At 43.7% G+C, this 65,580-nt stretch overlaps 1 long non-coding RNA gene across 1 annotated transcript; it reads right to left on the bottom strand.

The window, feature by feature from the left end:
- Positions 1-16,779: 16,779 nt before the first annotated feature.
- On the bottom strand, positions 16,780-55,542 carry LOC132531963 (uncharacterized). Its single transcript, XR_009544251.1, has 3 exons — positions 55,402-55,542; positions 54,264-54,409; positions 16,780-17,209 (listed from the first exon to the last, which is right to left on the bottom strand). It is a non-coding gene; the product is annotated as an uncharacterized LOC132531963 (long non-coding RNA).
- Positions 55,543-65,580: the final 10,038 nt, after the last annotated feature.

Raw genomic sequence — 65,580 nt, 5'->3', positions numbered from 1 at the left:
CATCTGTGGAATACCTGAAGAGACAATGCATCATCCCAAATTGAGGAGGTGGACTTTGGGAGCAAGATATATTATTTTTTCCCCTTTTCCTCTTTTTGTGAGTGTGTATGTGTATGCTTCTGTGTGTGATTTTGTCCGTATAGCTTTGCTTTCACCATTTGTCCTAGGGTTCTGTCCGTCCGTTTTTTTTTTTTTAACTTAAAAATTTTTTTTCTTAATAATTACTTGTTATTTTAATAACTTTATTTTATCTTACTTTATTTTACTTTATCCTCTTTCTTTCTATTTTTTCTCCCTTTTATTCTGAGCCGTGTGGAGGACAGGTTCTTGGTGCTCCAGCCAGGCATCAGGGCTGTGCCACTGAGGTGGGAGAGCCAACTTCAGGACACTGGTCCACAAGAGACCACCCAGCTCCACGTAATATCAAATGGCGAAAATCTCCCAGAGATCTCCATCTCAACACCAAGACCCAGCTTCACTCAACGACCAGCAAGCTACAGTGCTGGACACCCTATGCCAAACAACTAGCAAGACAGGAACACAGCCCCACCCATTAGCAGAGAGGCTGCCTAAAATCATAATAAGGCCACAGACACCCCAAAACACACCACCAGACATGGACCTGCCCACCAGAAAGACAAGATCCAGCCTCATCCACCAGAACACAGGCACTAGTCCCCTCCACCAGGAAGCCTACACAACCCACTGAACCAACTTTAGCCACTGGGGACAGACACCAAAAACAACGGGAACTACGAACCTGCAGCCTGCATAAAGGAGACCCCAAACACAGTTAGATAAGCAAAATGAGAAGACAGAAAGACACACAGCAGATGAAGGAGCAAGGTAAAAACCCACCAGACCTAACAAATGAAGAGGAAATAGGCAGTCTACCTGAAAAAGAATTCAGAATAATGATAGTAAAGATGATCCAAAATCTTGGAAACAGAATAGAGAAAATGCAGGAAACATTTAACAAGGACCTAGAAGAACTAAAGAGGAAACAAGCAATGACAAACAACACAATAAATGAAATTAAAAATACTCTAGAAGGGATCAATAGCAGAATAACTGAGGCAGAAGAACGGATAAGTGACCTGGAAGATAAAATAGTGGAAATAACTACTGCAGAGCAGAAAAAAGAATGAAAAGAACCGAGGACAGTCTCAGAGGCCTCTGGGACAACATTAAACACAGCAACATTCGAATTATAGGGGTCCCAGAAGAAGAAGAGAAAAAGAAAGGGACTGAGAAAATATTTGAAGAGATTATAGTTGAAAACTTCCCTAATATGGGAAAGAAAAAGAAGATGTGGTACATATATACAGTGGAATATTACTCAGCCATAAACGAAATAATACCATTTGCAGCAACATGGATGCAACTAGAGATTATCATACTAAATGAAGTAAATCAGAAAGAGAAAGACAAATATCATATGATATCACTTATATGTGGAAACTAAAATATGACACAAATGAACCTGTCTACAAAACAGAAACAGAATCACGGACATAGAGAACAAACTGGTGGTTGCCAAATGGGAGGGGGTTGGCAGAGGGATGGGGTGGGAGGCTGGGGTTAGCAGATGTAAGCTTCTATATATAGAATGGATAAACAGTAAGGTCCTACTGTATAGCACAGGGAACTATATTCAATACCCTTGATAAACCATAATGGAAAATAATATTTTTAAAAAAGAATGTGTATATATATATATATATATGTAACTGAATCACTTTTCTGTACAGCAGAAATTAGCACAACATTGTAAATCAACTATACTTCAATTTAAAAAATAAAAATTAAAAAAATAATAAAGTTATAAAAACTTTCTAAGCTACCAGCTCCATTATTGAACATGTCTCATTTGGGGAATCCTGCATGAAGAGAGAAATCCTACTTCCATCTCTGAAGAACTTGAGTGTCATCCTGGAGAAAGCACTTGTACTGGGTCAAAACAAGTACCAGTCATCTTACCTAGACATAAGACCATGTCTGCTTTTCTGTCTCCTGTTTCTCCATCCAGTGAACATTCTTCTCCTTGGCTGGGCAAGGCCTTAGGACACTGCCCACCACTCTCTAGCACTGTTAGAGGATGAGGCTGTGATGATAGTTAAGCACCAGTGGGAGATCTGCTACCTGGCACCTGGCAATGGTCATCCCCTATGCTCAGCTGACCTCTCACTAGGCCTAGGTCACCAGCTCTTGGGGCAGGAATGGGGAGAATAAGTACCATCTGTTACTTATTGTGACTTCCTCTCTACCTTGGGAATATAAGTTTTTCAAGCTGTTTATCGGTATGGAACCCCTACTTTACAACTTAGGATGTGCTGGGTTTCCATTTTTAGAACACAGTACTGGTGTTTATGGGTCCCCGACTTGGAGCGCTTTTTGGCTTGCAGTACAAAGATGCTTCTGCTTCCCCACCAAGGTTTGCATCCATGCCCTGAATCAGGGCTGACTCCATGGGTTTGTAACCTGTGCAGTCATACAGGGCCCAGCTCCCAGATTTGGTTCAATTCTCTGTGACCACTCTCTTGAAATACCTCATAATTTTACCTTTGAATTTGTGTTTTGTAAGCAAAGTCTGATGATACAACAAAGCATGTGGGTAAGCAGAGGAGATACTCTGACAGCAGAGCACAAAGACACACACACACACACACACACACACTCCAGCCTGTGGGCACAGTAGGCAATGTGCTGAAGGGACAGCCAGGCCCAGATCTGAGCTCAGATTAGTGACAGTGGTGGTAGCAACAGAAGAAGCATTGATGGCAGTAGTGGCCACAGCCCCAGAAGAGGGAGAAGCTCCTCATGGAAGCAGTGCCAGTACAGCGGTGGGAGGCCAGAAGACCCACCACCCCCAGAGCCCATCCCTGCAGCACCCACACAAATAATAACTCTCCAGTCTGAGCTCTGGGATGGGAACTGCTATTGCTCAGTCAATAAACAGGTGTCAGTAAATTATTATAAAATAAAATTGTGCACATGGACATTGCAATAAAACCCATCAGAAAGTTACTAGAATTCTTTAAATAGTTTAGAATTTCTGGTTTTGAAAAATGTTACAGCACTACAAAGCAAATATCCACAGACTTAGAAAGTAAAGACCATTGCATTCAACAGAAAGGACATTATTTTCATATGAAGCTTCAGATAAGCCAATTATTAATAAGAAAGAATTTTAAATTAATTAATTTTATTATAATGAAAGATAAAGCAATAGAATGCATAAATAAGCATTTTTAATTATACACAAATCATGAATTGCTTTCAATTTCATGTACAACCTCTGCCAAGTTACTGGAAATACCAGAGGAAACATTAAAATGCCATTGTATAAATTTATATTTAAAATTAAATTCAGACATACATGAAGCTGATCATCAGCTCTTGACATACTAACATTTCTATTTCGAAATAATTTACCCTATTGTTTCAGTTTCTAAAATATACCTAACATTTCCAGTAACAGTTGTACCACAGAAGGATCCTTCTCAAAATTAACGATTTTCAAAAATTATTTGAGATCTTGCATTTGCCAAGAGTGACTAAAGTCACTTTCAATTACATCAATTGAAAATGAAGTTACTAAAAGTACAACTTTTGAGGACCTAATAAATGAATTTGCAAAAAAGCAAACCAGTAAAATCTTATGATCAAGTTATTGCATTAATAAAGTGTGATCATTTATTGTATTATGTAATATTATATGACACCAAAAGCATGTTTTTGCATTTGTAAGTTTATGTTGTAATTTTATTTTATTTTATTTTTTTGCGGTATGCGGGCCTCTCACTGTTGTGGCCTCTCCCGTTGCGGAGCACAGGCTCCGGACGTGCAGGCTCAGCAGCCATGGCTCACGGGCCCAGCCGCTCTGCGGCATGTGGGATCTTCCCGGACGGGGGCACAAACCCGTGTCCCCTGCATCGGCAGGTGGACTCTCAACCACTGCGCCACCAGGGAAGCCCCCTATGTTGTAATTTATGTAACATTATTATGCCTATTATGTTTATAAGCTACAAGATCTCTTTAAAAGAAAAAGTTTTATATTTTAGTATAACAGCACTTTTCTTTCCTTCTTTTTGGACAAGGGACCCACATTTTCATTTTGCACTGGGTCCTGCAAATTATGTAGCCAGCCCTACCCTGGACCATTTTCTAGAGGTGATCTGGCCACCACTGCTCTTTGTAAAGGAGGTCAGACAACTATCTCTTAGGGAGCTGGTCTTGGGAAGCAAAATGACCCATTCAGAGATGGACTGGGGACCTTGTGTCCCAATTACACTGGCCCACAGCTGAGCAAAGGCAAAATAACACACAGGCCAGTCATAGGCCTCTTCTCTGTTGACCACAGTGGAATTGCTAGCTCCCCATACATAAGCTCCGCAGCCAGTTATGGCTGAAAGCATCATCCCAACCTCCCTCTCCTTCATCAATGTTTTACTTTTCCTTCTCTGATGGATATCTGCATTACTCTGGGGACACAGCATGGAGCAAGACGGAAGACCCACTGAGAGGGCTCAGCACAGGGTATGTTACCTTGTTGTTATTCAGACCCCAACAGTCAGCTTCTCAGCCTTTCCCTCTAAATCCTGTTTGGTGATTCCTGTTAGATACCCAGAAGCTCTCATAGGGTCACTTCACCAAGACAGTCAGAGTCTTGGCAATGGAGAAAAGCTCTGCAGGCACTTAAGGCTAAATCAGAGGAAAAGACGTCATCCTTAGAGTGAGGAGTCTGGGACAGAAGCTGCCCCGGGTGATGCTCTACCGTTCTTCAGAACAGGGCGGGACAAATAGATTCTGCTGACAAGGTGATCTCCTTTGGATTGCTTCATTTCACTTCACACAAACGACTTTGGCAACTTTTGTAAAAAAAAAAAACAATCACGCATAGGATTGTACTCGGGCCATCTGAACCCTTCTCCAATTTCCACTACCGTACAGTTTGACAACTTGATGATTTCCTGCCCTGAGCTACTTTCTGTTTCCATGTGTCTTCATCACAAGTTCCTTGAGGACAGAGACCATGTCTTCTCCTTCACATGTCCCCAAGGCTCCAGGTAAAACAACACTGCTATAGTTTCTAGAACACTAACACTCACTTTCTCATCCATTAACCCATCAATCCTCACAGCACACACCACACCCTCAAGCCAGGATAATGCTCATTTTACAGCGGAGGTGATCAAGACCTCGAGAAGGTCACTGGTTTGCCCACACTGCACAACTGCTAAAGGGCAGAGCTAGGACCCAATCACAGACCTGTCTGATTCTGATCACAGCACCTTTGGGGAAGGGGCCATCTCTAACAAGGCAGGCATCACTCCTTTTTTGCACACTGCCTAGCACGGTTCATTACAAATGCAGATACTTGAGCAAGACCTTGTGATGATAGATGTTTTCATGTTTAGCAACAGAACCACAACTCCGTGTCTGCTTTTTCTACTACATGGCAGCACATCCTAAAAGTATCCCTCCTGTTACACCCATCTGCACTGTTCCAGGACTGCTGAGTGTGTCAAGGACTTTGGGCAGGAAGGGATGGGACTCTCCACAACTCTGGTCTTCCCGGTGGCCTCACACTTTCTGCACCCTCCCAGGATGGAGTGGGCAGCAACAGCAACTTGAAGCGCTCTGTCTAGACTTGCTTCATGGCAGCAGTGACTATCTACAAACTGTGGCTTCTGTTCTTTGCCCTCCTAAGATGAAGGAAATGTGGAGGTGTAGGCCTCCAGGGCATAGCCACCCCACCTGGGCTTCTCTCCTAAGTGTCAAAGACCAAGCAGATGCTGACCCACAGGATAGTCCCAACTCATTGCAACCTTAATAAATGTTTTCACATATTTATAACCAGGGCGTGAGGAAGGCCTACTTAAGGTTCAAAAACACAGAAGCCACGAAGAAAAAAGACTAAAAACCTGGGCCACATAATAATCCAAAGTTTGGAAGCATAAAAGATATCACAAAGTTAAAAGAAAATGACATATTAAAATATCTGCAGCATGTATAACAAGCTAGGGTTAATATTCAGTATATCAACAATTCTTACAATTCACTAAGAATAAGGTGAACCATTTAATAAAAAGGGGGAAAGAATATAAAGAGGCACTTCACAGTGAAAGAAATAGAAATGGCAAACAGCAAAGGAAAATATGCCGTATCTCACTGTAAACAAAAATACAGTTAAAATACTAAAATATCATAGTTCACTAAATTAGCAGACATTAAAAAGACTATTAATATCCAGTGCTGGAATTTTAGTTGGATTTGCCCAGCAAAAAATGAGAGAAGACTCAAATAAATAAAATTATAAATGAAAGAGGAGACATTACAACTGATAACACAGAAATACAAAGGATCCTAAGAGATTACTATGAACAAGTACAGCCCAGCAAATTGGATGACCTAGAATAAATTGATAAATATACAACCTACCAACAATGAATCATGAAGAATTAGAAAATCTGAACAGACCAGTAATGAGTAAGGAGATTAAATCAGTAATTTAAAATTTCCCAGCTAAGAAAAGTCCAGAACCAGATGGCTCCACTGGTGAATTCTACCAGACGTTTAAAGAAGAATTAATGCCAATCCTTTTCAAACTTTTCCAAATAATTGACCTGAATAGACTTCCAAAGAAGACATACAAATGGCCAAAAAGTACATGAAAATGTGCTCAATGTCACTAACCATTAGGGAAATGCAAATCAAAACCACAATGAGATATCAGTTCACACCTGTTAGAATGGCTATTATCAAAAAGAAAATAGATAAGACAAATACTATATAATCTCGCTTATATGTGGAATCTAAAAAAGCCAAACTCATAGAAACAAAGTAGATTGGTGGTTGCCAGGGGCTATAGAGTAGGGAAAATGAGGAGATGTTGGTCAAAGAGTATCAACTATTACTTATAAGAGGAATAAGTTCTGGGGATCCCATGTACAGCATAGTGACTATAGTTAACAATACTGTATTGCATACTTGAAAGTTGCTAAGAGAATAGATCTTAAATGTTCTCACCATAACAACAGCAAAATGGTAATTATGTAAGGTGATAGATGTATTAACTAACCTTATTGTGATAATCATTTCACAATATTTTTCTGTAACAAATCATCACATTGTACACCTTAAACTTACAGAATGTTAGACATCAATTATATCTCAGTAAAGCTAGAAGAAAAGAGAAAAAAAAATATCCAGTGTTGGGAGTTAGGAGGGCAGTTAGGTTGCATCAAATTTTAAAATGCGTTATGCTCTTTGACTTGGCATTCTACTTCTAACAGCTAACCTAGAGAAACATGTGCACTTGTGAATAAAGAAGCACGGGCAGAAATGTTAATTATAGCACTGTTTATAAAAGTATAACATTGGAAATAACCTAAATGTCCTCTAGTAAAGGCATGGCCTAATAAGCCACGGGACAGACATCGCAGGGAACGTTATGCAGCGGTTAGAAAGAATAGGTGATATGCTGAGCACTGACATGGAAAGATTTCCAAGACACAGGACGTGAAAAAAAGTGAATTGTTTAACAATATGCATAGTGTAATCTACATTTTAAACATGTAACCCCATAAAACCACACATTTCTATATGTACATATATGCATGTGTAAATGGATAGAAATACCTCTGGAAAAAATACTAAACTGGCGGGGCTTCCCTGGTGGCGCAGTGGTTGGGGGTCCGCCTGCCGATGCAGGGGACGCGGGTTCGTGCCCCGGTCCGGGAGGATCCCGCATGCCGCAGGGCGGCTGGGCCCGTGGGCCATGGCTGCTGAGCCTGTGCGTCTGGAGTCTGTGCTCCGCAGTGGGAAGGGCCGCAGCGGTGAGGGGCCCACATACCGGGGAAAAAAAAAAAAAAGAAAAAAACTAAACTGGCAATAAGTTCTCTCTGGGTAGCAGAGTGGGTTTGGGGAGGCAGCAGCGGAGGGGCTCTTGCTATGACTGTTCTGTTCGCTGATATTTTTGCAAGAAGAATGTATACATATATTACTTGTGCAATTTTAAAAGAAAAAGGAATTAACATAGGCCCAGGGTTGCTAAAGGACAGACCTATCAAATCCATTAGGTCTACCCTCCCTTTGGGGGCCCAAGTAGCCCAGTTCGGGTCTGGAGAGGGGGGACGGGGTAGAGAAAAGGAGCCACCACCTGCCCAGTGTCAGCCCCCACCCACTTGCCAATAAGTCTCCTGACTTTCTGACAGATGTTATTCTATTTTCCACTGTGTCTCAGATCAGGCTCCCTGAGAAACAGACTCTGAGACTGAGATTTGTATGCAAGAGGTTTACCGGGAAGAGCTCTGGGGAACAGCACCTCTGGGGGAGTGAAGACAGGACCGAGCAGAGGCTGAGGTGCAGTCACAACAAAGGCCTTAGCAGGTCCCAGAAGGAGCTCTGGAGCTGAGAGGGCTCTTCAGAGTGGTCCCAGCATGGGTGGAGGGGGCTGGCCTTTGCACCTCCACATGACCAGTCACTGGATGGGGGCTGCCTCTGGGAAAGGAGTGCAACTTTGGCCAAAGCAACTCACTTCAGCTGAGAGGCCGGTCCTGGGAGAGACTCGCCTGTGGGCAACAGTTGGAGGAATGAACACCTCAGCCCTGAAGGGGAATCTGGAGCTAAGTGAGCATTTGTCTCAATGTCGATTCCTTCAAAGATGTCAGTTTGCAAAAATGAAGAAATAAGACTGACCTAGCACCAACTCTGGCAGGTCCAGAGCTAAACCCCTAAACTGCATTGTCTTCTTTAAACCTCACAAGTCTGAGCTGAGTACTAATATTATCTGTTTTACAAGTACTAATATTATTTGTCACATAGATGAAATTGAGGAAATTGAGGGAATTATACGATACAGAGGAAATTGAAGCTCAGAGAAGTAAAGTAATTTGCCTGAGGTCACACAGCTATCAAGTAACACAGACAGGTTTCAGTCTAGGTCTGGCTGATTCCAGAGCCAGCAAGAGGGGAGGTGGCTTATGAAAAGCTCAGCCAGGACAAAGAAAAATAAGAGCAACAATGGAGAGGTGTTAAGAAGGTAATTAATACCATTCTTCTGAATAGCAGGTTGGAACAGAGATGTCCAGGACCACACAAAAAGTCCTGGGCTCCCTGTTTGTCTTCATTGTATAAAGAAAATCAAGTATTTAATTCCCTACATATTGTACGATGCTAATTTTAGCATGTTTTAAAACATGCAAATATTTACTATTTATTATAGTTATCAATATTTACTAGTATTTATTATGATATATATATTTCTTAATACAACCAAATTAGTATAAGTATAAAGACATGCAGGAGAGAGATAAACACCTATGGAGGGAGGAGTGCTGGATGAGAAACCATTTAAGAGTCTTCCATTTATATTTGTATTATACAAATTCTTAAGCTGGGTAAGGAGTACAACAATATTTGTTATATAATTGTGTCTATAAAAAGTAGAAAGCATAATGCCTTTTGTATTTTGAAACAGTTCATAATAACTGTTTTTCAAAAAGAAAAGTATTCAGATAAGAAAGCTTATAAAAGCTAAGCAGTAGCACATTATTTAAACTTGTATATTTTTATTTCGATCCTTACTCTAATTTGAGGATTATATGGCTTAAAAATAGAAAGTACCTATTAATAAATGTGCAGGTCCTTTAATGAAAACTTATTATAGAAAAAACCCTGGTGAGTGTGTGCAAAGACAGCCCACGTGCCAAGTCTTTAACATCAATTCTAATGATGTACCTACTATCCACCTGGATCTTTTATGGAAACAGGATGAAAATTATAAACACACATGTAATGTATATACAGGATTGAGGAGGGCTGGTTTTAACACAGGAAGCCACTGCCTCCCTTCCCCCCCTACACCCTGATCATGTGACCCACCGCCCTTTGTTCTGTCACAGTCTTCCACTCATGGGGGGCACAGAACAGTAGACCTCTAGTTGCCAAATATACAGGCTCCACCTGCCCCACCAGCTGCCCCAGGGCTTCTGCTAATCCCTAAGGACATCCCTAGCTCTCCTGGGCTATAGATGACCCAACCTCCTCCTCCTAAGATTTGACTGCAAAAGTGCTTGGGGCCATGTTCCTGCACTAGGGGCAGTGGAGAAGGGAGTGCAGAAATCAGAGATGAAGAGCACACCCCACACTGCTTTTGGGGAGTAAAAGCCCAGCGACAGCTGAATCTCTGAAGCAGCCCATTCCCTTAAGAATCTGGAGTGTCAGGGACACCAATTCCCCCTCCTTGGCTCCTTGGGGCCTCTGGGTTCCTGTGGGGGGCCCCTCTGGGGAGCAGGTTGGCTGGGAACCACACTGTCACATGTGGCCTCTGGCTCCCCATCCACTGATCACCCACAAGCCAGTGAGTGTCGCAGTCGCACAGGACAACAAGAAATGACCTTCAAGCAGATGGCTCACAGGCCTCAACCAAGACAGCAGTTTTTGTTTTTGTTTTTGTTTTTGCGGTACGCGGGCCTCTCCCGTCGCGGAGAACAGGCTCCGGACGCGCGCAGGCTCAGTGGCCATGGCTCATGGGCCCAGCCGCTCCGCGGCATGTGGGATCTTTCCGGAGCGGGGCACGAACCCCTGTCCCCTGCATTGGCAGGCGGACTCTCAACCGCTGCGCCACCAGGGAAGCCCAAGACAGCAGTTTTTAAAAGTGTTTCTAAAAATATTTTGTAAAGCTCCCAGTATTCTTTTACTGGTTCGAACAAACAAATGGAAAAAGATTTTTTAAGTCAATCAGGAAAATTGAACACATTCTTATATAATGTTTTTTAAACTACTGTTAATTGTGTTGGGTGTACTAATGGCATTATTTTGTTCTGTCAGAAGTCCTTACTTGTCAGAGATACTTATTCAAGTATTTATCCATAGAATTATGTGACATCAGGAATTTGCTTTAAAAACCACCAACAAAACAAAGTAGTGGTGTGAGGAGTGAATGAAACAAAAATGGCAGTGTGTTCATTGTTGAAGCCAGGTGCTGGGTACTACACTTTCTACTTTTGTGTATGTTTGAAGATTTTAAATAAAAAATTTAAAAGTGATCTCATGAGGGGTTAGTTTCTCACCACATATACATACTTTTTTTGTTTGTTTTTTTCCCTTTCTCTGCCTTTTTTCACTTACAAAAGTAATATGTTCTTGTAAAAAATGTCAAGCAGTACAGAGGGCTATAAATCCACTTTCCATTAATAAAGGCAAGAACTGTGTCATGTGTGTTTCTTGTCACCTCGTCCTTATGCAGGACACTGTCCAGCACCCGTATGTGCTCAATTTAATGCAGTTAGAATCACTGTCCCTCACACAAGACTGGAAGGGACCTTTTAGGTTGTTTATTCCAATTCCTTCATTGTACAGATGGGGAAACTGAGACCCTGAGGAGAAGATAACTGGGTCAGGGGCCCTGAGCTGGTTAGTGGCAGAACTGTAAAAAGCTCTCACAATCCTTAAGGCAGCATTTGTTGGGTAGCCCCCAAGGAGATCCCTCAACCACAGGGCTGGTGAAGCCCCGATTGTCCTGTCACCAGCACCTCCCATTCCCCCCACCTCTCTGACCCCTTCTTGACAGGAGCTGAGGGCATTGAGAGGGCAGATCCCAGACTCAGAGAAGGCCCCTGGGTGAGGTCCAAGGCTGCTCTGCGCCAGCACTTTCCCCAGCTGCAGCCCCAGACTCACTCCACCTCTCAGAGGCTGATGCCCACCCAGTGGGCGCCCTCCTTAGCTCCGGGCAGCTCCTCTTCCTACCCCAGTACCCACGCCCTGCATGCAGTCAGTGAAGTAAGTTTGTGACCTCATGCAAAAGGGAAAGAATTATAAGAAGGTGTTCTCTTAAAGCAAACAGATACGCTACTTTTCAGGCTTAAACAGAGGGTAGGATGGGAGGTGGGAATTCACACAAAATTCTAGGTTTATGATCCAGACTTTCCAAAGCCACTCTCTTGACCCACAGCCCCACAGGGCCCAAGACCTTCAGAGCCACAGAAAGGGCCAGCTCAAAACTATTCCAGCTGCAGATTTGAGCTGTTTGCCCAGGATTTGCCCAATCTGAGGAGAGGGGAGGGAGTTTCACGAGAGGGTCTGGATCTGTGGTGTCCAGCATGCTAGCTACTGGTCAGTGCAGATATTAAACACTTGAAATATCCAGTCCAAAGTGAGGTGTGCTGTCTCTATAAAATGCACACCAGATTTCAAAAGCAGTACGAAAATAAGAATGTAAAAAATCTCATTAATAATTCTTATATTGATATGTTAAAATGATAACTTTTTGGATATATGGGGTTAAAATATATTATTTAAATTAATTATTGTTTCATTTCTATCAGTTTGTTGAAGAATAATTGACAATCAACTACATGTATTTAAAGTGTTCAATCTGACAAGTTTTGACATGTACACACCGTGAAACCATCATTACATCATATCATGTACATGTCCATCACCCTCAAAGAGGTTTTCTCATGCCCCTTTGTAGTCCCTCCTTCCCCCTGCCCACTCATCCTAAGATAATTGAGGACATTCAGTCTGTCTCTATGGAATAGTTTGCATTTTGTAGAATTTTATGTAAGTGGAATCACATAGTATGCGTAATTTTTTACTGCTTTCACTCAGCATAATTATTGTGCAATTCACTCACATTGTTATCAGGAGTTCATTTTTTTAATTGCTGAGTGGTATTTCATTATATGAATCTATCATAGGTTTTTTATCCATTCACCTGTTGATGGACATTGGGGTTGTTTCTATTTGGGGGCTATTACAGATAAAGTAGCTATGAATATGTGTTTATCTGTTTCTTTTAACTTTTACTATTTTTTTTTTAATGTGGCAGCTACGAAATGTAAAATGTGCTCACATTGTATTTCTATTGCACGGGGCACACTTAGATTCTCTTCTCAGCCTTCCGCTTTCCTGGCTCAGGCCAATTGTGTTTAATTCGACCAACTGGTGCCCTGGGCCAGGTACAGAGCCAGAGCGGGGAGCTGTTGCTACAGAGGTGAAGGGCCTGGGGACGGGGGGCCTTGAGTACGTCACCCCTCTGTGCCCCTCAGACCCCCTTTTCCAGGAACTGTCTCAAGGCACTAGCCACGGGGCAGGGAGGTGGGAGGCAGATGCATAAACAGTCACCTTGAATTCAACATCAGAAGCCAGAGAGAGATGCGTGAAAAGGCTCAGGTGATGCAGAGGAGGAAGCACGTGTGTCTGGGGAGTCTGGGAAGTTTTCCCAGGGAGATGGCATTTGCACTGGATCCTGGAGGAAGAGAGTTCACCAACCAGAGTCGGGGGAGGAGTTTCTAAGTGCAGGGGAAAGCTCTGAAATTCCCCAGGGCAAAGCAGGTTCCAGGAACTGGGAACTCTGTGCAGAGAGGAGGGCATCAGATGGGGTGGAGAGAGCTCAGGCTGGAGAGGGGCTGGTGGGCCAGAACAAAGGGCCTGCTATGCCATGGGGGAGGGGCTGGTCCTTACCCTCCAGGCAAGGACGCTAGGGAGCCAGGAAAGAGAGCCAGGCCACTTTAGAAGAACCTCCAGGGGTGGCAAATAGGAGTGATGAGTATTTGGACCATGCCAGTGGGAATAGACAACAGGGACTAAGTTCTGGAGAGTTCAGAAGTTGGTTGGACATGAATTGGCAACTAACCTGATGTGAGGCACACAGACGAGCACAACCCTGGGGTCCTTACAGCTGGCGCTCCTGGGTGGTTGCCATCCTCTCTTGCCTAGCTTCTGGCTACAGCCCTTCCACAGGTGTGCCTCTCACCCTGTCCCGGCCACCCACCCCAGTGCTGGCACAGAGAGATTTAACTCCACAATTGTCTCCTCCCAGCTCAGTGTCCCCTGTGGCTTTCCACCACCTGTAAGATGAAATCTCACTTCCCTTAGATAGGCACAAAGCCCTGGGCAAGTTGGGCCCCCCACACACACACACACAGAGTGCAGTAGTGCCCTGGCTCTCCATCCCCATGGTCTCTCGGCCTGAGGGCCTTGTCACATGGCTTAGCCTAGACTGAACACAAAACCCTCCTCCTCTTCCAGGCATGGTTTAAGGCTCCTCCAGAAGCTCTCCCTGAGGGCTTCAGACCCCTGTGCCCAATACACACTGTGCATCTATAACCTCTTTCATGCTCACTAAACTGTCACTTCTTGAGGGCAATGTCTAAGTCTTTTGTTTCTGGAGCTGGAGTACTAGAGACAGAGATATGAGGGTAACCTGATGTTGGTGGTAATTGCCTTAGGAAGGCTGAGATGAGAGCAGAGCCCCAAGGGCAACACTCTGGACACCAGGATTTCTGACCCAACACACTGTGGAAATAGGGTCAGAGGCGATCGCTATTCTCTGCTCTGAAAAGTCTTGGGAAGGCTTATTTTGTCACAGGGGAAAGAGCTGTATGGAGACAAGAAAAAACAGCCAAAGGTCCCTGCCCTTAATATGTTCATAATTAAGATGAGGATGATAAAGCAAGCACACATAAAAGGACATCAAAACATTGGATGTCCAATGTTTTAAAAAGAGCAACAAATAAATGTGACAGGGAAAATCTGCATGGAATTAACCAAGTATTTATTAAGCTCTTACAGTGTAGTCAGGTCATCCTCGAGCTGTAAAGGATGCCACAAGTGAACCTAAGTTGCCTGCCTTTGTCTCCAAGTGTGACCACTCACAGCAGGGAAGCGAGGTCCACGCTCATGAAGACATTTGGGAATCAACCCATTCCCAGGTGGGGAGGCCCAATTGATAAATGTCACAGGTGTCTGGAATGGGGATTTCAAACTTTACTGTGCATTTGGAATACCCAGGGGTCTTGTTCAAATGCAGATTCTGATTCAGTAGTTCTGGGGTGGAGCTCAAGATGCTACATTTCTCACAGGTTCTGAGTGGAGGTCCCAGCTTCTGGTCAGGGCCTCACTTTGAGTAGCCAGGACCTTAGTGAATGAAGAGAACCATGTGAGCTGGAGAGTTCAGGGAAGGCTCCATAAATGGGACTGAAGGAGCGGGGACTAGACGAGGCAGGAGGGCATTCCAGGGGCGGGCGGCCTGAGCAGGGACATGGGACAGAGGCAAGCTTACAGAGGGGGAGAACCACGGCGCAGGAAGTCCATACGCTGGAACTGAAAATTCTCGTTAGCCAGCAGCAGGAAGTGCAAGGGACCAAGTTATGTGGAGTCTTCAATGCCACACTACAGAGCTGCAATTTAATTAACAAGGGAAAAGTGGGGGCTTCCCTGGTGGCGCAGTGGTTGAGAGTCCGCCTGTCGTTTCAGGGGACGCGGGTTCGTGCCCCGGTCCGGGAAGATCCCACATGCCGCGGAGTGGCTGGGCCCGTGAGCCATGGCCGCTGAGCCTGCGTGTCTGGAGCCTGTGCTCCGCAACGAGAGAGGCCACAACAGTGAGAGGCCCGTGTACCGCAAAAAAAAACAAACAGAAAAAAAAAAAAGGGAAAAGTGAGCTGGGGTTGGTTCTTGAGTCATATTTTGCTGACACATTCAGGAAAGGTAGAAAAAGAGTAAGGAATATATATCCACCCAGAGGATGAGGGGAAATGGAGTACAGTTTCTCTCACTTCTTACTTCAAGGCATTCAGTTCAGCTCCTTGAGGCCGCATCCCCATCCCCTATCCTCCATCCCTCTGCCTCAGTCCAGGCCTTGCTCCCTGAGTCCTTGGCTCTAGAAGCCTTTTAAGTCTCAGATGATCCATGAACACTGGGAAAGAAACCTTCTATGGTTCTGTGCAGCCTTTCTTTCTCTCCACGGATGCATAAACAATTCAACTGCACGTGATAAAAGCAAGGGGAGGAGGGACCCACATTAATTTCCTCGAGGCAAATGATAAGCTGGCAGATTTGGCTCTCTGGGAGGAGATAAAAGCTCCAAACACAGCCGAATGGCTCTCAGGATCCGAGCCTGGTACGGATGCAAATTAAAATAAAAACTATATAAACAGCAGCACAATGGCACCATTCAGGGCTCCTTCATTAGAAGCCAGCTCTCCAGCACCATTGCCCACAAAGACAATTTCCCTTTCTTCTCCCTCCTAACGAATTTCCAAGCTGGTCAACAAAAGGAGGCTAAGGACAAAAGCAGTTCTAATTGATGAGGCTCTTGGGAGAGGGTCGTTGGGGAGATTCATTTTATGTGTGCAAATCAAAAAGCAAATGTGATGTGTCAGACCAGCTGAGGACAGGCCTCCCACTGGGGGTGGTAGATGTGCCAAGTCCCTCCTCTCAAGGCTCCATACAGACAGATAACAACCCAAAGGTCACATGCACCAGCCAGGCCTCCCAGAGCCCGAAAGAGCCAGCTTCCTCAAATGCTGCCTTGCACAAGGGGACCCCATTCAGCATCCAGGCGCAGGATGCAACAACTTGCTACCATGGCAGCCTCTCCTCTGTATTGCAGAGGACAAAGTTCATTCGTTACATTATCATGAAGCATCTTTAAGGTGGGCAGTCACTGGGGTTAGGAGAGTCAGTTTTAGCAAAATCCACCACGTATTGAACGTTCAGGCTCCAGGGGAAATCTCTGCTCACAAACCACAGGTATCCCTGATTTTTTGCCATTCAGTTTTCATTTCTAATCACCTACGCCACTTCAGAAAACTTTTCAAGTGACAGTGCTCTCCAACTGTATCGTTCATCTTCATGACTTGCTGTGCAGCCATGAAGATTTCTTCACTTCCAGATCCCTTCACACTCATCTCCCAACCCACACTCCTCCCCGAACTTGGAATTCCCTACTACACCCCTGCTGTCCATCTATATCCCCTTCGCCTCACGAACCTCATGTTTCCTCATTATAAGATGGAGTAATAATCCTTGCTCCACTCATCTCATGGGCTATTGGGAGACTCAAATGAAATGAACATGAAAGCAACTATAAACAGCATACATATTTCTGTTTTAACAGAAATGTCTTAGCTGAGGCTATAGTACTGGACCATTTAGTGACTGCCAAAAATCTCTCTATCATTAAATGAGACTTTTTTCAGCCAATAGGACAAACAAGATTTGTCCTATCCATCAACACCAAAAGGAACTCTCAACATTTTTAAATGATGGAAACCCAAACAGCCAAAGTGAGCCATCCCCCACCTTGGCCCCTTCATGGTTCCCCAGATATCTCACCAGCACATGCCTGGTACTCTCTGCTTCACCCAGTTTATGCTTCCGGCCACACTGATCTGACATCAGGCCAAAGGGCTGGTGCCTGGGAGAGGGAAAGACCAAAGAGAGTAGTGAGGCTGGGAGGATTTTTTTTCTCCAACTCTGAATGTTGCCTTACTTTGCCCCTTTAGGGAAGAGTCCATCATTTAGAAAATGAACTGTGTTTGCAGTCTAACAGGCAGCAGCTGCTGCGGATGGGAGGCCATGTTCTTTTCGCACTTGTAGGCTAAGAAGCAAAGGAGGAGTGAAGAGAGGAGAAAGATATGAAAGTCCCATGACCAGACTGCCCTTTGTAGCCCTCTGCAGCCAGCCAGGTGGTCACAGAGCTCTATAGTTATTCTCTCATTTTCCCAGCTGATAAGGATAAGGGAGGTGCTATCTGCCACAGTCACCCCTGGCTTTAGGGCTGGTGGTTAGTAGCACATGACCCAGCACTATTTTCCTCAACACTTCCAAGCCCCGGCTGCCCTGGACAATGCTGCCGAAAAGATAACAATGTGTGGTTGATATGCTCAGATCTTTTCCGAACCACACTCGCATAACCACTTGTGTGAGTTTCCCAGGGCTGCCATAACAAATTACCACAAACTGGGTGGCTTAAAACTATAGAACTTTATTCTCTCACACTTGTGGAGGCCAGAAGTTCAAAATCAAGGTGTGGGCAGGGCTGGTTCCAGCTGGAGGCTCTGAAGGAGAATCCATTCCGTGCCTCCACCAGGGGCAATCTACGGCATTGCTTGGCTTGCGGCTATATCGCTCTAATTCCTGCCTCTGACTTCACATAACCTTTTCCTGTGTCTCTGTGTGTCCTCTCCTCTTCTTATAAGGGCACCTGTCATTGGACCTAGGGCCCACCCTAAGCTCAGGATGATCTCATCTCAAATCCTTACATTATATCTGCAAAGATCATTTTCCAATAAGGTCACCTTCACGGGTTCCAGGGGTTAGGACTTGGACATATCTTTGGGGGGGACCACTCTTCAACCCACTGCAGCCCCCAAGCAAAGGGGAAGGGACAAGAGAAGGACACTCCACCGAGCCTCTGTTGAAACCTGCAAGAATTCATGGGGCAAAGTGGGAAGGGGAGTTATTCAGCCAAAGTATGGTGGCAAGGGCTGTGGGATACTGAATGGGACTTCAGCATGGCTGCAGTAGGGACCAAGGGACACTGGCTTGGGATCTGCCCTCCACTGAGACCCACAGAGGGCACCAGGTGGCTGCAACAACAAAATGACAGGGAAAGAGACACACCATCCATCTCTCCCCCCACTTACCCACCATCTTCCTCCCACCTCACCTACCCCTGCTGGGTAACCTATGAATCACCCTGCTTTTTACCCTCCTGCGGGTATAAGCGAGGCGGCAGCCTGGGATGAGCCCTGGAAACTCTCCCAGCAGCCTGTTAGTGAACTTTGCCTGCCTTGTGGAGGTCAGCCAGCTCTGTCCACTGAGGGGCTGTTCAGATGACTGCACTTCCACGCCTGGTTTGTGAACACAGATTCAGCACTTAACTGTCTTCTGCTGCTGTTCATGCTTACAAAAAGAAAAGCCCTCCAAAACTTAGTTCACAAAATCCAATTTAAGGATCAGAAAAAGGTATGCCAGGTACAAAAATTCTAAAAGGTCCTTTCTCCAAGGAAGAAAATATTGACTGCATCACCAATCCCAAGTTTCAAAAGGAACAGTTCCGTAAGTTTCCCCCCAAGAGATCCCTGAAATGTGTAAATAGAGAAGATCTGTCAGTGATAGTTACCAAGAAAACTTCTGAGGCCTGAGATGGCAGGCCTTCAGTCAAGACCATGCCTATAATATGTCATTAGGCCTTGTTTTTTAGGCCTGGAGTTCATTAACCATCGGAAGTCAAACTTTTCCCTACAGCGCTAGGAAGAGGAAGTCTGGCAAATGGGGTCTGAAAAACTTCTATGGATGAGTTGAGGGGCAGGTATTTGTTGACTGTGTACCTTGTGTGGGTCACTCTGCTAAATGCCAGGGATATAGCCAGGTACAGCAATTCAGACATGGCCCTGCCTTCATAGAGAGGGAGGAGGGGAGACGGTAAGCTGACTATCACAAAAATAACCATAGTTGAGCTAAATGGTACAAAGCAAGAGTATGGACTGTCATGGAATCATACAACAGGGCACTTGCATACCTAAGAGATGATTTGATGGAAGGTTTTGTATAATACATACTCCCTCTCCTTCTTTCTCAAGGATACTGGATGGAGGTCCTTGCCCCTCTAGGAGCTACAAGTATTTGAAGCAAATCTTCAGACAGATTTTGGGGCTGTGTGCCCAATGAACCTAGAGGGGATTCTAGGGTCCCTGAGAGTAGAAGAGAGATGCTCTTGGAAAGATGAAAGCGATAGAAGCAGGTCCCCAGGGCTGAGATCAGAAAATAAGACTCTAACAACCTCATACTTAGGATGTATGTCAGGATGGCTATTATCAAAAAAGCAAAGGAACAAATGTTGGCAAGGATGTGGAGAAATTGGAACTCTTGTATATTTTTGATGCGAATGTAAAATGGTGTAACTGCTATGGAAAACAGTATGGAGGTTCCCGAAAAATTGCCCAAAAAATTACCATATGATCCAGCAATCCCACTTCTGGGTGTTTATCCAAAAGCATCAAAATCAGGATCTCAAAGAGATATTTGTACTGCCATGTTCACTGCAACACTACTCAGAAGGAATCAGCCACATGCCAGAAGGAAAGTCTGACTTTCAACTGTTGACAACAACAAGGATAAACCTTAAGGACACTATGCTAAGTGAAATCTAAAATAGTCAAACTCATAGAAGAGAGTAGAATGGTGGTTGCCAGGGGCTGGGATGAAGGAGAAATGGAGTTGTTGTTCTACAGGTATAAAATTTCAGTTATGCAAAATGAATAACTTACAGAGTTGTAGAGATCTGCTGTACAACACTGTGACAATAGTTGACAATATGCAGTTCAAAATTTGTTAAGAGGGTGGATCTCATGTTAAGTGTTCTTACAAGGGAAGGAAGGGAGGGAGGGAGGGAGGGAGGAAGAAAAAGAGAGAGAGAAAGAAACAGTAAAAGAAAAGAAAAGGAAAGGAAAGAGAAAAGAAAAGGGAAAGAAAGAAGATAGGACTTTAGACCAGGGGTTGACTAACTGTGGCCTACAGTCAAATCCAGCCTGCTGCCTGTTTTTGTAAATAACACTGTACTGTAACATGGCCACACTCATTTCTTTACATATTGTCTGTGGTTCTTCGGCACTTCAACAGCAGAGCTGAGTGGTTGTGATAGAGGCTGTATGACCCACCAAGCCTGAAATACGTGACCACCCTGTGCAAGGGTGTCAGCTGTTGGCTGTCTTCGGATTCTCCACATTTCTGTTCTTATTCTCCTACAGGAAAACTTGAATCCTTTCCCTACTGCTTATTAGTTTGTCACTCAACCCAAGGACTGGGCTTAGCCTTTTTTTGGCCACAATTCTAATTTACATGCACCTAGGTTGCTACCTGTAGTCACTAGACACACGTGACTATTAAAATGCAAATTGAAAGTATTATAATTACCTTAGGGCCTTCACAAAAAGAATTTTGCCACCCCTTGCTTTGGATTCCTCAGTATTCTCATCACCACACCAGAATGTCTTAAACACCTTTATCTGGGCTGCTGTGGAGGGAGGAGGGCCAAAACCTCAACAAAAGTCCATGTGCTAAGAACATCAGAGTGCACTCATAAGCACCTCCTGTGAGCCAGGCTCTGTTTTGGAAATATCAATGCATTTAAGCCCTCACATTAACTTTTGGAGGTAGGAATGATCATCCTGATTTTACACATGAGAAAACAGAGGTTCAGAGATGTAAAGTAAATTGCTGAAGTGGCAGAGTCATATTCGAACTTAGATCAGTCTGCCTATGCATGTTATCACTACATCCAACTTCCCACACTGCCTGCTGCTTAACCATTTCTATAGAATTACTGGGAAGAATTCTATCACTTTGGATAAAGAGAGGATCAGTAGGAAATACACCAAGTGAATTCATTCTGCATAACAAACAGTATCAGGCTGCCCGCATGGCCCAATGTCACTGTGTTGGCTGGTTCCTTAGAGACTTGGAAGAGACTTGGAAGTTACCACTGGGTTCTTTTGGAATTCCTGTAGCTGTGTGCTGCAGTAAGGGTGCGGGAGGAGGGGAAAGTTTGCCTTATTATAAGACCATCTTCCTGCCAGTTTATCATTACCCCAGCAATCACATCATAAAAATTCATGCTCCTCATTCAGACAAGGGAACCAGGATTGGGAGGCAGTTCTGGAAACTACATCAACAAAGGAAATTTACAAGACCTGAGGATGTTTAGTTCAGAGAAGAGAAGCAAGCTAGCTGTGCATTATGTCTTCAGGAAGCCCTCCCATATTGAGAAGAGCAGCCTTCTGTGTGTTCTGTCAGAGTTGAGAATGTAGAACAATAGTTCGAAGTAAAATGAAAGACTTGGGCTCAAAGTTTGAAAGAATGTTCCAACAACTGGAACCATCTAACAATGCAATGCGCTTTTGAGATGGGCTCACTCAACACTGGAGATGTCCAAACAAGAGCTAATGACACTTGTCAGGGATGCTGTGGCATGGATTTCTGAAACGTGTGATGGTTAGACTAGGTCACCTCTACAGCACCCTCCAATTCAAAGAGCCCACAATTCTGTGAACAAGAGATCAGCCTGAGGACCACACTGGGAAAAATCAGTGCTTTGAACCAAATATGTTCTTTCTAACTCCTTCCACATCCTAATCACAACATCTCACTAAAAGCTAGTGGCTGTTTTCAACCAATCCCCAGTCACCTCTGGGCATATTCCAGGACTAACTGAATATTTATGACATACCTATAAGAATGATTTTTCAGTTTGTCAAGTGAAACTATAAGATCTCTGGCTTTGGAGGAGGCAGCAGGGAGTGGGTGGTCAAAATAATAATATTAGCTAATATTTACATTAACTTTGCCATTTACAGGGGAACTTACGATCCACTTAATCTTCACAACAGCCCTGTCGGACATGTTAGTCGTTATCATCCATTTGTGCAGGAAGAGGCTGCCCAGTTCCCCCACAGCTGCAAATGGCTACAGACCTAGTGAGTGACACCTTGAAGGCAGGAGGGGCCACGTTGGTGGACACCATTTTAAGCAACGTCCTACAGAGACTAGCTGAGAGTTTAGGATTATTAGTCAGGATTTGTTTCCAGTTTTTGTAATGAAGGTGGTCATTTTGGCTCATGAAACCTGGCAGAAGTGAATGCATTGCTCAGAACATCGTGTATTTACAGTATGTAGTTTTTACAAAACTACCAGTGTTTTCCAGTGCTTCAATTATGGGAATGAGTTTCACTTTCACATTCTGAGGAGGCATTCAGCTTGGGAGGCTAGAAACTGCAAGAGATAGTTACCAAGACTCATGCCGTTGAATTATAGGCTGTCTTTATTGCTCATTGCTCACATCAGCAGCATTGGATTTTGTATCCTGTTTACCCATCTGGTCTGGACTGAATCATCCCCTCTTCGGTCACAGCACTTGCCTTTGGAGGCTCCCGGAAGGGAAACAATGAGCAAATGTTAGTTAACCTACGTGAGGACGAGAGGATGCTTGCAGACTGTCACTTGGAGAAACCCTCCAGTGTTGCTGGGGTCCTATTAGCGTGATGAAGGGGCCTGTAAATAACTGGGGATGGCCATCTTTGCTTCTAAAAATGAAAAACATCCCTCATCAGAAACATGCCTTCAACATGTAAGGAAGGCAAAGCTTTTAGGTAAAGAATTGGGTAGACAGGTACAGGGTAAGGCAGGGGGAAGCATTCCAGGCAGAGGATCCACTTGAGTAAAGGCAGGAAGGCATGAAAATGAAATGCCTCTTCTCTTTAACCAGAGGACAGAGTGCATACAGGGGTTCACAGGAGGCTGAACAGGTGGCTTTTAGTTTATAATATGATGCCTCTCCAATGGCAGGCTCCAGAGAGCACATTTAATGCTGGGGTCCAGTCCTTGTCAAACATGCATCAAAATCATCTGGAGGGCTTGTTAAAGCATAGCTTTCTGGTCTCCACCTGCAGAGTTCCTGATTCAGTGGGTCTGCAGTGGGGCCCAAGAATGTGCATTTCTAACAAGCTTCCCACCGATGCTGACACTGCTGGTCCAGGGACCACTCTTTGGGGACAACTTCTACAGCTAGTCAGCAGCTGATAACTGTTCTGAGTAGGGAAGTGAGGTGATCAGAGCTGAGTGCTTACTGTCTTTACCTGACCAGTTTGAAGGGCCGATAATTCTGTGAGAAGATATGTAAGGAAAGGAATTTGTGAGAGAAGGAATTAGCCCAGGCAGTGAGTATATGTTCAGTGGTGAGATCTGATTCAAAGCATCTCATTTTTCACCCACCTGGCAGTGGGGACTAAGGGAGATGAACCACATGACCCATGGTCCTCATAGGAGAACAATGGAATATCAAAAGTTCTTTAAGTTACCAGATAAAGCGTGTCATTTATAAAGCTCTAGAATGGAGTTTTTAACCCCTGAAATGCATTTTCTTTTCTTTTTTTTAAAGTATAGTTGATTTACCATGTTGTGTTAATTTTTGCTGTACAGCAAATTGATTCCTATATGTATATGTGTGTGTGTATGTATTTTTATATATATATATACATATATATATAATTCTTTTTTATATTCTTTTCCATTATGGTTTATCACAGGATACTGAATACAGTTCACTGTGCTATACAGTAGGACCTTCTTGTCCAAATGCATTTTCTTAGTGTCAGTTTTTCTAAAGACACTGACCATGTTAGTCATCAATGACCCCACTGGCTGGCAGAAGGAATATTTCATGGCTTTTCCTCCTCTACTCTTGATCTCTTAGGTGTGAAGAAGAATGACAGATTATGAGATTTAATCTAAAACGTCTTGAGTTTCACTTCCATCACAGAAATGGCAACTAGAAAAACACAGGAAAGGCCCAAAGATCTGCCTTGTCTAAGAAATCCTGACATGGCCCAAAGAGGAAAGTCAACATGGTGTACTTCCAGGCTCAACATTAACAAAGATGCTGCCCTAACTAAGGTGGGTATGTGCTTTAGGGCAAAGCAGAAGGAGGAAAGAAGGGGGAAGGTTTTCTACTGGTAGTAGGGATGGGAGCAGGTTATTCTTAAATCCTATCCTATTGGCCTGATTGATGTAAGGGAAAGCTGTCACCCTCCACACTAAAGTATTATTGATGATTGGAACTTAATACATGGCTTCATTTTGTATTTTATCAAGGTCTTCTTGAGTCAAGTGCTATAGCCCAGTCTAGCTAGAGAACATTGTATTCTAAGGTTACACTGCAGAAGAGATGACACCCTGACCCAGCAATTGGAGGACTTGGGTTTTTTTCCCTGGTTCTGAAACTCTGAATTTGGGCAAGATCTTATCTTCACTGGACCTCAGATTCTTCAGGTGAGAGAGGACAGAAATTGTACCTGGTTATCTGTATGATCCCTGCCATGACTGGTCTTCAGCAACTCTGTACCACCTATGCTGAAGCCAGCTTTACGGAATGAGAGTGCCCTGAGCAGTGGTCACGGCACCATCGCCCCCTGGACAGCTGGTTTTACCTGAACTCTGCTAAGTTTAATTCCCTGGTGTCCTTAGCATTTATCTCTGTGCTGGCCAGAGAAGACCAGGGTGGGAAAATTTCAGTATCAGCTAGTAAGAAAATGATCTAGGACACTATCGATCTCAACTGGTTAGACTGAATGAGGAACACCATCAGTCACTTTAAGGGATTTCCAAGGAGGCCACAACTCGACTCTTCCCATTCAGATCACTAAGGTTGGCCAATCCCATACTCAGCTCACACTCAACACTTTCTCTCCTTACCCATCACCCCAACTCTGTTCACTCCCCTGTATTACATGTGCATGTGTCCGTTTCCCTAGCCACCCATCACAATGTCATTCTCTGTGAGGACCAGGGGCATAGTTCATTCTTCTTTACCTAATCTTAGTTTTCTCTACCCACCAAGTCTGGAGAAACAATTAAGGGCACAACTGTAATATCTTTGAGTCCTGATTCTCCACCCAGAGTCATTGCTGGAAGTCTAAGCTCCCCGTGGGTCCCCACCATTCCCAAACATGCCCCTTGACTCCACTGCCCAAGGATGACGGTCCTTCTCTGTAACTCCTCACTACTACCACGGGCGGAAGAGGAGTCCACAGTGCTCACTGCTGCTGGCAGTAGGAGACCAGGGCCCTGCCTCTGCCTGGCCTACTGCTCACCATGGGTCCGCTCTCACAGTGTTTGCTCTTGTCTCTCATCACAGAAGGGGAAGCTTCTTTTTTCACCAGTGATAACAGTTCCTATGAGACTCCTCCTACCTCCCAAGGAAACCTGCTATTCTTCATTTGCAGCTCTGTCTGCAGGTGAGCAGAGCATTCCCAGAGCTAGACAAGAGGGTGTTGAATGATACACCTTCTCATGTCTTACGCCCACCAACCATGGTAGAATGGGTAAGAATGTAAATTTTCTCCCGCCTCACAATAGGTTCCTTCTCTACCTAAGGGTATTAGGACTTTAGTTTTAGTCAGAAAGTGGCAGAGTTACAATGCAGGGCCCAAGCATTTAAAGCCTAGTTATTCAGAAGCCGGTTAGGGCCTAAATCCATTCAGTTTTAGGCAGAAACTTGCTGAGGTAGGATCCAGGGCCTAAGCATTTTAAAGCCTAGTTATTCAGAAGAGGGGGGCTTCCGGGAAGATGGTGGAAGAGTAAGACGTGGTGATCAACTTCCTCCCCACAGATACACCAGAAATACATCTACCTGTGGAACAGCTCCTACAGAACACCTACTGAACGCTGGCAGAAAACCTCAGACCTCCCAAAAGGCAAGGAACCCCCCACGTACCTGGGTAGGGCAAAAGAAAAAAGAATAAACAGAGACAAAAGGATAGGGACGGGGCGTGCACCAGTGGGAGGGAGCTGTGAAGGAGGAAACGTTTCCACACACTAGGAAGGCCCTTCACGGGCGGAGACTGCGGGTGGCAGAGAGGGAAAGCTTCGGGGCCGCGGAGGAGAGAGCAGAAACAGGGGTGCGGAGGGCAAAGCGGGGAGATTCCCGCACAGAGGATCAGGGCCGACCGGCACTCACCAGCCTGAGAGGCTTGTCTGCTCCCCCGCCGGGGTGGGCGGGGCTGGGAGCTGAGACTTGGGCTTCGGTCGGATCCCAGGGAGAGGACTGGGGTGCCTGAAGGGGTCTAGTGCGCCACGGCTAGCCGGGAGGGAGTCGGGGAAAAGTCTGGACCTGCCGAAGAGGCAAGAGACTTTTTCTTACCTCTTTGTTTCCTGGTGCACGAGGAGAGGGGATTAAGAGCGCTGCTTAAAGGGGATCCAGAGACGGGTGCGAGCCGCGGCTAAAAGCGCGGACCCCCAGAGACGGGCAGGAGACGCTAAGGCTGCTGCTGCCGCCACCAAGAAGCCTGTGTGTGAGCACAGGTCACTCCCCACACCTCCCTTCCGGGGAGCCTGTGCAGCCCGCCACTGCCAGGGTCCCGGGATCCAGGGACAACTTCCCCGGGAGAACGCATGGCGCGCCTCAGGCTGGTGCAACGTCACGCAGACCTCTGTCGCCGCAGGCCTGCCCTGCACGCAGTGCCCCTCCCCCGCCCCCCACCTGAGTGCGCCAGATCCCCGGAAGCGGCGGCTCCTTCAACCCCATCCTGTCTGAGCGAAGGACAGACGCCCTCAGGCGACCTACACGAAGAGGCGGGGCCAAATTCAAAGCTGAACCCTGGAAGCTGTGCAAACAAAGAAGAGAAAGGGAAATAAATCTCTCCCAGCAGCCTCAGAAGCAGCGGATTAAAGCTCCACAATCAACTTGATGTACCCTGCATCTGTGGAATACCTGAATAGACAAAGAATCATCCCAAATTGAGGAGGTGGACTTTGAGAGCAAGATTTATGATTTTTTCCCCTTTTCCTCTTTTTGTGAGTGTGTATGTGTATGCTTCTGTGTGAGATTTTGTCTGTATAGCTTTGCTTCCAACATTTGTCCTAGGGTTCTATCCGTCCGTTTTTTTTCTTAATAATTATTTTTTTATTTTAATAACTTTATTATATTTTATCTTACTTTATTTTATTTTACTTTATCTTCGTTCTTTCTTTTTTTCTTCCTTCCCTCCTTCCTTCCTTTCTTCCTCCCTCCCTCCCGCCTTTCTTTCCTTCTTTCTTTCCTTCTTTCTACTTCTACTAATTCTTTCTTTCTACTTTTTCTCCCTTTTATCCTGAGCCATGTGGATGAAAGGCTCTTGGTGCTGCAGCCAGGAGTCAGTGCTGTGCCTCGGAGGTGGGAGAGCCAACTTCAGGACAATGGTCCACAAGAGACCACCCAGCTCCACATATTATCAAACGGCGAAAATCTCCCAGAGATCTCCATCTCAACACCAACACCCAGCTTCACTCAACAACCAGCAGGCTACAGTGCTGGACATCCTATACCAAAAAACTAGCCAGACAGGAACACAACCCCACCCATTAGCAGAGAGGCTGCCTAAAATCATAATAAGTCTACAGACACCCCAAAACACACCACCAGACGTGGACCAGCCCACCAGAAAGACAAGATCCAGCCTCATCCACCAGAACACAGGCACTAGTCCCCTCCACCAGGAAGCCTACACAACCCACTGAACCAACTTTAGCCACTGGGGACAGACACCAAAAACAACGGGAACTACGAACCTGCAGCCTGCAAAAAGGAGACCCTAAACATAGTAAGATAAGCAAAATGAGAAGACAGAAAAACACACAGCAGATGAAGGAACAAGATAAAAACCCACCAGACCTAACAAATGAAGATGAAATAGGCAGTCTACCTGAAAAAGAATTCAGAATAATGATAGTAAAGATGATCCAAAATCTGGGAAATAGAATGGAAAAAATGCAAGAAACATTTAACAAGGACCTAGAAGAACTAAAGATAAAACAAAAAACGATGAACAACACATTAAATGAAATTAAAAATACTCTAGATGGGATCAATAGCAGAATAACTGAGGCAGAAGAAAGGATAAGTAACGTGCAAGATAAAAGAGTGGAAATAACTACTGCAGAGCAGAATAAAGAAAAAGAATGAAAAGAACTGAGGACAGTCTCAGAGACCTCTGGGACAACATTAAACGCACCAACATTGGAATTATAGGGGTTCCAGAAGAATAAGAGAAAAAGAAAGGGACTGAGAAAATATTTGAAGAGATTATAGTTGAAAACTTCCCTAATATGGGAAAGGAAATAGTTAATCAAGTCCAGAAAGCACAGAGAGTCCCATACAGGATAAATCCAAGGAGAAATATGCCAAGACACATATTAATCAAACTGTCAAAAATTAAATACAAAGAAAACATATTAAAAGCAGCAAGGGAAAAACAACAAATAACACACAAGGGAATCCCATTAAGGTTAACAGCTGATCTTTCAGCAGAAACTCTGCAAGCCAGAAGGGACTGGCAGGACATATTTAAAGTGATGAAGGAGAAAAAGCTGCAACCAAGATTACTCTACCCAGCAAGGATCTCATTCAGATTTGATGGAGCAATTAAAACCTTTACAGACAAGCAAAAGCTGAGAGAGCTCAGCACCACCAAACCAGCTTTACAATGCTAAAGGAACTTCTCTAGGCAAGAAACACAAGAGAAGGAAAAGACCTACAATAACGAACCCAAAACAATTAAGAAAATGGGAATAGAAACATACATATTGATAATTCCCTTAAATGTAAATGGAATAAATGTTCTCACCCAAAGACACAGATTGGATGAATGGATACAAAAACAAGACCCATATATTTGCTGTCTACAAGAGACCCACTTCAGACCTAGAGACACATATAGACTGAAAGTAAGGGGATGGAAAAAGGTATTTCATGCAAATGGAAACGAAAAGAAAGCTGGAGTAGCAATTCTCATATCAAACAAAATAGACTTTAAAATAAAGACTGTTAGAAGAGACAAAGAAGCACACTACATAATGATCAAGGGATTGATCCAAGAAGAAGATATAACAATTGTAAATATTTATGCACCCAACATAGGAGCACCTCAATACATAAGGCAAATACTAACAGCCATAAAAGGAGAAATCGACAGTAACACATTCATAGTAGGGGACTTTAACACCCCACTTTCACCAACGGACAGATCATCCAAAATGAAAATAAATAAGGAAACACAAGCTTTAAATGATACATTAAACAACATGGACTTAATTGATATTTATAGGACATTCCATCCAAAAACAACAGAATACACATTTTCCTCAAGTGCTCATGGAACATTCTCCAGGATAGATATTTTGGGTAACAAGTCAAGCCTTGGTAAATTTAAGAAAATTGAAATTGTTTCAAGTATCTTTTCTGACCACAACGCTATAAGACTAGATATCAATTACAGGAAAAGATCTGTCAAAAATACAAACATATGGAGGCTAAACAATACACTACTTAATAACGAAGTGATCACTGAAGAAATCAAAGAGGAACTAAAAAAATACCTAGAAACAAATGACAATGGAGACATGATGGCCCAAAATCTATGGGATGCAGCAAAAGCAGTTCTAAGAGGGAAGTTTATAGCAATACAAGCCTACCTTAAGAACAGGAAACATCTCGAATAAACAACCTAACCTTGCACCTAAAGCAATTAGAGAAAGAAGAACAAAAAAAACCCCCAAAGTTAGCAAAGGAAAGAAATCATAAAGATCAGATCAGAATTAATGAAAAAGAAATGAAGGAAACAATAGCAAAGATCAATAAAACTAAAAGCTGGTTCTTTGAGAAGATAAACAAAATTGATAAACCATTAGCCAGACTCATCAAGAACAAAAGGGAGAAGACTCAAATCAATAGAATTAGAAATGAAAAAGGAGAAGTAACAACTGACACTGAAGAAATACAAAAGATCATGAGAGATTACTACAAGCAACTCTATGCCAATAAAATGGACAACCTTGAAGAAATGGACAAATTCTTAGAAATGCACAACCTGCCAAGACTGAATCAGGAAGAAATAGAAAATATGAACAGACCAGTCACAAGCACTGAAATTGAAACTGTAATTAAAAATCTTCCAACAAACAAAAGCCCAGGACCAGATGGCTTCACAGGCGAATTCTATCAAACATTTAGAGAAGAGCAACACCTATCCTTCTCAAACTCTTCCAAAATATAGCAGATGGAGGAACACTCCCAAACTCATTCTACGAGGCCACTATCACCTTGATACCAAAACCAGACAAGGATGTCACAAAGAAAGAAAACTACAGGCCAATATCACTGATGAACATAGATGCAAAAATCCTCAACAAAATACTAGCAAACAGAATCCAACAGCACATTAAAAGGATCATATAACATGATCAAGTGGGGTTTATTCCAGGAATGCAAGGATTCAATATACGCAAATCATCAATGTGATACACCATATTAACAAATTGAAGGAGAAAAACCATATGATCACCTCAATAGATGCAGAAAGAGATTTTGACAAAATTCAACACCATTTATGATAAAAACCCTCCAGAAAGTAGGCATAGAGGGAACTTACCTCAACATAATAAAGGCCATATATGACAAACCCACAGCCAACATCATCCACAATGGTGAAAACCTGAAAGCATTTCCACTAAGATCAGGAACAAGTCAAGGTTGCCCACTCTCACTGCTCTTATTCAACATAGTTTTGGAACTGTTAGCCACAGCAATCAGAGAAGAAAAGGAAATAAAAGGAATCCAAATCAGAAAAGAAGGAATAAAGCTGTCACTGTTTGCAGATGACATGATACTATACATAGAGAATCCTAAAGATGCTACCAGAAAACTACTAGAGCTAATCAATGAATTTGGTAAAGTAGCAGGATACAAAATTAATGCACAGAAATCTCTTGCATTCCTATACACTAATGATGAAAAATCTGAAAGTGAAATCAAGAAAACACTCCCATTTACCATCGCAACAAAAAGAATAAAATATCTAGGAATAAACCTACCTAAGAAGACAAAAGACCTGTATGCAGAAAATTATAAGACACTGATGAAAGAAATTAAATATGATACAAATAGATGGAGAGATATACCATGTTCTTGGATTGGAAGAATCAATATTGTGAAAATGACTGTACTACCCAAAGCAATCTACAGATTCAATGCAATCCCTATCAAACTACCACTGGTATTTTTCACAGAACTAGAACAAAAAATTTCACAATTTGTATGGAAACACAAAAGAATCCGAATAGCCAAAGCAATGTTGAGAACGAAAAACAGAGCTGGAGGAATCAGGCTCCCTGACTTCAGACTATACTATAAAGCTACAGTAATCAAGACAGTATGGTACTGGCACAAAAACAGAAAAAGATATCAATGGAACAGGATAGAAAGCCCAGAGATAAACCCACGCACATATGGTCACCTTATCTTTCATAAAGGAGGCAGGAATGTACAGTGGAGAAAGGACAGCCTCTTCAATAAGTGGTGCTGGGAAGACTGGGCAGGTACATGTAAAAGTATGAGATTAGATCACTCCCTAACACCATACACAAAAATAAGCTCAAAATGGATTAAAGACCTAAATGTAAAGCCAGAAACTATCAAACTCTTAGAGGAAAATATAGGCAGAACACTCTATGACATAAATCACAGCAAGATCCTTTCTGACCCACCTCCCAGAGAAATGGAAATAAAATCAAAAATAAACAAATGGGACTTAATGAAACTTAAAAGCTTTTGCACAGCAAAGGAAACCATAAACAAGACCAAAAGACAACCCTCAGAATGGGAGAAAATATTTGCAAATGAAGGAACTGACAAAGGATTAATCTCCAAAATTTATAAGCAGCTCATGCAGCTCAATAACAAAAAACAAACCACCCAATGCAAAAATGGGCAGAAGACCTAAATAGACAGTTTTCCAAAGAAGATATACAGACTGCCAACAAACACATGAAAGAATGCTCAACTTCATTAATCATTAGAGAAATGCAAATCAAAACTACAATGAGATATCATCTCACACCAGTCAGAATGGCCATCATCAAAAAATCTAGAAACAATAAATGCTGGAGAGGGTGTGGAGAAAAGGGAACCCTCTTGCACTGTTGGTGGGAATGTAAATTGATACAGCCACTGTGGAGAACAGTATGGAGGTTCCTTAAAAAACTACAAATAGAACTACCATATGACCCAGCAGTCCCACTACTGGGCATATACCCTGAGAAAACCATAATTCAAAAAGAGTCATGTACCAAAATATTCATTGCAGCTCTATTTACAATAGCCCGGAGATGGAAACAACCTAAGTGTCCATCATCGGATGAATGGATAAAGAAGATGTGGCACATATATACAATGGAATATTACTCAGCCATAAAAAGAAACGAAGTTCAGCTATTTGTAATGAGGTGGATAGACCTAGAGTCTGTCATACAGAGTGAAGTAAGTCAGAAAGAGAAAGACAAATACCGTATGCTAACACATATATATGGAATTTAAGAAAAAAAATGTCATGAAGAACCTAGGGGTAAGACAGGAATAAAGACACGGACCTACTAGAGAATGGACTTGAGGATATGGGGAGGGGGAAGGGTAAGCTGTGACAAAGCGAGAGAGAGGCATGGACATATATACACTACCAAACGTAAGGTAGACAGCTAGTGGGAAGCAGCCGCATAGCACAGGGAGATCAGCTCGGTGACCGCCTGGAAAGGTGGGATAGGGAGGGTGGGAGGGAGGGAGATGTAAGAGGGAAGAGATATGGGAACATATGTATATGTATAACTGATTCACTTTGTTATAAAGCAGAAACTAACACACCATTGTAAAGCAATTATACTCCAATAGAGATGTAAAAAAATAAAAACTAAAAAAAAGGGTATTAGGATCACGCATTGTCTCCCCTCCTAATATATAATTATGAAATGTTGACAATATTAGGGCTCAACTTAAGTCCCAAAATTCTTCTGTTTTTTCCCCAGAAAGGCTTAGGAGATTCTCAGATAAAATAACTGCTAATAGTCTGTTCTGAGTTCCTGGAAAGGTGTATCTTCATTACATTACTTCTCTGTGGTGCCTTTCACAGCACTTGGATCAGAGAAGGTAAATGTTTGACAAGGAAATAAAGGTGTCAGATAATTCACTCTCATTTTGGAAAATGCAAAGCAAAGCTCAGAAGTGTAGGGCCATGGGGTATTTAGTTTGTAGGAAAAAGTGAGTAGAAGGAAGGGTGAACAGACTCCTGCCTGGGTGGTACATGTTCAGATGGGCAACAGGGCGTTGAGGGGAAAGGAGGCTAGAGGTCTGGAAACTGGGAAGGTAGGAAAGGACATGTGAAGAAAACTGAAATACTGTGGCTGAAAGAGGGAAACAATGAATAAGAAAATGAGACAGGAAAAGAGGAAATCAAGGTAGGAAGCTATCAAATAGCTATTTGGCCCAGACTGCAGCTATCTCACCAGAGAAGATGGGGCTAGAGAAATGGCAGTGTAAACAAATAAGAAAATGATGTGGATACTGTGCAGATAACTCTGTCCTCTAAAGACAGGCAGGAGGTCGGAGGCTGAGTCACCAAATATCGAAGACTCCACTCTTGGGGTCCTAGTCTTAGCTCCGGTCTCCATCCGCCTCTCTGTTCTTTCTGAATCCCACAAGACTTCTGCGTACTTAACATACTTCCCCGTGAGGCTGCTGTTGCCTCCCTGTCTAGGGTATAAACTTGTTCTTGGCAAGCGCAAAGTCTCACAGTGGGTCTCCAGTCGTCACAGCCCCTAGAAGAGTACCAAGCACAGGGTCGCCACTTACTGATTGGACTGCCATCACAGACTGGGGACTTCCCTGGCAGTCCAGTGGTTAAGACTGGTGCTTCCAATGCAAGGGGCGTGGTGTTCGATCCCTGTTCGGGGAACTAAGATTCCACATGCTGCACTTTGATAAGCGATCACAGACCGAAAACCAGAAAGACAGCATGGACCTTCCCATCAGCCTTGCAGGGGAAAGTACAGATTTTGCCACCTTAAAAACATTTCTTCATGCTCAAACACCTAGTCTGAAGAATATCCGTGTCCACTAAGTATTCTTGCAGGACTGTTCAGATGAGAAAGTCAATGAAGGACCTTTTCAAACTTAACCCAGCATCTATTCCCTGAGTGCCCACGATGTGTCAGGCACTTTGCGGGGGCCGGGGCCGCAGAGAATAATGACACGGTTCCCTATTTCTTGGAGCTCACAGTTTGGTGGGGAAGATGGGCATTAAAAAAGAAATTTCACGTGTGACGAGGGTTACCAAAGGATCCTCAGAAGTGCTCAGAAGTTGGGCAGCCGGTTCTTTGCTATGGAATTGGCATCTCCTGCCCATCCAGGGGGTGGTACCTAAGGGCCAAAACAGAGACTGGAGGGGGGAAAGCTTCGGTTGCTCCACGAACCATCAGCTACTTGTAAAACAGAAATCAGAGCAGGGGTTTCTGTCAAAGTCAGGCCAGGAAATAAAGGACACATCATACATACAATGAAGCTATAACCTGTGAGGTCCCCATACAGGCTGAGATGCATTTCCCTAAGCGGCAGGCAGCTCTGTTCAGTGTCAAGGCCAGTAACACCCTGGAGAGCTGGAGGCTTAGCCTTCCTCTACCCTCCACCATCTACAGCAAAGCTGTGAATTCCAGAGTAAATGAAGAGGACCTGTAAGCAGTGGGCTGCTGTCACAAAGCCCACGTGCTGAACTTCTCCAGGGGAACAGAGCCATTGCCGAGTCCTTACTCCTCTGTGAGAAACAAGGCTGTGGATTAGAAGCAACAGAACATTGGCAGCAGGGAGAAATGAAAGTGGAGAATGCGAAAGGTCCAGGAGAATAAGAGCTCACAACACTCTAGCTAACAGGGGAAAAGGGCCAACTTCATGTGTCTCAACCGCCTTGAGACGATCATTGACTGACAGCATTATTGCACAATTTCTGGTATAGATCAAGTCATTAAAATAAGAATTATATTACATTAAATATGTAATATTTAAGAAATCAAGACTATACTACAAAAGTTTAAAATCTAATTTTTAAACATCTAAAAATTAATTTTTTTACTTGAAGAGGTAAATTTTAGATACCAGAAAAAACATGGTATTTGGAATACACCATTGCCTGAGAAGGCTAGAAAGTTGGAAAAATAGAATGTTACTGCATATAAGAACTGGCTCTAAATTTCTGCCTTTTTGTGCATCCTTACCTAAGTAACTAAGTATTAAAGTGGTGATTACAGCAAATAGGAAAAAGGAAGTCTTACACATACAACATTGATGGTGATTACATAATATAGAAATTTGGAAAGTATTCTGGATGTTGTAAATAAAAACTCCTCTGAAGAGCTGATGATAGGCCCTAGGGAATTCTGGTCCTAACAAAGCACCAATAAAACCAGCAGCTACTCCCCAGGTATCAAAGGCTATGATCTCCCCCAGAGGGGTTGCTGACAGCCCGGCCTCTGAAAGAGCTACCAAAATCAATACCAATCACTAGACAATGACATTCAGAGGACATCCAACACTAGAATGATCGTGTCAGGGCACCATTTGCCAGAGCTAAGTGCTTGCATTTCCAAACGGCAAATCCTTTTCAGGAGCAGATGTATGACCATGAAGGCCTGGCTGTGCGGAGAGCCATGGAAACTGTTTTGCAAGCTGCTATCATTAAGCAAGTAATAACACTCCTTAAGCCTGCTTCAGTGCATAATTAAGACAGGTTTCGACTCATCAGCCACCACACCTATTGTCTGAAAGCGTCACAAAACGGGTAAGAATGCATGCAATAAATGAACTAGGGCAAAATTAACAGCTTCCAGGTAAGCTATGTTGGCAGAAAACTGGGCCTTCTAGAAGCAGCACAACAGAGGCACAATCCACAGCGCCCCGTGACACCACCTGCCTTCAACCCTCTGAACAAGCGGTCGGGTGGACACATAGGGGGCTTGCTGCATCCCCAAAGTACAAGAGGGGAGAGGGACCTGGATGTGTGATGAGTCTGCCCCAGAAAATAAATTCATTCCTTTCCGGAGCTCCTCCACACAGCTGGGAACTAGGAATATGCAGCGTTCTACACAAAAAAGGGTGGGTTCAGCTCAGATAGCATTTCTGCCAAAGGCCAAGGAAAAGCCACTGCATGTTGTCCACCACAAGCAGCCTCAGGCATATCCTTGGGGTGAGTGTGGGTATCACCAACGCTGCGCTAGGCACCACGCACTCTGCATCCCTTTTCAGCTAGGAGCTGCCTCCTCTAGCAGCTTCCACTCCTTTGCCCTCGGAAATCTGAAAAGAGTGGCCAGGAGCCGGTGGGGTGTAGTGGAAAGGGTATGGCTTTGGAGTCAGGTGGACCTGAGTTACAATCCTGGCTCTATCACTTACTTGCTGGCTCACCTCTATCCTTTCCACCCGCCTCTCTAGGCCTCAGCTTCCACATTATAAAGAGGGATTAATAATACGTAATCTTTCACAGCTGTTTTAAGAATTCAAGGTAATATCTAGCAGAGGGATTGGCATAGAGGAGTTGGTCAATAAAGAGTAGCTATTATTATTACTAATAAATTATCACATGGGGTGTATGACTATGTGGGGATGATTAGAAGAGAGGTGGGAAGAAGAGACATTGGCACAAACAATGAAATGGGCTTCACTTTGAAGAAAGATTTTTCAGAGCACCACGTAGCTCTCCTATAGAAATCCTGCCTCCCTCAAAGGTACTACGCGTGTATAAACACTCTTTACTTTCTTTAAGCAAGTTTCCCACAGCTTTGTTATCTGCAGCAGCTTTGTTATAAACAGCATCCTGTTTTCATGGGTAGGAGAAACTGAGGTACAAAAGATCACCTGATTCTCTGAGTGACTCAGAGGAACCACCCAAGCATGAACCCAGGGGTGTCACAGTCTCCACTCCTTCTGGACCCAAACTGTTCTAACAAATGATTCATATTGGGAGAAATCCCAATTAAAAAAAAAAAAGATTAGTCCTACAATGGACAGCCCTATGTTTGGGGCAACCAGGAAGTTAATGTGCAGAAGACCCAGGCTGGGCTTCCACAGTGCATGCTCCAGCACCATCCTGTGCCAACCTTTCCTCTCTCGGTTATATCTGGTTCTCAAAGGAGTTGAGCAGAAGCACAAACAGACGGAACCCGCAGTATACCTTCCTCCCTCTGGCCTTCTGGCCTCAACCACAGGGTGCCGTGTCCACGCCAGGCATCTGCCTATCCTCAGATCCTGGCTCTTGGACCCCACTCACCGGTTCGTAGGCACACACCTTTCCATCCAGCAGGCTTATTCAGATTAGGTTCACCCAGCCTGGGCTGAGAACAGGCAGAGTGCCCTGGTTGTTGTTGTAAGAGGAACCAGCTTCATCAGAGGCAAGCCAGCTTCCACCACTTTGTAGAATTTGACATCGGGTTTTGTTTCCTGCTTTGTTAGGTTATTCCCCCACCTCTTTGCCTCCTGCATACACAGCCCTGGAAAAGGGCCTTTCCTTGTGAAACTTGGTAGCCTCACAAAGTCCGGAGGGGGATGAGGCCAAATGGCTATCACAGAGCACTGAAGAAATCCCTTCTCTCATGCCCTTCTATTAGACGGACAGTTCGTGCTTCCACTGGAAGAACTCGAACCTGGAATTCCTTGCTCATTTAGTTGGGTAGTGTCCTGATCTTGTGTATATAAGAGCATTGTACAAGGGAGGCACTTATAAATAGGCACCAGGTTTTGTGCCCAGGAGAGTGACTGGAACATAATAGGGACAAAAATGTCTGCTGAATGAATGTTCATTTTATTGGTATACCTAAGCTCTTTTTTTTTTTTTTTGCGGTACGCAGGCCTCACACTGTTGTAGCCTCTCTGGCTGTGGAGCACAGGCTCCGGACGCACAGGCTCAGCGGCCATGGCTCACGGGCCCAGCCGCTCCATGGCATGTGGGATCTTCCCGGACCAGGGCACGAACCCACATCCCCTGCATTGGCAGGCGGATTCTCAACCACTGCGCCACCAGGGAAACCCATACCTAAGCTCTTATTTCATGTCTTGCTACTTTTTAATTGTACATTTAAGTGATGATATACCAGCTTTTAGAAATGCAAATTCAAATTAAGTTCCTTCAGAGAAACCATTAGAATTTAGCTGTGTTGAGGAGAGCAAACTCAAGGACCCAATCACCTATCTCACTAGTAATTTTCCCTGGGAACATGACGCAGAGCTCCATCAACTGTTATTCTATTTCAGAGACCACAGGCATTCCTCTGTAGTCAGGGAGAGGAAAGCAATGCAACTTCTTGCAACAAGTTCAAAAATCCAAAGAATCTAGCAACCTAGAAAGGTCTCCCCAGGCCTGTACGACTTTGTTGCCAAGGTCACCAAGACAATAGCAACATAACACAAATCAGGGACATCAGCTGGCTGGAGAGTTTGCTGTTAAAATACCTCTGGGCTCGGTCCCTGGTACCTTCTCTTTCCACTTTTGCTCAATCTACTGCAGCAGTTCAGAAGTTCTGTGACACGGAACTGCTCGCTCTGCCTGCACATTCCTCGTGCCAATCCTCTTTGTAAATGTTTGCTTTAAACATAATCTGCAGCTTTACTAAGATTATGTCCTGAGCACATTTTTTTTTTTTTTGTCATCCATATCTGTGCTAAGAGAGCTGATGCCTTCCTGCACCCTCAAGTCTTGCCTCCAGATTTATTCCTCTGACTTTCCCCAGGCCTTTCTGTTCTGATGCGGGCATTTCAGAATCAGAACGCTGCAGAATCCTTGAGCGCAAGGATCACGCATTACCCTTCCTTTGTATCTTCTATGTGCCTCACACATAGGAAGCACTTGATAAATATTTTTAGCAAACCGGTTTATTCATTGCTCCCTGAACTCGTGAAGCACATTCCCATCCCTGCACTCTTGCTGAAGCCTTGTCTCCTGCCAAGAATGCACTCTCTGCTCCTTCCCATTTATGCAAATCCTGACTGTCCCTTGGGACCAAAATTAAGCCCTCTGAGATCTTACAATTAAGATACTACTTTTTAAATTAGTCTGGGTCTACATCTCGTCTCCTCAACTAATCTGAAGTCCTGTAAGCTCTGTCTGGGCTGAAGCAAACTGACAGAACCAAAACAAGGTGAGAAAGGGAGTCCAGTGCCAAAGCTTTGCCTCAAGGGTGATGTCAGGGGTCTTTGCAAATCAGACACTGGGATAGCAAATGAAAGATGCCTACTTGGAGGTAGAATCTATGTAAATGATTTAGACTCAAAGGCAAAAGCAAAGGAACAGAACGGGTGCAGAAGCTGAGGTTAGGATGTGGTCAGTCCAGAAGGATGCCCTAGGACAAGGCTCATTGGCCCTGACACTGATATTGAAAGTCCAGGCCCTGCCCCCTCAGGCAGGAGGACTTGGCCCTTAAAGTAGTCCTCCCCAGCTGTGGCACTGACACTGCCCAGCAGGAACTGCTGAATCCCTTATTAGAACACGTGCAACCTCACCCAGGATCTAGCACAGTGCTATACAAATGGCAGGAAGGAAGGGAAGCAAAGAGGACAGAAGGGAGACGAGTGGATCATTGGTCCACTCCCCTCAGCCAGTTCAGAAGGCCAGAGCGAGCCCAGGCATCCGCCATCCTCTCACACACCCAGTTGTTTTCATGCTTTGGGGATTGCTTTGATGTCTCTGGAAGCTTTTGAGTTCCTCAGGCATGGGGACGTTATCTGCTCTTTTTTGTATCTACCACTGAGGAACAGGTACTGGTTCCAGCCTCCAGGGTGGGCAGGGTGTGGGCGTGCGGTCTCACTGCACTGCTCACAAGGGGCTCTGGGCAAGATTCTGCTTCCAGTTAAGCAAGGGCAGCTGGGACACCTCTGTGGGTTCAGCCACTCTGCCTTTTCCTAGTTTCCCACAGTTGTCTCTTTCTCCATCCCACCCAAAACACACAAGGTCAACCATGTCAAGAGGGGAGCAGAGTCCTGCCTCCAGCAGGGCTTCCCCAGGCCTCTGCCTATTTAGGGATGGGGGTGGGGGACTGGGTCCTCATGATGCTTCCCATAGCCATCAGCAGAGGGATGGGGCCTCACCCCAGGTCCAGTTTATGGACCCATCCAAGCTCTGCCAAACTCATGACTGCCAAGTGCACCAAGAATGGACATGGTCTGAGCATGACTTGAGGCTGGGCCTGCCCTGTCTCCCTCCTTACTGTTTTTCAAGGCAGAATCACACCTAGGGGAGGGGACTGTTAGCATTGTAATGGCTTCTCCCTCTAATCACATGCAAAGTTGAAAAACTAACTGTATCAGGGGAATTCTGAGCAGTAAAAACAAAACAAGGTTAAAAAACAAAACCCAAACCCCTCATAAACAAAAGAATGGGAAGTTCTGCTCCATTCTGTAAAATCCGATTTCAGATCAACTGAGTGAAAAAGGAGAAGATAGTCCGCGTTACAGAAGAGTGAATCCAACAGCCAAGCAAAATCCAAATGGCAAAATGAAGGAGGTGCGTGGTTATTTTTATAATCAATGTGAAAGAGGCAGGACTGCCAGAGAGAGAGGCTGATGGGCCACAGCCACAGAGAAGCAGCTCGCTGAGCAGACAGATGGCTGGGGCGCACCTTTCCTGTTCCGGGCCCTGAGTGTTATTTCTGAGCAAACAAAAGATTGTCTCTCTATCAACAGTGTTGACCCAGCACTTGATGCACACAGAGGCTCCCCCTCGGAACCTGGACCACAACCCTGTGGGTAGGCAGCACAGGGACTGTTAAATCTATTACACAGATGAGAAAACCAAGTCCTAGAATGATTTGCTCCAGGTCTTCAAATATAAAAATGAGATAACCAGAACTTGAATCTGTCTGTTACAAAGCCAAGGTTAGAGCTCCCTGCACAGGCTCAGGGGCCCTGGGACCTCTGCTGGAAGGGAAGGAACTCGGCTGCATGGTCAGTGTGGCCCCCTGGGCTTTTTCACGCCTTCTAAACAGGAAGTGAGAGTACAGACTCCTGTCCAACCTCCAACCTGCACTATTATTCCAGTGAACCCCCAGGCTCAACAGACTTTGGATGGCTGTGAACTGGCCCTCAACCAAAGGCATGAGTTCAGACACACTCCCCTTTGCCAAAGCTGCTTCTGGTAAAACAAATCTATAAAGAGACATTTCTCCTAAGGAGGCCCCACCCAGCTCAGCCAAAGGGAGAGAATGGGTGGGTGACAGGGCTTCCTATTTTAGGAAATCCATCAGTTCTCTATCAGCAGAGCCTGGGCCTCCAGCCAACAGGTCCCTGGAGGGAGGAAGAATGAGGACTGGGGTCAGCTGTAGAGAATGAACGCAGGTCCCCAGCAGCAGGCTCCAGGGAGGGGCGGTCTCAGCCCCTCTGAGCTCTGCTACAGTGAGGCTGCTATGGCCTGGCTCCCCTTCCACTTCCGCCAGGCAGAGGCATTGCTTCCCGCAGCCTGGCCTGAGGCCGCTGGGGAAGGGGAGGGGGGGTTGAGGCTGTGCCCCTCCCCCTAGCAAAGTGTCCAGACGCCAACAGGCCCACATCTGTCCTCTACCACCCGGAAGAAGTGGCCCCCTGCTGTGTGACCCTGGGCAATTTCCCCACGACAGCAGCACATCCTTCATAGAATACTGTGGCACTCACCTAGGAACAACTGTCCCCTCCTTCCAGCAAATACTCTGAATCCTGTGGCCTCAGCCCCTCAAAGATCTTGTTCTGTGTCATCAAATACAGTTTTCCCTAAACCCCAAACACACTTCTCTCTACCTCAGCCGCGTACTCCTGTGTGTAGCTCCAGCAGTCCCATTTCCGGCCCTCAGTTGTACTGAAGATTTCATCTACCAAGCACGTATATGCCAGCACCAACTGCACTGGGGAAGAGTCACGGGATGTTTGGGGCAGTGTGGCGGAAGGGAGAAGCCCCGGGTACAACCCTTTTATTTAATCGTCACCTAATTAGGCTGCCACCTACTGCTCCCACCAGCACACAAGAAGTGCTAATATTGCAAAGGAAAATTTGGTGCCTAACCTCATTTCTATCTCCAGATGTAGTATACTTCTCTCGGGGTGTTTTCAAAGTCTTATTCTGCAGATTTCTGATGTTAATGTGTTATCTTTCTTTAAGAACTTCCCTTGGCTCAGCACCCACCCTTCCCCCCACCCCCCACCACCATTCATCACAGGACTGAAGCAACCTCAAGAGCAGAAGGCAGACTGCTGGTCCAGCAAATGAGTGTGGATGCCCTCTCCTCTCAGACCTCTTAGCTCAGCTAAGGAGGACATCAGTTACAAGCTGGGGGCGGCAGCCGGAGGAGTGAGAGTCAGCAGCTTCCAGAGAATGAAGCAAGACATTTCAAGTCAAAATCTCTGCACGGGGGCTTCCCTGGTGGCGCAGTGGTTGAGAGTCCGCCTGCCGATGCAGGGGACACGGGTTCGTGCCCCGGTCCGGGAGGATCCCACATGCCACGGAGTGGCTGGGCCCGTGAGCCATGGCTGCTGAGCCTGCGCGTCTGGAGCCTGTGCTTTGCAACGGGAGAGGCCACAACAGTGAGAGGCCTGCGTACCGCCAAAAAAAAAAAAAAAAAAAAAATCTCTGCACGGGCCCTGGGCCAGGGCAGCATAGTGCCGTGCAATTACAGGGAACAATCTAAAAAAATCAATCTTGAACGGGCAGCCGGTGCAGTGCCTCTGAAAATAGACAACCTCTGGGTCCTCTCCTCTGAGGAGCTGGCAGCCACTACCTGCGGCAGCACAAAGAAGCGAACTTTCTAAACCAAAATAGTATCCTGGGTCTGAGAAACAATGAAGGACAAATGCCAGAGCTCAGGGAAGAGTTTTATGAAGTCCTAAATCACCTCTGCAAAGAGAAGCTAAAATAAGGTAAACCCGCTGCAGGGCTGTCAACCCCCATCATCACTGTGCTCCTATTAACTAGTTATCGTGACAGGAGGAGCTGGTGTTGTGTCCTCATCATCACCATCATCCCCCTCATCATCATATGAGGCCCACCTTCACCGCTGGACGCAGCTCCTATTCAGCCCCTGGGCCTGCCTGCAGGTTTGATGAGGCAAAAGAGGAGGCTAGATTTGTTTAAAGAGGTCGGTGTGGGGATGACAAGAAAGCAAGATAAAAGGAGAGAGATGCAGAAGCACCAATTCCTAGCAGACAAGGCCTACTACCAAGTATTTGAGACTGGGCTGATTCCGCCAGAGCCGTGAAGTGGTGGGTGAACCAAGGCAAGGGTTTTGCTTGTCTGCTCCCCTACTGGCACCTGCCTCCCTGGGGTCCTGGAGTTGGAGCATATTTTGAAAGAACCAAGGGACACTAAGTTCCCAAGACCCTGTCTCACATTTATTTCCTTTTCTGTTTCAACAAGGACACTATTTTGTACTTGTTTAGTGATTCTTCACAGACAATTTTCTTCTGGACTGAGGCTGGTTTTATCAGATAATCCAGGCATCTACTGGGTGCCCACCAACATGTCCTACTAGGAAATGAGAGCTGTAGGAGGGTTGATTTATGAACTAAACAAAGGAACAACAAAGTATCACACACCCGGAGGCGACGGATCTGGGGACAGGAAGGCAGGACTAAGTCAGGAGGATTCCCCTTCAGGACAGGCAGGGAATTCTGAACTTCCCCACCGTGTGGGAGCCCCTCTATTCCTATGCTTCTTTTTTTCTTTTTTTGTCTTGGAATTTTATTTTATTTTTTTATTGAAGTATAGTTAATTTACAATGTTGTGTTAGTTTCAAGTGTACAGCAAAGTGATTCAGTTATACATATATATATTCTTTTCCAGATTCTTTTCCATTATAGGTTATTACAAGATATTGAGTATAGTTCCCTGTGCTATACAGTAGGTCCTTGTTGCTTACCAATTTTATATAGGTAGTGTGTTTATGTTAATCCCAAACTCCTAATTTATCTCTATCCCACCCCCATGCTTCTTGCTCTGAGGCAAATGTCCTGAGAAGACATCCCAGGATTTAATAACCAAGCAGCATGTGTGCCTTTCTCCATTGCTGAGGCCTGGCCTCCCGAGTTCCCAGCAAGCAGAGGTTCCACTGAAAGGGAAAACTCCCCTCTGATGAAATCAGCATATTCATCAGATACTAATACAGTCCTGCCTGAGCTGCATCCATCACACCTGGCTCTCTTCCTTTTTTCCACCTCCCAGAATAGGGAAGGGTTACTTTTCTGCTGGGCCCACAGCTGATGAGCTTCAAGGTACAACGTGACATTAAACTCCCTGGTGGCAGTCCCTCATCGTGGTTGCCATGGTGCCCTGCAGGGCTACTCAGCTCCCTACTCACACCCAGCCTGCAGCTCCTTCGGCAAAAAGGCAGAACCTCAGTACGACTGGAGGTAATGAGCAGGGGTATTGAAATCTCATTTCAGTCAATATATTCCTCATCAACCCCAACAAGCATTCGACTTACTTATATACTCCCTGTCAACCCTGGAGAGCAGAGGTTAAAATAAAACCCCTGAAGGGCAGGACTGGTGAATGGAGAAACGAATACAGAGCACCCTGCCAATCCATAAGGCAGAAAATAAACCCCTGGCACATGGCAGGTACTCAGTAAATATCTGTTAAATGTATAAATGAATGAATAAAAGTAACTCAAGTATGGTTTAGGCCTCTTGAGGGACATTTTCTGAAAAGACACTGTTGGTATTAATAATTGGTACACTTGATGTGACATTTTCTGCCTTCCAAAATGCCTTCCTGTGTTATCACACTTGGTCTCTGCAACAAGAAAGGGCCCTAGAACTGGGCTGGGAAATCATTTCTATTTTGCAGCTGAGAAAACTAAGGCGCAGAGAGGTGATCTACCTGAGTGACTCAGCACTTGGGTGGAGGTTATGGAGGGGAAGCCCTCTCCTACCTCCTCTAATGGCTCAGCCACAGGCCTTCCTTCTCCCCCCGCCCCGGGCAGGAGCCACTGGACATCTGAGAGGGGGCAGGGGACTCAGGTGTGCACCGAAGCCCTGTCCATGCCTCGATTCACTGGGGCCTCGAATGATGAAATATTTATTTGGTGATAAGAACTTGCCCTTCATATCAAGTGGCGGCTCTTGCTTGGATTACCTTACAGTAAAGTAGACCCACTGCCAGTGTCTGCTGCCCCGAGTTGTTGGAAGGTCACTCACTCCAGCTTGCACCTATGCCGCGGAGAACAGCTCCCAGCTCAACCTCAGGCAGGGAAGCAGAACCACCAGGGGGAGATTCCTAGCTCTGAGGAGTCAGAGACAGAGCACAGGCCCTGCGCCCCTGGGCCCAGCCATACCCCCACCTCAGGACAGCTGGATTCTGGCCTTTCTGCTTCCCTTTCCTCCCTCAACCATGACTCCTGGGACCTGACCTGATCTTTCTGCAAAGCACCGTCACTTCCCACAGCAACCCACAAGATTCTCTCCCTGACAGGACTGCCTATTGAGCAGAAGACAGCCTAACTGTTGGGAAACATTCAGGATAAAAAGCATAAATTACAAAGGCTGAAGAAAGCCGACAAATTGTTCACAGTCACCGTCCCAGTGACTTCATTTCTAACTGACGTTTAGAGTCCCTTTGGCCTCTAGCTCCTGATGATAGGTTTCAACACGCTTCCCTCTTGTCAGCTCATCAGCCCGAACCCGCCATTAGGCATGAGTGTGCGCTATGCCCACAAGCTCTGGTATTCTGCAGAATCCCAGGCTCAGCCGGCTTTAGAGTACCTATGAGAATTAAATGAGATAACATGTAAGAAGCTATAGGAAATGTAGCTATATGGCAATCAGGTTAGTGGTCAGTGTACTGACTGACCTCCATCTGACTCACCTCCACGTGTTCTCAGCCCCAGGAGCTGACCCCTGAGGAAGGCACCATCCTGAGCACCCTTGCTGGCTGGCTTCCGGTTTGGCCAACATGAGGCAGCAAAAACGGGCAGGGATTTCTTCCCCACTCCCTCCCTGCCCTGGAGCCCTGTCTCTGGAGGCCCTTCCTCCACAGCCGCAGTCCCACTGGGTCAGGCACCAAGACTTCCTTCTTCCCTTTGCCCTTTGGCCTTAGGGAAGTAATGGCTCCCCCAACGCAAGTCTTCAGGTACCTCAATGTTCCGTATTTGTTCCCTCAACCCTGCTTGCTGCTCTGTGGATGCTTTTATTAAAGTCTTTCTATTTGAACCACCTGGGATAAATTCTGTATTCCTGCCAGGCCCCTGACTGATAAACTCAGAGACATCCACATCTGTGTCTAATCAGCTAAAAGGCCCAGCCTTGGCCTCATTCATCACTGGGAGCAGAGAAACGATAGTGTCCAATGCTGGTTAAGGTATCTTCAATGCAGAGCTTCCAAACCCCCAGCAAGGCCAGCTGGCCTTTCCTCCCTCCTCTCATCTTTCTAGTGGCCTAGCTGCATGGTCTTATAAAGCAGCTCAGCGTGGGCTGCCAGCAGTCTGACATCAGGATGGAAGAATACAGAGGCCTCAGAGGTTCTGAATTTTCTGCAATCTAATGATTCGCTGATCCTCTGGTGTTTGGCAATAGCTATTTCAGTTTCAAGATGCTTAAATCACTTCTTTGTTCTTTCTGCTGTGTAACTGGGGCACCATTATGAGTCTGGAGCAATTGCTGTTTGGGGTAGAGGCATTTTTATTGGCAGGGGTGGGGAATTATGTGGGTTGTTTTGTTTTTGTCTTTTTCCTTGTTCTGGAGGAGTCAAATCATTCACTTGGAAGAAGGTCAAGTTTGTTTGGGATTTTCTCCTGCAAGAGGTCCACAGCTGACCCCTTCTTCAAATGGCGCTTTCTGTCTCTCTGTTTCTAACTTTACTTCCTCCTCTGGCTTCAGGGCGGGTGTCTAGTTTGGGAGCTCCAAGTCCTCTCCTCCTCTTTTGTATTTATCTCCCTCCAACGTCCAGGTAGTTGCAGGCTTGGCTGCCAAATGCCATTCATGACATATGTATTTACTGAAGGCCTGCCATTGTGCCAGGTGAGTCGCTGGGCACAGGGAAAAAATGGTGACCAAACACTGTCCCTGCCCTCCAGGATCTCACAGTCTAGCAAGAAGGGAAGACAAGAGGAAGCTCAGGGAAGTAACAGGAGCACCAGGGAGGGGGTACGGGGAGGGTTAGGGGGGTCACACTGGGCTCTGCCTCCTGACCATGAGTGTTCAAGGGCAGAATCAGGTTCACAGCCTATTTTCCACACCTCAGAGGAAATGTGCTTCATAAATAAGTAACCACACCTGAGTTACTATGCAAATAAGCTCAACTCTGCTCTTCAACAGCCAGGTTCACTATTTTTTTTTTTTGCAGTACGTGGGCCGCTCACTGCTGTGGCCTCTCCCATTGCAGAGCACAGGCTCCAGATGCGCAGGCTCAGCGGCCATGGCTTACGGGCCCAGCCGCTCCACTGCATGTGGGATCCTCCTGGACCGGGGCATGAACCCGTGCCCACTGCATCGGCAGGCGGACTCTCAACCACTGCGCCACCAGGGAAGACCCAGGTTCACTTTTCCACAAGCTATTTCTCTCCAGCTTCCATGCTCTGTGCTATATTTACTGTATGCAACCCATTTATCATGGTCTGTCATTACTGAATGAGACAGTCAGCCTCAAGAAGAAAGGACAAGATTACAATTACAGGAAAAAATCTGTAAAAAATACAAACACATGGAGGCTAAACAATACATTACTAAATAACCAAGAGATCACTGAAGAAATCAAAGAGGAAATAAAAAAATACCTAGAAACAAATGACACTAGAGACACGAAGACCCAAAACCTATGGGATGCAGCAAAAGCAGTTCTAAGAGGAAAGTTTATAGCAATACAATCCTACCTCAAGAAACAAGAACCAACTCAAATAAACAACCTAAACTTATACCTAAAGCAATTCAAGAAAGAAGAACAAAAAAACCCCAAAGTTAGCAGAAGGAAAGAATTCATAAAGATCAGATCAGAAATAAATGAAAAAGAAATAAAGGAAACAATAGGAAAGATCAATAAAACTAAAAGCTGGTTCTTTGAGAAGATAAACAAAATTGATAAACCATTAGCCAGACTCATCCAGAAAAAAAGGGAGGAGACTCAAATCAATAGAATTAGAAATGAAAAAGGAGAAGTAACAACTGACACTGCAGAAAGACAAAAGATCATGAGAGATAACCACAAGCAACTCTATGCCAATAAAATGGACAACCTTGAAGAAATGGACAAATTCTTAGAAATGCGCAACCTGGCAAGACTGAATCAGGAAGAAATAGAAAATATGAACAGACCAATCACAAGCACTGAAATTGAGACTGTGATTAAAAATCTTCCAACAAACAAAAGCCTAGGACCAGATGGCTTCACAGGCTAATTCTATCACACATTTAGAGAAGAGTTAACACCCATCCTTCTCAAACTCTTCAAAAATATAGCAGCGGGGGGAACACTCCCAAAATCATTCTATGAGGCCACCATCACCCTGATACCAAAACTAGACAAAGATGTCACAAAGAAAGAAAACTACAGGCCAATATCACTGATGAACATAGATGCAAAAATCCTCAACAAAATACTAGCAAAAAGAATCCAACAGCACATTAAAAGCATCATACACCATGATCAAGTGGGGTTTATCCCAGGAATGCAAGGATTCTTCAGTATATGCAAATCAATCAATGTGATACACCATATTAACAAATTGAAGGAGAAAAACCATATGATCATCTCAATAGATGCAGAAAAAGCTTTCAACAACATTCAACACCCATTTATGATAAAAACTCTCCAGAATGTAGGCATAGAGGGAACTTACCTCAACATAATAAAGGCCATATATGACAAACCCACAGCCAACATTGCTCTCAATGGCGAAAAACTGAAACCATTTCCTCTAAGTTCAGGAACAAGACAAGGTTGTCCACTCTCACCACTATTATTCAACATACTTGTGGAAGTTTTAGCCACAGCAATCAGAAAAGAAAAAGAAATAAAAGGAATCCAAATCGGAAAAGGAGTAAAGCTGTCACTGTTTGCAGATGACATGATACTATACATAGAGAATCCTAAAGATGCTACCAGAAAACTACTAGAGCTAATCAATGAATTTGGTAAAGTAGCAGGATACAATATTAATGCACATAAATGTCTTGCATTCCTATACACTAATGATGAAAAAATCTGAAAGAGAAATTAAGGAAACACTCCCATTTACCACTGCAACAAAAAGAATAAAATACCTAGGAATAAACCTACCTAAGGAGACAAAAGACCTGTATGCAGAAAACTATTAGACACTGATGAAAGAAATTAAAGATGATACAAACAGATGGAGAGATATACCATGTTCTTGGATTGGAAGAATCAACATTGTGAAAATGACTCTACTACCCAAAGCAATCTACAGATTCAATGCAATCCCTATCAAACTACCAATGGCATTTTTCACAGAACTAGAACAAAAAATTTCACAATTTGTATGGAAACACAAAATACCCCAAATAGCCAAAGCAATCTTGAGAAAGAAAAATGGAGCTTGAGGAATCAGGCTCCCAGGCTTCAGACTATACTACAAAGCTACAGTAATCAAGACAGTATGGTACTGGCACAAAAACAGAAATATAGATCAATGGAACAGGATAGAAAGCCCAGAGATAAACCCACGCACATATGGTCACCTTATCTTTGATAAAGGAGGCAAGAATATACAATGGAGAAAAGACAGCCTCTTCAATAAGTGGTGCTAGGAAACCTGGACAGCTACCTGTAAAAGAATGAAATTAGAACACTCCCTAACACCATACACAAAAATAAACTCAAAATGGATTAAAGACCTAAATGTAAGGCCAGACACCATAAAACTCTTAGAGGAAAACATAGGCATAACACTCTATGACCTAAATCACAGCAAGATCCTTTTTGACCCACCTCCTAGAGAAATGGAAATAAAACTAAAAATAAACAAATGGGACCTAATGAAACTTAAAACCCTTTTGCACAGCAAAGGAAACCATAAACAAGATGAAAAGATAACCCTCAGAATGGGAGAAAATATTTGCAAATGAAGCAACTGACAAAGGATTAATCGCCAAAATTTACAAGCAGCTCATGCAGCTCAATATCCAAAAAACAAACAACCCAATCAAAAAATGGGCAGAAGACCTACACAGACATTTCTCCAAAGAAGATATACAGATTGACAACAAACACGTGAAAGGATGCTCAACATCATTAATCATTAGAGAAATGCAAATCAAAAGTACAATGAGGTATCACCTCACACCGGTCAGAATGGCCATCATCAGAAAATACAAACAATAAATGCTGGAGAGGGTGTGGAGAAAAGAGAACCCTCTTGCACTGTTGGTGGGAATGTAAATTGATACAGCTACTATGGATAACAATATGGAGGTTCCTGAAAAAACTAAAAATAGAACTACCATATGACCCAGCAGTCCCACTACTGGGCATATACCCTGAGAAAACCATAATTCAAAAAGAGTCATGTACCACAATGTTCATTGCAGCTCTATTTACAATAGCCAGGACATGGAAGCAACCTAAGTGTCCATCGACAGATGAATGGATAAAGAAGATGTGGCACATATACACAATGGAATATTTCTCAGCCATAAAAAGAAACAAAATTGAGTTATTTGTAGTGAGGTGGATGAATCTAGAGTCTGTCATACAGAGTGAAGTAAGTCAGAAATAGAAAAACAAATACCGTATGCTAACAAATATATATGGAATCTAAAAAAAAAAAATGGTTCTGAAGAACCTAGGGGCAGGACGGGAATAAAGACACAGATGTAGAGAATGGACTTGAGGGCACGGGGAGGGGGAAGGATTAGCTGGGACGAAGTGAGAGTGGCATGGACATATATACACTACCAAATGTAAAATAGATAGCTAGTGGGAAGCAGCTGCACAGCACAGGGAGATCAGCTAGGTGCTTTGTGACCACCTAGAGGGGTGGGATAGGGAGGCTGGAAGGAAGACTCAAGAGGGAGGGGTTATGGGGATATATGTATATGTATAGCTGATTCACTTTGTTATAAGGCAGAAACTAACACACCATTGTAAGGCAATTATACTCCAATAAAGATGTTAAAAAAAAAAAAAAGAAAGGACAATTTGAAGGGTCTTTACCTGGGCCCCTGAGCCTGAGTTCCCTTCAAGGGCCAAAGTTTACCCTGGCCCAGTCTCATGCAAAAAAACAAACAAAAGACAAAGGCTACAGAAAATACCAATAGTGATAGCTAAATCCTCTAAGATTAAGAAAAGGGGAGGGGGACCAGTAGAATAAAACCAGCAGGAAACCACTCTTGCTGCAATGGACTCCCTGAGAATTTCAGGAATTTGGTTACAGCTCAACACAAGTCCTGATTCACATTCACTCACCTCACAGGAGAGCCTCACAGGCAGAGGCTAAGTGCAGCCGCAAGATGGGCTGCTAAGAATTTTCTGATTTCAGTTCAGACTGGTTTCCAAAATGTTCTGGGGATTCTAAACTTTCACTCTCCCAGACATTTCAGAGTGTGCCATAACTAATCCCACATCTTGCATTTATTTGGGAAAGGAGGCTCCAATCTCCTATGTGGGTGGGATAGGAAGTGAAGACTGTGGAATCTGGAATCCCTTTTGGTTCCCATTTTCCTTTGTGAAAATCCTTCAAATTAAAAAGTCATTGAATGTTGGAGTTAAAAAGAGATGTTGGGGATCACTTAGTCCAATGGCCTCTCCTCGTTTTAGACAGCTAATCGAGAAAACAGGCCGTGATCAAAGTCTCACAAGCTAGGGGCTGAGCTAACCCAGGCTCCAGGCCAGCTGCACTACTGTCCTGGGAATTCACGCACAAGGTATTGGCAGAGGGCAGAGGGGGAATATGTGGCTATTAAGGGAATAATGGAAAAACTCCAAAGAGGAAGAAATCAGCTGACACATAACTTGCCATCCAGGCTGGCTGTCAGGAGGCTCAAATTGGAAGCAGGTGAATCTGCCTGATGAGAGTTGAAGGAGGGAAGTGAGGAAGTGGGGGAAGGTGGGAGGGAGGATAGAATACATTTCAGAATCAACAGAATCTGAGACTGCATTTACTCTGTGTACTAACTAGGGTGACAAGGGTTGGATGGGAACAAGATTAAGGGAGATATGTTCCTGGAGGAGGGAAAATGCTTCTTGTATTAATAGGTAAAGGGTAAAGACAAGTCTCAGATGTGAGTAGAAGGTAGGGAAAGCTGCCTGTGGTGAACACAGGGATGCACCCCCAGGTCCCCTTACTTTTATGGAGGGTTTATTCCCCATGGTGGGAATGCTGCTAGAAGAAGACCTCCAGCTGTCAAACCCTCTTTGGGGACTGCCTGGGCTAAAGGAAGCTGCTCTGCCCAAGGTCTTGCCTTCTTCAGGGGCAGTGACTCATCCACAGGTAGATAAAGGCCCAGCCCTCTTGCCTCAACAGGGGACACCTGAAAGGGTCCATTCCAGCCTCTGAACTTGCCATGTGGTCAGCTGAGCTCTTTGTTGGGATTGCTACAGAGCTTACCTTCTCCCTCTGCTGGATCCTACTTTCTCCCCCCTCCTCCCATAGTGTTGAGACCATGGGTGCCACCCTAGAAAATAGCCTCCATCTCAGAATCAGCTTGGGGGAACCCAAGTGGCAGCTCTGATTACAGAGTAAACATACAGAGCCGCACTGAAAGCAGAGAGAAAACCTCCATCTGTTGAATCTGGCCAAGTAACTCACACCTGTGGAAAGCACATGGCCCAAGTCCCGATTTAGAAAATGCAGTTAAGGCTCTGTCTAGGTGACAGGCTGTCACCTCATCGCCATCCACGTGCCTGAGCAGTGAGACCAAAGAGGCCATTCCTCCCCTTGCAGGACCACACCCTACCTGAGCCAGGCAGCCAGAATCCAGTACAGGCAATTCTTAAAGACGTTTAAAGACGATTCCAAAGCCACCCTGGAGCTGGCACCCCATGTAAAGTTGATAAACCTTAATTAACTATCAGAAATGTTCTCCTACAGTAAATTTAAATTCCTCGCATCCTGCATGTATTGATTTCTTTCTGCTATCTTAGGCAGAGGTAGAAAACATAAGCTTATCGGTTTAGTGACATCTCACGATTCATCTTCAATCTTTTATTCAAGGTGAATGATCCCATTTCCACTATTTTTTTTTTTTTTTTTTGCAAAAGGTTATACTTTCCATCCCATCATCACGTCTGTGGCCTTCTGTAAAGGCCACAAAGGAATCTCTTTCAAATCTTGGTCAATTTAATGGCTATCAATTTTTCTTCTATTAGAGTCAGCTTTATCATCCTGCGTGGCAAATGGCACAGTAACAAGGCACCATCAATAAGTCAACAAGGGCACAGTCCTTGGTTTCTACTCTTCAAAGCCAGCATTCCCACAGCCTGAAGAACCTAACAGGGCTTCTAACTGAAGAGGTGGGAAGGGATCAAGAGGTGGGAAGAAAAAAAGAACTGAGGCTGCATGGTTCCTGGGAACAGAGAAGCCACTGTGCCCCCCAGAGAATGGGGAGGGGTGGGGGGATTCTGCAGAACACAGCCAGAGGCGGGCAGCTCATGTTGGGGGGTCGCATGCTTCTGCCTATGAGAAGAATCTGAGCACATTAGCTATTTCTTTCTTGTCAAGAATCCTTGAGATATTTAGATTTGAGTTACGAATTGAAAGTGAGATAAGCCCTATTTTATTTGCTTGTTTCCCTGCACTTATCTCAGGATGCTTCCTGGATCTGTACAGTAAATAACGATTTATGTAGGAGAGAGAAATAAAGGAGGTACATTCACTTATCTGGCTATCTTTGATCCACTGAATAATTATTATGTTTAACTCTGGATTGGTAGGGTTTTTATACTCATTAGGAAAACTTAACACCAGTGGTTTTCAACCACTTGGCAAGGCCTAGAGACGTTTCGGCTCGTCTTGACTGGTTGGGGTGGCGAGTAGGGAGAGCTACCGCCATCTAGTGGATAGAGGCCAGAATGCCGCTAAACATCCTACGGGGCAAGGACAGCCTCACACAACAAAGAGTTTTCTGTCCAAAATGTTGATAGTACTGGGATCAAGAAAGTCTGACTTACAGATGATTCCATGTCCTCCAAATGTATTCACCTCTTCAAGAGGCTTCAGGCATTGTGGTTTCTCCTCCTCTCCACACAATGGGCCTGGAGAAATTACAAGCTGCTTGACCCACAAGCTCACTGTCTTATTTTTGATAGAGGCAGAGCTGAGGAACAAAGACAAGAGAAACCCAACTGTGAGGTGAAAGCAAGCTTAACCTTGGCTCATGGGCTCCCTTCAAAAGCTATGTTTTATGTTGGGATCTCTGATTAGACAGGCTGAGTCAGAAAATAACAAGGAATTCTCAGAATTACTTCCTAGGTCAGGGTCTTGCTTTCAACTCTGTAATAATCTCACCCCCCCCCCCACTTTGAATCAAGGATTGAATACTGTGTAAGAAGAATAACCAGGTTCTCTCTTCAATTGGTTCTGAAACCATCTCAATGATTTTGAGAAAATAGACTTTCTACAATCTGGCAGTAAATTGACCAGCCTGGGATATTTTTGTGTATACATTTCTTACTTTTCTAAAGAATAGACTGAACATGCCAGAATTTTTCAAAGCTGAAATTATGGTATAAGCAACAGCTTTGCAGACAGCCTGTGCTTCAACGTGGAGTAGCAGAAACAGAAAAGTCAGCCAGGCCACGAGGGTCTGGTCAAGTGTGTAACAGTGTGGGATCGCTGCATAACGGGCAGGATCCCACTACAGTACAGCCTTTGAAATGTCTTGAAAAGAAATCTTTTGTCTAGAAAACAAAGCCCTCAACTCCAGGCCCAAATTCACCCCACTCACTCCACCCTCATCCCTACTTCAACTTGAAAAGCTCAAGAAGAGAAAAAGCACTAGAATTTAAAACATTTGAATGTAGAGTAACTTTTTTTTTCTTTAAAGGGCCATCTTCTTATTAATACAAATACTTCTGGGAGGATGACAGAGTAGGGAGCACCAGGAATCTGTCTCGCCTCCTAAACAACAGTTGCTCGGGCAGAACCTGTCTGACGCAACTATGGGGACTCTGGAGGCTACTGAAGGCTTGCAACTTCCAGACGAAGGCTTGGACAGTAAAGTGCAGTTAACTTCAGTCCATTTTACCTCTTAGTACAGTAGCAGCTATCCATCCCACACCCACAGCCCCACGGCAGGCAGCTGTGCACCTGTTCCTGGAGCAGCTTGCACGTAGCTTGCAGGAGCCAAGGTGGTCAAGAAGAACCATGTCTTCCAGACATAAGGGATTTGTGCTCTGAGTACTGATTGCTACTCCAGAACTCTAGTTGCACCTCCCTCCACTGTTGCAAGTCCCTCTCCGCTCCAGCTGAAGTGACCTCTGGGGATTTAAAGGGCCAATACTCATTCTTTTCCTCCTTCCATTTTTCTCCTTTTCCCTTTTTGGGGGACAGATATGAAAGAGTAGGACATTCAAAAGCAATTCCATATACAGGAGAAATTAGAAAGTCATCATGCACACTCAGAGGAAAGCACAGGCTCAGAAAAGATCTGAGAAAACGTTAAGTTTACACCTCAAGCAGATCCCTGGCACAGAGACAACTCACAACAATCAAAACAGAAACAAAAACGAAAACAGAAACAAAAACAGAAAACCCTGGGGAAGGGAGAGAAGCTGATTTCCAGAGTTACCAAATTATTAGATTCAAATGTCCAGTTTTCAGGAATTCCCTGGTGGTCCAGTGGTCAGGACTCTAGGCTTTCATTGCTGAGGGCCCAGGTTCAATCCCTGGTCGGGGAACTAAGATCTTATAAACCATGCAGCACAGACAAAAAAAAAAAAAAAAAAAAAGTTCCGTTTTCAACAAAAAATCACAAGGCATATAAAGAAATAGGAAAGTATGGCCCATCCAAAGGAAAAAAAGAAAATCAACAGAAACTATCCCTGAAACAGAACTGATTTCAGATCTACTAGACAAAGACTTACTTAAAACTGTTTTAAAGTTGCACAAAGAACTAAAGGGAGAGGTGAATAAAGACAAGAAAATGATGGCTGAATGAAATAAAAATATCAATAAAGAGATAGAAAACCTAAAAATAAACCAAAAAGAAATTCTGGAATTGAAAAGTACAATAACTGAAATGAAAAATTCACTAGAGGGATTCAAAGGCAGATTTCAGCAATAGATAGAAAAATGGAAATATTGAGTCTGAGGAACAGAAAGAAAAAAAAACTGAAGAAGAAAAAAACCAGAGCCTATGGGACCTATAGGACACCATTAAGGGGACCACCATATACATGTGGGAGTCCCAAAAGAAGAGAGAGGGAAAAGAGAGAGAGAATATTTGGTGAAATAATGGCTGAAAACTTCTCAGATTTGATGAAAGACATGAAATAAATATCCAAGAATCTCAGTGAACTCCAAACTAGATGAACTCAAAGAAACCCACACTGAGACATAATATAATCAAACTTTCAAAAGACAAAAACAAAAAGAGTATCTTGAAAACAGCAAGAGAGAAGTGATTCATCATATATAAGGGATCTTCAGTAAGATTATTGAAGATTTCTCATCAGAAACAAGCTTTGGAGGCCAGAGGCAGTGCTATTCAAAATGCTAAAAGAAAAAAAAATAAAAAATGTCAAGTAAGAATCCTAGATCCAGCAAAACTGTCCTTCAAGAGTGAGGGAAAAATTAAGACATTCTCAGATAAATGAAAGTGGACAGTTTGTTACCACCAGACCTTCTCTGAAAGCAGTGCTCCAGGAGTCCTGCAGGGTGAAATGACAAGACACTAGACAGTAACTCAAAGCCATATGGAGAAATAAAGATCTCAATAAAGTAAACACATAAGCAACTATAAAAGTTCATATTATTGTAACGATGGTTTGTAACTCCCCCTTTTGTCATCTATATGATTTAAGAGACTAGTATATTTTTTTAAATTATTAGTCAAAATGCTAGTATTAGTTACTTTGGTTTTTTTTTTTTGGCTGCATTGGGTCTTTTTTCTGCATGTGGGCTTTCTCTAGTTGCAGTGCGTGAGCTTATCATTGCAGTGGCTTCTCTTGTTGTGGAGCATGGGCTCTAGGCGCTTGGGCTTCAGTAGTTGTGGCTCGCAGGCTCTAGAGTGCAGGCTCAGTAGTTGTGGTGCATGGGCTTAGTTGCTCCGCATCATGTGGGATCTTCCTGGACCAGGGATTGAGCCCATGTTCCTTGCATTGGCAGGCAGATTCTTAACCACTGCCCCACCAGGGAAGTCCCTGTGACTTTGGTTTGTAACCCTAAATTTTGTCTTCTACATCATTTAGGAGACTAATGCATTTAACAGAATTATTAGTTTATGGTTTTGGGCACACAGTGTTTAAAGATGTAATTTAGTGACATCAACAACCAAAATGGGTGGGGACAGAGCTATTAAAGTAGCATGGTCTTTTTTTTTTTTTTTGGTAGTAAAATACACATAACAAACTTTACCATCTTAACCATTTTTAAGTGTCCAATTCAGTGGTATTAAATACTTTCATAATGTGCTACCATTACTACCACCCATCACTATAACTCTTTCATCTTGTAAAACTGGAACTCTATACTTATTAAACAATAACTCCCCATTCTGCCCTCTCCCTAGCCCCTGGAAACCACCATTCTACTTTCTGTCTTTATGATTTTGACTACTAAGTACCTCGTATAAATAAAATCATACAGTATACGTCTTTTTGCTACTGGCTTATTTAACTTAGTATAATATCCTCAAGGTTCATTCATGTTGTAGCATATGTCAGAATTTTCCTCCTTTTTAAGGCTGAATAATATTCCATTGTACACATATACCATATTTTGCTTATTTATTCATTGGTCAATGGACACCTGCTTCCACATTTTAGCTATTTGAATAATGCTGCTATGATCATGGGTGTACAAGCATCTCTTCAAGACTATGCTTCCAGTTCTTTTTGGTATATACCCCAAAGTGGAATTGCTGGGTCATATAGTAATTTTTTTTTTTTTTTTTTTTTGCGGTACGCAGGCCCCTCACTGTTGTGGCCTCTCCCGTCGTGGAGCACAGGCTCCGGATGCGCAGGCTCATCGGCCATGGCTCACGGGCCCAGCCACTCCGCGGCATGTGGGATCTTCCTGGACCGGGGCACGAACCCGTGTCCCCTGCATCGGCAGGCGGACTCTCAACCACTGCGCCACCAGGGAAGCCCCATATAGTAATTTCATGTTCAATTTTTATGCTAAGTGAAATAAGCCAGTCACAAAAAGACAAATACTGTATGATTCCATTTATATGAGGTACTTACTCAAAAATCATAGACAGAAAGTAGAATGGTGGTTGCCAGGGCTGTGGGGAGGAAAGAGGGAAGTTACTGTTTAATAAGTATAGAGTTTCAATTTTATATACAAGATGAAAAGAGTTATGGAAATGGATGGTGGTAATACATTATGAACATATTTAATACCAGTGAACTGGACACTTTAAAATGGTTAAGATGTATTTTACCACAATTAAAAAATTAGGGGGGAAAAAAAAAAGAATGGTCCTTAAATTACCAAAGATTGCCAACAGAATGCTATATTTTAAAATGTGACTAGCGGGATTTCCCTGGTGGCGCAGTGGTTAAGAATCCACCTGACAATGCAAGGCACACGGGTTTGATCCTTTGTTCGGGAAGATCCCACATGCCGTGAAGCAACTAAGTCCGTGCGCCACAACTACTGAGCCTGCACTCTAGAGCCCGTGAGCACAACTACTGAAGCCCACACGCCTAGACCCCATGCTCCGCAGCAAGAGAAGCCACCACAATAAGACCGCACACCTCAACAAAGAGTAGCCCCCCAGCTCACTGCAACTAGAGAAAGCCCGCGCGCAGCAACGAAGACCCAATGCAGCCAAAAATAAATAAATAAATAAGATTATATGTAAAAAAAAAATGTGACTAGCAACAACCAGACCAGCATCACGTCTTCCCCATAAAAGCAATTCAATTCACTGAAAGAGGTGAAAGTCTTAGTGGCATCTCTATCGCCATCTACTGAATCGAATTTGTACTATATTCTAGTAAATCCTAACCAACGAAAGGTCTTTGTAATATATGTGCTTTCATTTAAATTCTAGCCACTGGAGCCTCTTGGTCAACGTTTTGCCCACTCTCATTATTGATCCTATTATCAGCACAAACCTGTTTCTGGATGTTGTGTTCAGGAAATGATTATTTTAAGTGCTCACTCCAGAGAAGCTGGGCAAAGATTGCATGCAAACTTTACATGCAGACTATTTGCTCTCTGGTCAGGGTCTGCAATTCAAAACCCATGATCGTTAAACCATAAACGCCTAGATCTTTAAGCAACTTGGCAGGGATCTTTGACAATTCAGTCCCATTGCTTCCAAAATGTACACTGATTCTCTGTTTTCAAACTGTGTGAGCGTGTGTGTGGTGAGGAAAGAATTCAGGAGGAAATGGATGGGAGTTTTTTTGGTTTTGGCTGCGTTGGGTCTTCATTGCTACGTGCGGGCTTTCTCTAGTTGCGGCGAGTGTTGGCTACTCTTCGTTGCGGTGCGCGGGCTTCTCATTGCGGGGGCTTCTCTTGTTGCGGAGCACCGGCTCTAGGCGCACAGACTTCAGTAGTGTGGCACGCAGGCTCAGTAGTTGTGGCTTGCGGGCTCTAGAGCACAGGCTCAGTAGTTGTGGCACAGGGGCTTATTTGCTCTGCGACATGTGGGATCTTCCCGGACCAGGGCTCAAACCTGTGTCCCCTGCATTGGTAGGCAGATTCTTAACCACTGTGCCACCAGGGAAGTCCTGATGGGAGTTTATTATTAGACATCTCCATCTGCATATAACCAGAGTTCAAGGGTGACATGCACTTCGTGTTAAGCACAAATCCAACTAAAGCTGGCCTTATTTATAATAGTACATACTGTATGATTTGACCCAAGAAAACAACATAACAGAATATAACTCATGCAACTGTTCCTTGGATGAAAAAGGTGGATCCTCTTCAGAGGCCTTAAGATGTCAATACACATGAGAGCTTGAAGGTACAGTTTGCACCGATTTTTAAAACTATAATATTGCTTCTTTACCAACCTTATGGTAATAGAGTTGGAGAATACTGATAGATTAATTCTTTAGCATGAGAGAAAAAGGTGTCAAATTTACTTAAGAAGCATGTTTCTTTTCCTCTTTCTACACACAAATTACATCTGTGCTACTTTCCAAGTTCCTCTGTGTTAGAAATCAAAATGGCCTCCATTCTGGACCAGTGATACATATTATAGTAACTGTAACTTGTAGGTTAAAGAATCCTGCCTTCTATTGCCAGGACATCAGTAAATTGGGCATTCTGTAGCAGCTTTTTCTGAATCAGAAAACATGGTAGCATTTTATTTCCTTTAACCATTCAAAAAGCTTCATTTAAAGTCAATGGAAACAAGAAATTAAATCTGGCCTCCTGAGTTTAGGAAAGAGGTTTTAAATTGGTGGTCTATAGGTCAAGTGTAGTCTGTAGATATGTGTTCTGTGTGGCCTACACAGTACTCTGAAAATCAGGATTGCTCTTGTCAAATCTACATTTCCAGCTTCTGATAGGGTAATTCTAAGTCCATAATCCTGCACGACAAAATTGGCTGGAACCTACCACAATTGTTCCTTTTAAAAAGTCCCTAGATCCCCCTATGCCTGGCTGTGAACCATCTCACTCATTTACAGTAGGACCAGACATCTATAGATACTTGAGAGTGACCTTTTATTTGGAGGCTAAGAAAAGAATATCAAGGAGAGACTGACATAGATTCCCAAGGTATGGAGGGTACCTGTAGATAACTGACAATTAAAAAGAAGCAAAAGGAAATTGCTAAGTAATAGTATCTTTATTATGTATCTAATTTTTTTTTATTCAAGAACATAATGAATTGCTACTACTAGCAAATTGACAACTTTCTATGGGTTCAGTGGTGCTATATTGGTTTACCTTTGTTAAAATGCTGTTTTTTCTGAGAGGGAATGAAAGAAATTATGAGCCTTCTGTAAAATGGGAAAAGTTGAGGGGAATTCCGTGGGCAGTCCAGTGGTTAGGATTCTGTGCTTCCACTGCAGGGGGCATGGGTTCAATCCCTGGTTGGGGAACTAAGATCCCTACATGCCACGTGGTGTGGCAAATAAACAAATAAATAAATAAATAAAATGGGAAAAGTTAAAAAAAAATCATGAGGCCTGTACTCTGACTTTTAACTTATGTTTTAGCAATCTAACAGAATTAAAGGCAACTGAAAAATAACATTTTCATCTGTTAAGGTTAAAAAAGTGATTGAAAATAACGGTTATTTTCTAATTATCCAGGATTTAGAAAAAGTTTTAAATGTTAAGAAAATTTTTTGATTAAATTTGTTTCAGAAAATCTCTAAACCTTTGCAAATGAATGAAATTAATGGAAATTCATTTTGATAAATGCTTGACTACAATAATTAAACAAAAATGTAACTAGTACAATTAAATCTTTCAGACTCTGAAAGAAACATTTTCCTCCCTTCTGTTGCTGTGGTGGACAGAACACCTAATTTGAGTCAGAGAAACTTAGTTCATCATGGTCCTTGCTATGTGATCTTCGGCATGTTACTTTGCCTTCTGAATTCCCTTTTCTTCACCTATGAAAATGGGGATAATAATATCTATTTCACAAAATTTTTGTGAGGATTTAATAAGAATACATATTAATAGTACTAGCACAGTGTCTGGCACAGAGAGAACACTTTAAAAATATTTGTTCTCTTCATACAAGGCAGGCAAAGAGGTGCCTTGTATAAAAATGAAAAAAGCAATGGGGGGGACTTCCCTGGTGGTGCAGTGTTTAAGAATCTGCCTGCCAATGCAGGGGACATGGGTTCGAGCCCTGGTCCGAGAAGATTCCACATGCTGTGGAGCAACTAAGCCCGTGTGCCACAACTACTGAGCCTGTGTTCTAGAGCCTGCAAGCCACAACTACTGAGACCACGTGCCACAACTACTGAAGCCCACAAGCCTAGAGCCTGTGCTCCACAACAAGAGAAGCCACTGCAATGAGAAGCCAGCACACCACAACAAGGAGTAGCCCCCGCTCAATGCAACTAGAGAAAGCCCGCGCACAGCAACGAAGACCCAATGCAGCCAAAAAATAAATAAATAAACAAATAAATTTTAAAAAAAAGCCATGGGAGATGAATAGGTAAAACACAGAGGACTTTTAGGGCAGTGAAACTATTGTGTATGATACTATAATGGTGGATACATGTCATTATAAATTTGTCCAAACCCACAGTATGTACAACACCAAGGGTAAAGCCTAATGTAAACTATGGACATTGCATGATAATGATGTGTCACTGTAGGCTCATTCATTGTAACAAATGCACCACTCAGAGCGGGGTGGGTATTGATAACAGGGGACGCTATGCATATGTGAGGACAGGGGGTATATGGGAAATCTCTGTATGTTCTGCTCAATATTGCTGTGAACCTACAACTGCTTAAAATAATAAAATCTATTTTAAAGCCATGGGTTTAGAAAAATATGACAAGTTTTGGATATTTCTAACACAATGGAGAATTTCTATTATAGCTATTTCATTACAGCTGTCAGAGAACAATGTCATAAATCAAACATTAATGCAGTGTTGACCCTGAAAATTATAGCTACTAGTATGACCTAATACCCATCAACATACAACCTAAAAAATAAAGCAGGAATCCAACAGAAATGCACATATATGTTCATGAACAAGACATGTACAAAAATATTCATGAAAGCACTATGTGTATGTGCTACGCTGGAAACGTAGATGTCCATCTATGGTAGAACTGTGGTATACTTACACAATGGAATAATAAATAGTGATGAGAATAAACAACTGCACATGACATGGATGAATACCACAAAAATAATAAAGAACCAAACACACAAAAATAAATACATTATGATTTCATTTATCTAAAATTCTAACTCAGGCAAAACTCATCTAAGGTAAGAGAAGTCAGGATAGTGGCTATCTCTGGGAGGGGGATAATAATGACTGAAAGGGGGCTTCTAGGATTCCACGGGTGTTATTTCTTCATCTGGGAGTTGGTTACATAAATGTGTTGACTTTGTGAAAAATTATTGAGCTGCACAGTTATAACTTGTTCAATTTTCAGAATTTATTATTGTGTATATGTATATATCAATAAAATTTACCAACAAAATAAAGCTAGAGTAAAGCTAATTCACAAGATTGGCATTAAATATGAAAGATTCCAGGTCCAACTTGGTATTTATTCATTGACCTGCTTATTGCAACTTACTTTGTACCCAATACTGTGTTTGATTTTGGTGATATAATGGTAACTGTTATGGGTTGAATTGTATGTGCCCTCCCAAAATTCATAAGTTGCAGCCCTAATCCCCAGTACCTCAAGATGTGACCTTATTTGGAGATAGGGTCTTTAGAGTTAAAATGAGTTCATTAGGGTGGGTCCTAATTCAATATGACTGGCATACATATAAGAGGAAATATGGACACACATAGAGCACATAGAGGGAAGATGACATAAGAGATATAGAGAAGGTGGTCACCTATAAGCCAAGGAGAGAGGCAAAGGTCTGAAGCCAATTATTCCCTTACAGTCTTCCAAAGGAACCAACGTTGCCAACACCTTATATCAGACTTCTGGCCTCCAGAACTGAGACAAATTTGTGTGGTTAAGCCATTCAGTTTGTGGTACTTTGTTTCAGCAGCGCTAGAAAACTAACAGAGTAACCTTCCCCCATTTTCCACACCCTCAAAATGTGCTGTCCTTGCCATCAATAAAAAGTACTGTCCCTGACTGTAACCATGATAATAGCAATAAAGGACAGCCTAGAAAAAAGAAATGTGGCATAATTAAGGAAGTCATAAAAGGTTTCCCTGAGGAATTTTTAACCAAGCTAAAGCCTGAAGTAAAAGAAATTATTAACTAGGTAAAAAGAAAGGGATGAGCCTTCCAGGTAAAAGAAACAGCATATTTTCAAGCCCCTTACAAGAAGAACAGAAAAAATACAAGTGTCTGGCTCAAAATAATGTGTAATACGGTAGGAGATGAGTCTGGAGATCAGCTGGAATTCAGATTATGCAGAATTTGTTAGGCCATGTTAAGGACTTTGGATGTTATCTCAAAAAGCAATGACATGAGACAACTATTTAGTGCATGATAATATAATGAAATGTGAAATACTCAGCATCACCTATGAAGCATCCTTGCCAAAATAGTTGAAACTAAATCTAGTTAAGTTTTTACAGCTAGCTTCCATTTACAGGAAATATGGGAAAAAGAAAAACAAGTTAAATAATACCATAAGGAAGCAATCAGACAAATCTAAAATGTGGAACATTCCCAGTAACAACCAAGCCAGTCCAGTCAGTCAATGGCAAGAGAGAGAAAAAGAGAGGAAGAATACCCTATATGCAGAGACACAACAACCAAAGAGAATACATGGACCTTGTTTAGCTCCTAACTGGAACAACTCAACTGTAAAAAGGCATGTTTAAGCAATTTGTGAAATGTGAATACAGACTGGATATTAGATAATACTAAGGAATTATTTTTAGTTATTTTTACAATATTCTGTCTCTTCCCACTGAAGCTGTAACCTTGATAGCAGAGACCATACACAAAACAGGTATCCAGAACATGCTGGGTTTGTTTTTGTTTTGGCCGCACTGTGCAGCATGTGGGATCTTAGTTCCCTGACCAGGGAAGCACAGGGTCTTAACCACGGGACCGCGAGGGAAGTCCCCACAATATGTTGCTGATGCTGGTGTTGAATCCTGGTATTTACAATTTAGGCAGAAGGTGAAAAAGCACTGGGAAATCATCTGTGGAACTACTGAATTTTTGAGTTGTGAATGACAAATGGAATTATCTAGCCAAAATAAATTCATGAGGAAAAGGACACAAAAATAGATCGTGGTAGAGCTGGTCTAGCACAGGCTCCTATGCCACGAGGCTCATGTTATACCTCTTTCAGTGCAGCTTATAGGGAGGTTCTCACAACTTCCAAGCCCTGTACAGCTCACAACTCAACTATTTCTCCTTCCCCCACTTGACTTTATATTCTTGCTCTTCCTCCCAACTCCATCTCCAGGCATTTTAATTTAGATTCACTTGACAAATGTCACTTTCCTTGGGTAAACTGCCAAAGGTACTGCTAACAAAGAAGAAGAATAATGAGTGGAGGAAAAAACATTTTAAAACCAAAGCAAAATTAGCAGTAACAACAACAGCAGCTTCTGTTTCAAGCTTTTTCCAGATTTCTGTACCTAATTCATTCTCTTGGCTTTCATGAACACATTTTTTTTCCAAGTTCTGTCAACGGATACATAGTAGCTTTCTA

Source organism: Lagenorhynchus albirostris, chromosome 13 (assembly GCF_949774975.1).
Source record: "Lagenorhynchus albirostris chromosome 13, mLagAlb1.1, whole genome shotgun sequence".
In the NCBI taxonomy this organism is placed as follows: Eukaryota; Metazoa; Chordata; class Mammalia; order Artiodactyla; family Delphinidae; genus Lagenorhynchus; species Lagenorhynchus albirostris.
Note: the sequence above shows the minus strand (reverse complement) of the source record. Positions and strands in the feature narration are given on the sequence as shown.